The following is a 72,089-nucleotide window of genomic DNA, read 5'->3' as shown; positions in this document are numbered from 1 at the left end:
TCTCAGGAGTACCTCTACACGTGTTAAGCATACGTGGTTTCGGGAATATCCTCTGTCGCTAGAGTGCCCGATCGCTATTCGCGCTTACCGTCGTCGGTCGCCGTGAGATCAATTGTGCCGCAATTCTTTAAACGTGGAATTTTGCCTGCGCTAAAAAAGAAAAGAAATGTACGGAAGGGGCATCAAACTAACGCATGCAGCCTGGCGTAATAAATGTGTACTGCAGCAATGCGTTGGCGAGTTTGTTGTTTCTCTGTCCATTCCGAAGTGCGTCCGTGTAGGACCGCAGGCTCGACGAAAAAAAAAAATTCATTATTGACCCGTATAAATTAAAGCTGTCAAATGCACTGGAAAGTTCACAACGCCAAGTTTTGGCTGCAGTCCTCAATTTCAAGTTACACGCAGAGCCAGAGGAGAAGATTGGCTTTATCGCGGAATCCCTGGTCCTAATACTTTCGCTCACCGGTGTACGTGTACTAAAAGCATTCGCGCATTTGTTCCGTCGTTTCTCTCTGCTTCCACGCAAGGACTGACGCTGCCCGGATAGACCGCCCAGGTAGAACGTAGCGGACGTGAGCTCGTCGCGAAGTCATGGCTTGGAAATTCTTAGAACTGCGGTGAAGGTTAAACGACGGGGTTCGCCCGACGGACGAGCGAGAGCGCCCCTCAGTCGACACGAGGGGAAAAACAAACACACGTATGTTTCTTTTCAGGTCATTGCGTTTTCTGCTGTGCGCGCTAGGTCGCGCTTGTTTGCATCATTTCGTGGCGCGTGTCTGCACATCCACTGCGCATTGACGGTGATGATCGCGTTGACCTTGACCGAGGCGAATTAGCTTCAAGCAGTCGGCCGCCGCGCGGGAAGCTGGCGGACTTGGTGCCCTTGTCCGGTGGGCGTGATGACTGCTCGCGGACACCTCTCCTTCCCCTCACCCGCCCACACACAAAAAGTAATTTTGCGCAGTGGGGGGTTGTTGTAACCACTCTAAAGAGAAATGAACGCCGATCACCTTGCAAGTGTGTGGAGTAGGTGTTGGTATTGCATTAGTGCGCGCAATAACCCCCCCCCCCCCCCCCCCCCCCCCGCAAATAAAGAAAGCCAATGTGCGCAGCGTGGGGGCGTTGTAACCACTGTAAAGGGAAGTGAGAGCGAATCACCTTGCAAGTGTGGGGAGTGGGTGTTTGCATTGCATTAGTGCGCGCAATAGAAACCGAAGAGTGTGGTGGGGATGGTAATGCTGCTGGCCACAGAGCGAGCGTCCTACAGAAATCGCGTGGGAGAAATCTGGCGCTACTGGCAAGGGCAGCCAAGTAGATGGTAATTTGAAGGTGCAAATAGAGAAATAACCATGCATGGAGTCGTCAAAAAAGAAAGTGAGAGAAACGGAGACAGTCATTTGGGTGCGATGAATGGAAAGGAGAAGGACCATCATGGAGATTTACGAGAATGGGAAGAAAGAAAGTAGAAGGCAAAATCTACGATAACACCTTGCTATTTGAGGCTCGAGCGGGTTGCCTAGGCACAAAAACATACCGGAGCAACTACTCGCAACAACGTGAGGCATGTGTATGCCGCAGCTAAAATCTGGAGACCTCTCGGCACATCCTAATGGAATGCGAAGGGATTCACCCTGTGATACCAGTAGGTAACGTACACCTTCTGGAAGCTCTTGGATTTAAAGTGGACGGAAGCATCAACCGGTCAATGGTCGAGATAAGCAAGAGATAAACAAGCAGGGAAGGCATTGATCAGACCGCATCCGTCACAGGCATAGGTAGCGGTGCAAGGTAGACAAGTTTAGAGCAAGAGAAAAAAAAGATTAAAGAGATGTGTGCAAAAATGCTAAAATGAAAATCATGCAAAGCGTAGCTCATTAACTCAAACATGCTAGGTCACTGATTGTCACTGCCCCATTTAAAAGTTGATGCCAATAAATCATCATCATCATCAGCATCATCATCATCAATGTGAACAGCAAATATGGCATTTCAGACGACATGGACATGACGGGTACTAGATGGATTTGCCTAAACTTCGTCCTTCGGGCTTCAAACGACTTTGCGTCTTTGCGAATTGAATATTTTCAACAAAATATCCATGACAGTTGGCCACACACTTATCGTGAAAACGCCATGGGTGTACGGGCGACAATGCGCCCATACGCCTGTCGCCTTCGTGCGTTTAGAAACAAATCCGATTTCTTGGGCAGTGAAAAGTCTATGTAGACTGGGCGGAATCTTATAACGTGGTTTCATTCATTATAACCGTTCGGAAAACGAACAGTCCACTTCGCCGCTTACGTCACTAAATGTTCCACTCCCAAGCCGGTGGTGGAAGACGCGGAGGACGCGACCAATAAATGAGAGGGGGTGCCACCTCTGAAGTGTACGTCATTATATGACGAGCTAATCGAGGAGCTGCAGAATGTTTCTGCTTGCTAAATAAATATAAAATGTAAATGAAATATTATACGACAAGTTCTAAAAATAAACGTGTGGTGCCGGGCGTTTACGCAATGCAGAAGTAATTTATTAATGTAATTCTTTTTCATTCTCAAACGAAAGGTGGCATCGCAAGCGTAAATGAGTTGGCAGAGCGCAGCGCTATGTCGTTAGCTACCAGCAGCTAGCACGATGCACGCAAGAGGAACTCACTGCCAGCACTTCTTAAGTAGCGAGCGCGACAAAACCGTGAACTGGTTCTTAGGGTCACCTTTACTAGCCGACTATATCCATTTTTCCTACTTTTTTCGCCCTTCGTCATCGGCTCGGACATGACTGGCTCGCCGCCGCGCTGCCGCTATCCCCGCGATCTGCCCCACGGCGCTTCGCGTGACAGAAGCGATGGAACTTGAAATCGAACATTACGATAAACGGGCCCTGCATTGCCTGCGAGAAGTAATATCGAAGAGCGTGGTGCTGACGGTGCGCGCTGTGCCGTGAAATTGAGGAACGAAGTGCGGCACCTCCGAACTATAGAGAAAAAAGGGCCGACAGCAAATAAGAGACCTCCACAATACCTTCACGTCTTGACCGTATAGTTTTATCAGCCTAACGAAGGAAGCGCTGGACCAGCCTAGGTAGAACGCTTCTGATTGCTGAACGACGATTTGCGAGCCATTCACGCTGGCGATAGCAATGGGAATTCGATCTCACCATGCAAATATCTCCATGGCATTGTCTTTGAAGCGGAGGTGACGGGAAAGCTGACCGAGCCCTTCTACCGGCCAACACAGTAATTGCGAGAACAACTTCGTGGGCAGTGTCGGCAGCAGAGATCTAAGCCATTCCGATGAATGCTTCGCTTCCGACCGACCTCTGGGAGCTGCAGGCCGGTGGCGATTAACCGCAGCGCGCAATATTCCTTCCTCTGCGTGCAATGACCACTGGTACGCTTGCACCCGAGTCTCCTCCAATTGATAGCGTAGCCTGCAAAAGGTCTACTTACAAAGGCGGCAGGGGCGGTACAACTCATTATCCGTCATTTCTTCTAGCGCGTATCGCTCTTCCAGCCGTGGCCGACACCGAAACAGCAACGCCAAGCAGTCGGCGGAGGCGAGTAATAGCCTCCGAAGCAACCAACGCACGCGCGCGTGCGACGCCCGCATGTCTCCTGGGTCGCGCGGCCGGCGCGCGCGGCCAGGGTCGCAAGCCAAAGCCAAGCCACAGCAACGGAACCCAAAGCGGACTACCCCTTCGCCGGTTCCGCTCTTAGCCAAAGACGGGTTCGCTTTGGAAATGATTGACAGATGCGTGACGTGATCGTAATTTGCGGTGCCGCCCCGATGTCTTTGACGGCCTCTGACGCAAGCAAAATTTTGACCAATCAGATGAGGCCAAGTCAACCGGTTCCCTTCCGAACCGTTATAAGATTCGGCCCCTCTATCAGGGACACGGCGCAGTAGGCACCGGGAGGCCATCGTAAGCCGCCAGCAGCGCGTCGGTGACGTGCTGGCTAGAGTTACTGTATATGCTACCTGCGGTAGCATATACCTTTGGTAGCATATACAGTAACTCCAGTGCTGTCGAACAGCGCCGCGAAAGGCAGAAGACAGAGCACTGGCAAGTGGAGCAGACGACGAGATGAAGGCGCTCGAGGTGCTTCCAGCGATTTCGCACTGCAAGTTTTAAGGCCTGACATGCCAGAAAGCGCATGTTAGTGTGTCTGCTTTTGAGAAAGGTCGCCACTTGTACGAAGCAGGCCACGGTTGTGGCACCAGGTGCTATATAAGGCAGAAAACTAGTGCAAATTGCGATGCAAATGAACCCCGCCAACAGAGCCGGGGGCGGTAAGCTAAGACGTGGAGCTCCAGGATTTATATCCCAGATGTTATGTTGCTGCGCACATTAACAGTGCCGCGTACTTAAGAGGAAGCTTTAGCTCGGGTGCTCCTATCCAAATACATGTAAAAGGAGAATTCGTTTTTCTCGGCAACCACTTCACCAAATTTGACGAGGTTTGTTGCATTTAAAAGAGAAACTTAAAATCCAGTGACTGTTGGTTTCGAATTTTTGAGTTAGGTCGTCAATATTTTATTAAAAATTGGCAAAAATCGAATATATTCAAAAAAGCAAACTATCAAGTTTACAACTCTGTAACTGAACAACGAAAAATTATAATACAATTCTGTGAATTTCGTATAATAGTACATCTAAAGCGGACAGAATTGATATGTTACACATGAATATAAAAAAATTAGTAATATGGAAATACAGCTTTTGCAGCACCCTTGTAACCAACGTAACAAATTCACGTAAGATGTAAAATGACATATGGTATTTGTCCGCTTTGAATGATCTAGTGGATACCGTTTGCAGAACCGCGATATCTGTTCTTGATGCAGAGCTATGAATTTGTAAACTTCGTGCTTCTATATTTTTCAAACGGTCGAATATTTGAAAATCTTTTTAGCGAAATTCAAGTCCTAAATCGAAATTCGGCTTCCAACAGTCACTAGATTTTGTCTCACAAATGCAACAAATTTCGTTAAAATCGGTCTAGGGGTTATCTCAGAAAAACGATTTTGCGTTTTACATGTATTTGAATAGGCCGCGTCGGAGTTGGGCCCGAGGTAAAGCTTCCTCTTAACCGTGTATATAGGGGAAGAGCAAAAAAAAAATTGACTGACGATGTATTAACAATGTATAAAATACATACCATTGGGTATGTATCATGAGACCACTGGTTGTGTGCCACTGGGTAGGTTCCCCAGGAGCCAACGGGTATCTGCCGCTCTTCAAGGAACCTTTATTGACGTCAGCTTGGGATGGATGGAAACAACTTTATTCTGAATCCGGCAAATTTGACGACCCGGGCTGAGGTCCCCCATGAGGGGACTTCGAGGCCTTGCCTCGTCGCCGCCTCTCGGGCTTGCTGGACAGCCCACTCTTGTGTCTTGAGGTTGGAGCTGCGCAGAGCGGCGGCCCACTTCGACGCAAGAGCCTCCGGAGCTACTGCCATTGTAGCTGATGTAACCCGACACTCCCACAACATGTGTGACAGCGTCGCTCTAGTTTCCTGACATAATTTGCAAAGAGCAGTCGGGTATTGCGCGGGGAAAATGTGCTGCAATCGCACCGGACTGGGGAATGTTTGTGTTTGCAATTGTCGCCAGATGACTGCCTGGCGACGTTTCAGCATGGGGTGAGGTGGGGGCAGCAACCGCCTGCCTAGCTGGTAGTGCCTGGTGATATCATTGTACCTGACCAGGCGTTCTCGCGTGTTTTGAGCCAGCAGTTCCGAACTCGAAGAGGCGGTCTCCGATTCTGCGGGACAAATAGAAGCACTCGGCATGACACTTCTAACAGACCCTGCAATGCCAACAAGAACAGGGAATAGTATCTCCGCAGACACAAGTCCGGACCTAACAATAACCAAAAATTGTCCAAATGCGGAGTGGTGCAACACCCTCGAAAATCTAGGAAGTGACCATTGCATTATAAGCACCACAATCCGCACAGCTCAAATCCGCAAACAAATAGGTACAGCTAAAATAACAGACTGGCGGGCGTACAGAGAATCGCTTAAAGAACATACCACGGACATAAATGATTTAGATAATTGGTGCGAACGCATACGAAATATAAAGCAGAAACATACCAAAACCATCACCAGGACAGACAAAACACCTGAAGTGGACCCTCACCTATTGCATCTGTGGGATGCAAGACGAAGCCTGACCAAAAGATGGAAGCGACAGAAATGCAACCGCAAACTCAAAATGAAAATCAAAGAAATAACCCAGAAGGCCGAGGAATATGCTAATCAACTTACAACAGCCAACTGGGAACGCTTCTGCGGATCACTTAATGGAACCCTAGGGACGGCAAAAACGTGGAACATCCTCAGAGGAATGATTGACCCGCTCAAAACCAGACGCGAGGGACAAAAGAACTTGGAGAGATTGCTGCACTCTTACCCAGGCACAAAAGAAGAACTCCTACAGGCAGTCCATAGAAAATGCTTCGGTAACAAAGCCCCGATACCCCCATACCAAGCTGATTACATCGGACACCCAAACCCAGAAATGGATGAACTCTTCACGGTGGCAGAAGTTAAAGCAGCAATCGCCAGTACAAAACGGAACACAGCGGCAGGGGCGGACCAAATATCAAATGCCATGATTAGAAACATGAATGATGAAGCCATAACAGCCCTTACGAACTTTATAAATGACCATTGGGTCAAAGGAACGATACCACAGCAATGGAAGCACGCTGTGATAATCATGATTCCAAAACCAGGGAAGAAATTTACTCTAGACAACCTTAGACCCATCTCTCTTACATCATGTCTAGGAAAGGTGTTCGAAAGATTAGTAAACACTAGACTCCAACGTCATCTTGAAGAAAACAACCTAATGCCTGATACCATGTTTGGCTTCAGACCACATCTGTCAACACAGGACATACTCCTGCTTTTAAAGGAGGAAGTATTAACGAACGTCCCCAAGGCCGGAGAACACATTGTCATGGCTGTCGACATAAAAGGGGCCTTCGACAACGTAAGTCACAAAGGGATACTGGATGGACTTGCAGAGACCAGCTGCGGTCAAAGGACGTACCAGTACATCCGAAGCTTCCTCAACCAGAGAACAGCAGTTATAAAAGTAGGAAACGATGAATCTGAAGTCATCCATCCTCCCAACAAAGGAACGCCACAGGGTGCGGTGATTTCGCCTACACTCTTCAACATAGCCATGATTGGACTAGCTAAAAAACTCCAAGAAATCCCCGACGTCCACCATTCCCTATACGCGGATGATATAACGATATGGATAACCAAGGGCAACTTGGGAGAGAAGGAGGAAAAGCTCCAACGGGCAGCCAATATAATAGAAAACTATACGCAACAAAGAGGACTCCAGTGCTCTGCGGAGAAGTCAGAACTCATTCGCCTCACAAAAACCAAAAAACAAAGAACTGACCCGAGACTCAAACTCGAGATCAGGCTGGACGGGAAAATTATTCCTGAGAGGTCAACAGTAAGAGTGTTGGGGATGTGGCTGCAATCTAATGTCAGATGTTTACACACTTTAAACACGATCAGAAAAACAACGCAACAAATTAACCGGATGATAGCCCGTGTGGCTCATAATCGGACAGGAATGGGGGAACAAGACACCCTCAGACTGGTGAAAAGCCTGGTCATTAGCAGACTAATGTACTCCCTACCTTACCATACCATGAACAGGGAGGAAGAAGAAAAGGCTGATACAATAATAAGGATGGCATATAAGACAGCCCTGAGGTTGCCACGCAACACTTCAAATGAGAAGCTTCTAGCCCTCGGCCTCCACAATACATTTCATGAGCTGGCTGAGGCCCAACTCATAGTGCAGAGGAGTCGATTGGCGCAAACGACAGTCGGCAGAGCTCTTCTTCTAAGAGTCGGCCTTGGAGAATGCATACAAATATACCAAAACGCCAAAGGTCTACCCTGCCAGATTAGAGCTTTGTATGGGGTATCACCAATACCACAAAACATGGATCCGACACTACACGCAGGAAGGAGAAAAGCTAGAGCAGAATACATAGACAAAACAACAAAATACTTGGACACTGCACGATTCACGGATGCTTCACCATATCGGGCCAACGCAAAGAACATGGTGGCAGTTGTCGTAAACCGTAAAGGGAAAATCACGGCCTGTGCTTCGGTTTCCCGAGCAACCATTTTAGAAGCCGAAGAGATAGCCATCGCCTTAGCTATACGAGAAGGCATAGAGCGCAATGCTCCACTGACAATAGTCACAGATTCTCAGGCCGCATGTAGGAACTATCAGAGGGGACAGATCGGCGCGAGGGCACGCCGGATACTTACCGAAATCAACAGAGACCTTGACGTCAGGTATACCCAAACGATAACATGGGCCCCGGGACACGAGGGTGTTACTGGGAACCTCCATGCAGATGAGGCGGCTCGAGGTTTTACTAATTGCCGAGCTGCCCATGGCAACATGGTGGAGGACCCGACACCCATCGATCCAAGTTACAGAGCGATCTTGCAACACTACAGGCAAATCAGAAGGCTCTACCCAGCCCCGCATAGGAACCTTTCAGCCGTGGACTCAGCGACGTTACGCAGGCTCCAAACAGACACATACATAAACCTACATAAATTGCACATATACTACCCAACAGCATACAAGGACATATGCCCGTGGTGTGGGAGCACACCAACGCTCTACCACATCACATGGGAGTGCACAGCTCACACAGAAAAACAAGAAGATAATAACACGAGAGCGAGGTGGGAGGCATTGCTATCCAGCTCCGCCCTCGGGGATCAGCTCAGGCTCGTCCGCAGGGCAGAAAGGATGGCGAGGGCCAGCGGTGCCTTGGAATAGGGGCCCGACCACACGGCGTTACCCCATTTTAGGGGCAACGTAGTTCTTTCTACGAATAAAGTTTTGTTCTTCTTCTTTCTTGCAAATGAGGGTCGGCTTCGATGTTGTGGCTTTCTTTCTCGACACTCTAAAAGCGCATTCCCTTCAAATATGACCTTCAAAATCGCGTTTGGGCCCTCTGAGGGCTTTGCATGGTAGATATTCAGCTAAAGGGCTTTCGCTGCTACCGAAGCGGTGCACGAAGACTGCTATGATTTTCTCGTTAATAATGCAATCACCGTTTGTTTGTCAAAAGACTGCAAATATTGCGAGAGCTACTGTAGTGGTTATGAGTGAAAACTTGTAAGCTTGCGCGTGTATGCTTTCGCTCCGGTGGCAATTTAGCGTTAGGGCACGAAATTTCTTTCTCTATGATGAGTGTCTGTACGAAAACGAACTGCGGCTTCGACACACTGACGCTGTTCAAGCTGGACGCATGCTTCTCTCACGAACAAGCCAACTGCAGCCGAGCACCGCCTTATGGAGGGTATTCTGTAAGAGTCCGCTATGCGGACTGCCCATTTCGGCCGCTACTGATTGGACGCAGATGTACGATTGACGAGAAGGCGAGCGGCCGCAGCCAATCAGCAGCGGCCGAAATGGACAGTCCACCAGGTGGACTCCTACAGAATACCGCCCCTGTATAACGAATGATTTCGGACGCCCTAAGCACTTCCTCATAAAGGCGTTCGACTGTATTTCACTTTTACTCGACTGGCACGAATACGTCGCGTCCCACATAGCACGGGCTAAAGCACTTGTGTGCGCTCTAGCTTCCATCCAGCTGCTAGAATTAATTACTTTCTTCCTCGTGTCACGACCGGGAGCGTGTCAGTTCGTGCTATTCTCGTCTCGTGGCAGCTAACGCTTTGGAACACTGTGTTAATCTGCACCCCCGGCTTAACGGTCGGCTCTCATTCCCCAGTCCTTCGCTCGTAGCTGAACGCTGCGAAGATGCTGCGAGACATTGTACCGCCTTATGGTCTTCCCCAGGTTATATCGTTTTTCTCAGGAGTAGAAAATTCGCCGACGATTACAATACGCCCTAATGCGAAATCTGTGCGCGTTTTCATTTCGCGATGTATTGGACAATTTATCTCGTGTGGCCCATTGCAAGCGAAGCAAATTGTGGCGCGATTGCCGCGCTAATTGAGCGATCGCGAGCGGAAGCGTGTGGGTGAAGCGTGGGCGCGATTCACAGCAGCCGCTTCCGACAGACCACCGCTCATGCAGCGCTGTTTCCATATGTGAATATCGGGCGACGTGCTCTCTGCATGTCGTCGGTGAACAGACGACGACGCAGTACAATGGCGGCATCTCGTAGCGGTCTTCGCCGTAGAGCTCGTCTTGCGCGGCTTTACGCTTTTCTTCTCGCGCTTTGGCCATACCCTCCTCCTCCGCTTGCCTTCTCGTGCTCTCTTCGCTGTCGCCGTCTTTCATCAGCCGCTGCGCTCCGCGTTCGCTCTTTCATCCTCCGCTGTGCTCGTTCGCTCGGTTACGCTGACGCCGACGGTCAACGCAGGGACGCGCGCCTAAAGCTGGAACCGCATGGCGCGTTTTTCGCGAGCGAAAAACGCGACGCGCGGCAAGCGCCCGCGTTGCCGCCAACGCGCAAGCACCCGTACAAAAAAAAAAAAAAAAAAAAAAAAAAAAATAAAGGAGTGGCGCTTTCGCGCCGCGTTTTCCGGGTTGCCAGAGTACATAACTCTCAACGACATGCATTGTCTCTGTTACCGCATGTATAATATGCCCTTAAACTTACAGAACACTACAATAAAAATAATCTTAGTGTAATCAGACAGCGACATTTTTTCCCGAAGTGTATTTATCAAGCTTAATTCAAGCAGCAATATTGTGTGCGAAACTGCGACTATGTACCTTCCGCATGCTGAGAGCCCGCTGCTTGTTTACAACTTCACATATAAAAAGGAGTGTCGGCCGCTTACTACCGAGCAGAAGAGGCGATTGCTGCTATTAAGGGGGATGCTGATACTGAAGCAAGAAAAAATGCGGGTCAGGAGGTATATGTGGGTGCGGCCTGCATGGTTGAGAAGAGAGCGACTACCATGCACTGGTAATATTATTAGCAAATCGTTTTGCCAGCATTAGCGATGAGACGCGACGCTTCTCCATTTCATTTATTAGGGCCTCGTTGAAGGTTGCTTTGTCCATTTTAGGTGAAAACGACTCGCGAACCAACACGATGCGCGAACGAAATCACGGTAGCACGTATTTTCTCTGACGCGCGCGCCGGTTCTGCCGAGAAAAAAAAAAATTGCTCCAAGGAGGTTCCGTCGAGATGCGCAAAGAGCAGGGCCATCTGGTGACAAAAAAAAAAGTCACGTGACTTACCTGAACTCCGATTAGTGGACGCGCCGCGCGACGCTTTTTTTTTTTCTACTCCGAGCAGCAGCAGGCGGCGGCGCGATTTGGTGACGGATCATTCTGGGCACGAGCCAAAATGACGCGCGCGTCCCACCATCCGCGCGTCAATCGCGCCTGAAATCGCGCCATGCGGTTCCGCCTTAAGAGCTGCGCTCTAATGTTATGGGCAAAAAATGGAGACGTACGTAGGTCTCCCTTTCTTTGTTTCTTGAGCTCCTTCGCCCAATCCACATATGCCGGTATAGTTCCCGTTCTCTGTCAATTGCAATTATATTTGTCTTTGCAACGCTTCATCTTTCTTAATGTCTTAGAAGCTAGTCCAATCTTCTGTCATGATCCATTTCACACAGCTTAGCGCGACGAGAGCGGCCGATGGCGGCGTGTGTGAACACGCCGGTGCGTTTGCCTCCGCCGTCGATGCACAACAAACAGTCACGTACCGGGCGGAACTACAGTTTGGAAGCGCGAGGAACGAAAATATATCCTAAATTGAAGAGCGATGCGCAGATACGGCGGCAAAAAGGCGGCTATACAAATCTGAGTGTTCGCCTTCGTAGCCCTAGCTCCGGAGCTGTTAGAGCTGCGGAGGCGAAGACAAGCAATTTCCATTGCACGCGAAGCTCTTGCGTATGAACGGCTCCTTTATTAATGTTAGAACTACTAAACCAAGGCAAAGCAGCGTCAGAAATGTACAGCGCTCAGCATGGCATGGCGATTGAAACACAATATTAGGATCGCGCTGCTGCCTCCGTCTTTTTTTTTTTTTTTTTCTGCGCGACGGGTGAGCTCTAGGTGATAGCCGTGGGACCAAATACAGTCTCAATACGTCACAAAGGTTTTCGCTTTCACTGTATACCACGATGCATCAGCTCGGTGTCCCAAGTACATACAGTCGGTGAAAAAAGCGTCGACGACCATGATGTGTTTCGAGCAGCACGTCTGAGTTGCTGAGCACAGTTACATCCTGCTGCCGACAGACCGCGCGTATCCAGTCTCTCCGACGTTCCATGTGGTAAGGCCTCGGTGAAGAACGATTGAAGTGAATGACCTAACCAGCTTCAGTCATGTTTCAGTACCTGTTCGAGCACCCAAAAACGCGTTGATCGAATTTGATTTCATGTGGTATTGGGCAACGCAAAGCAGAAAAAAATGTTAACAACGACGAAACAAATTAAATCAACGTACTTGGCGGCAACGCTTGATGATTCCGGCCGTGCCGTCGCATGCCATTACATTCGGGGCGCCGCCGCAGGAAGGCGCCACCGGTACAAAGTCATCCCGCGCCGGTGCCTATGGGGGTACGACGGGAAACGTCTTGCGAACACTACAGTCTGGGCACTAAGCGTGTATTTATTCACGCATTGTAAAGCAGCTTAAATGCCTGACTTATGTTGCAACAGTAGTGGATGTCTTGCGGTCTAATTTTACGATCGTGCTCGCTCCTTATTCGCATGGGCGTGCTTGTTTTGCAGAGGGTGCTTTGGTACCACGGCAAAGAAATGACTCTCTACAGGCGACGCCCGAGAGTTTTGCGTTTTGCGTAGCTCGAGCCTGTCGCGCACCCGTTCATGGTTGATCTGGCGCTTGTCTAATCTCGCGCCCCCTATGGAGACGGACACGTTCCGTCTTGGTCAAAGGGGTTGGATATATACCTTCGCATCGCCTCCCGAGTCTCTTCGATCCATTCCTGGACCGCGCATGCGGAGCACAGAAGGGCCACAGCCGGGCAAACGTCAAATTTTTTGCAACGAATTGCTCATTTCAATGCCCTAGAACTCGCGATGAGCAGCAGTGTGAGTTTGATGAGTCGACAAGCATAGCGAGCTCTGCCAGACACGCCAGTACTGTTTGGACGGACAAACGTACTGCCGAGCTACGCTTCCCTGAAAGCGGCGCGCGGAGGAAAGTGTTGCTCCGACTGCATCATGCCTGGCGCGACTACGAAGCCATCTGTACGCGCGACACGTGCACGATGGAGTAATCTCACCCGTACAAAAAAAAAGTTATTGAGAAGGCATTGAAATATTGTTGGTGAATGTTGAGTTTTTTATTGAGGAATTATTGAGAGTTTGTTGGAGAATTGTTGCGTCGAGTGTTTAGCGCTCTTGAATATTGGCCACTGAAATTTAATTGAAACACCATTGGGTATCTTAATGTTGAATAATTGTTAAGTTACCATTGAAAGTCCATTGTTCTTAGACGGCCCGTTGTGTTCGTTTCGTTGAATGGTGGTTGGGTTACCATTGATTCTGCGTTGAACTGACGTTGTGGTAGTTCTGTTGACTTGTTGAGTTATTGCCACAGCAGTGAAAAGTACATTGTGACCCAGTCGAGATGGCATTGAGATTTCAGAAGTCGTCATTGAAATATGATTGACGTTTCGGTGGGCTAGTGGATTTTTATTCATATATTGAAATTGCTTTGCTGTTCACACTTGCATGCCCCGGTGCCTGCTCATAACTTTCCCAAACACAAAAAAAGCAAAGGAGACACTTTATTATAGTATATAAGGCACCACTACATCGAACGTAGAGACATAGACTAGTACCTACAGCACTCAAGCAGTGTAAATACATCAGAAACATACCTATACATATGAATTCAATCAAACAATCATTGTGATCTTCACTTTCGACTTAAGTTTATGACTAGAAGGCAAAGCGACTCAAAAGGCAGGGCTTAAGCATACCCTTGTAACAACCAACTTTGAACACAAGAAGTCTTGAAGCTGCTTGCGTGTGAATACACAAGACATCTGAATATGTTACATTAAAATGTTTCGCACACTAACACATCACAGGAAGAGCTACGGCGGACTGTGAGAAGGCAAAATAATACTTGAAACAAATGACTTCACGTAAATATCTACAAGCTTTAGCACACGTCTTTCGCCGCAATTAAAATTTAATGAAGTACCAAAGTAGATTTGCCTGAGCTTTTTGTCTTCGAGATGTATATATTTTCATGTTGCCCAATTATTTTATAAAATAACATCACTCAACTTAGCTGTTAATTGACAAGACATCATTTAGAAAGTTGTCCGGCATGGTGAACACCTGAATCACATGTTTCTGATGAGCCAGGTTTGCTTTCTTCAGAAATAAACTTGTAAAGCTTTTGTGTACTGAATGCAGCTTATCTCCCTGGCACAAGTGAAGAAAAACAGTACACCATTATGATAATTTGGGGTACAGAAGAATCAGTGAGCTCATTTTCAGTTAATTTTTCTGGATTTGCACAAAGCTAGTGAGAGCACTTTTGGGGGCCTTTTTCACGATACCCAGCAACTAAGTGATACCTCAGTCAGTAAAGAGACAAGGCAAGGCTAATACATTGAGCGATAAGAGGAAAAAATATGATTTAGCAAAGAAAATCGGTAGTAACACACGGCTAACACAATTCCAAACAGCCAAATAAATGGTCACCTGCACTTGCAGTATCAAGTACCCCAGAAATAGTCATAAAGGATTACAAGAGGTTCCAATGACTGGATAGCCAGATTGGTGAAACAGTGAAAAACGCAAATAATTCAATCCAAGCCCCGCGTGCTTGGATTGCGGCGAGGAGGAGACGCTTGAGCACCTTCTGCTCCGCTGCCCGGCCTTCGATGTTGAGCGCACTGCGCTATTTGCATCATACCGTCGTGTGGGACTGCCCTGTGACTCGGAGGGAGCACTTCTTTTTCCGGCAGCCCACCCTTCCATTGTCAAGAAAGTGCTTCCTGCCCTACTTGACTTTTGCTGTGACACGCAGCTGAGAGCGCGGCTGTAAGCCCCGCATTGCTTCTTCACCCTTCTCGTTATTTTTTTCCGCCTTCTTTTCCTTCTCTCCCTGATCTTTTTCTCCCCACCCCTTTCCCTGTGCAGTGCTGTTGAGGTGTCCTCCTCTGAGAGACAGTTACGGCACTGCACTTCTCTCTTCCTCTCCTTCAAAAGTCACCACACACACACACACACACACACACACACACACACACACACACACACACACACACACACACACACACACACACACACACACACACACACACACACACACACACACACACACACACACACACACACACACACACACACACACACACACACACACACACACACACACACACACACACACACACACACACACACACACACACACACACACACACACACACACACACACACACACACACACACACACACACACACACACACACACACACACACACACACACACACACACACACACACACACACACACACACACACACACACACACACACACACACACACACACACACACACACACACACACACACACACACACACACACACACACACACACACACACACACACACACACACACACACACACACACACACACACACACACACACACACACACACACACACACACACACACACACACACACACACACACACACACACACACACACACACACACACACACACACACACACACACACACACACACACACACACACACACACACACACACACACACACACACACACACACACACACACACACACACACACACACACACACACACACACACACACACACACACACACACACACACACACACACACACACACACACACACACACACACACACACACACACACACAATTGCACTTTAGTCCACCTTAATTCACTTTAATCAACCTTTATCTACTTTAATTCACCTTTGTTGACTTTAATTCACCTTCATTCACTTTACTTCACCCTAATTCACTTTAATCCACCTTAAGTCACCTTACTCTAACTTAAGTCATCCCCTCAGGGGCGTCTGCCTAAGCAGGCCTTTGGTGTGTTGCGACACTACGCACCCGAGCACACGAGAGTTGTACCCTCCCGCGCCTGACCGCGGGCGACTTAGCCGTGTGCGGGGAACAGGGGATCCTGGGGGTTGAGCCAATGCTGAGTGCTTCCGAATGCATTTTCTAATGGCCTTTCTAGAACTCCAGTTTTGCAATGACGCACCATTGCCCTATGCTGGCGTCTCTTTTGCAGCGGTTGGTCCATCATTTTCAGAGTCTGGTGTTTTGCACCCGGAAACAGGCATCTTTTCCGCTGGGCCATACGTAGTAATGTCGGCTGTTAAAATGTATCAGGAGAACCAATCTACCCAGCGTCGTCATACTCACTGTGTCCTTGAGTGTAGTAGGGCCCTTAATCTCATACCGCAAAAACAAAAGTGCTGTATTCGACGAGCTTTATTCACCTCTGTGTAGTTCGCATACCCGGCTACAAAAGTTTACGGACCACGAGATCTCAGAAAACGTTCAATTCCCGGGCAGCTTGTACTAGTAGGCAGTAAAACTGCATACAACAATGTTGTCAACGCATTTTAGTCGACGCCCGAAATGCAAATAGTAGGCTGCGTTGTGCGGTTGCGGAGATAATCAGCATTTTCTCAGATTTCATGGTCCTTAATATTTTGTGGCCGGGCGTACATGTCAAACCAGCTTGTTGTGACCTGCTGGGTGCCCGGCCACAGAGGCATCAGGTGGAACGTGCTGGCAGGCTAGATGGCTACATCTGTTACAACGAAAATGAGCAACACTTTCATACCGGTCCCTGTGACAGACTTGAAGCCTTTTCTCTAGAGAAAAATTAGGGCACACTGGCAGGGAATTCCCCGGGACACTGAAACGTCGAATAAAGTTCATTTAATTAAGCCTCAGTGTCGTGATTGACGACCAATAACGAAAATACGGCGAACTGAAGTAATTCTTTGTCGGCTTAGGGTAGGCCATAACTACGGGACCCACTCTTACTTGCTCTCGGGTGGTGAACTTCCAGTCTGCGCTAAATCTGGAGAGATGCTGACTGACCTACGTGCCCAGGTGAAGTACGGTGAATCAGAATCTACAAGAACTTTCCTCTTTCCTCTAGCTTCTTCATCATCATCATCATCATCAGCAGCAGCAGCAGCAGCAGCAGCCTATTTTATGTCCACTGCAGGATGAAGGCAGGACGAATTACCCCTGTCCGGCGTCAACCGATTGCAACTAGCACCCGCGAATTTCCCAACTTTATCGCCCCACCTAGTCCTCTGCCGTCCTCTACTGCGCTTCCCTTCTCTTGGTACCCATTCTGTAACCCTAATGGTACAACGGATATCTAACCTGCGCATTACATGACCTGCCCAGCGCCATTTCTTTTTCGTAATGTCAATTAGAATATCGCCTATACCGGTGTGCTCTCTGATCCAAACCTCTCTCTGTCTCTTAACGTTATGCCTAGCACTCTTCGTTCTATCGCTCTTTGCGCGGTCCTTAACTTGTTCTCGAGCTTCTTGGTCTGTCTCCAAGTCTCTGCCCCGTATGTCAGCACCGCTAAATGCACTGATTGTACACCTGCTTCTTCAATGATAATGGTAAGCTTCCAGTGAGGAGCTGACAATGTCTGCCGTATGCGATCCAACCATTTTTAATATTCTTTGAATTTTCTTCCCATGGTCAGGATTCCCTGTGATTAATTGACCTAGGTAAACGTACACAGACAGAACATTCTACTTCATCCAGCAATGTTCTTTCATGCGGACTCATTTTTCAGCAGCAAGTCACTATTAAAATATTTACACGATGCTCATTCATTACAAGTTCGGCGCTCGATGAATTCGTAGTACGACCTCTTAACAGAGGCTGCTGCTGCTATAGTAGCATATCTGTACAGCACATTTGCCTCCAAAGCCTTGCATCCAAGGTTTCTAATGAGGCAGCAGCGCCAGTGGCGCGTGGATATCTTAAAAGGCCTTTCTTTGAGAACATATCTTTTACGTTCACTGACCGCTTTAAAGCCGTTGTCATAATTTTAATACATTCATATTTTTACGCGCTGCACAGTGACACTATATTTAGGCCCATATACAGCCCTATATGGGCTGTACATGCATTGATGGAATCAACAATGCTTTCCGCTTCATTGTTTCCATTAAACATTCATAATCACTTGCATGGTGCTCTTTCGCCAGACCCGGCGCTTGTGCCATTAAACATCACATGTCATCGTCAACTTAAGTCACCTTACCCTAACGTCGCATCCAGATGTGACGTACGCAATGACTCACGCTAGGGGCAACTTTGGCCAGCCACAACCGTGGAGCCGTCGTGCCATTGGAGTCGGGGAAGACCTATCGTATTGCACTCCGGAGGCCCGGGTTCGATTCGCGCCCAGGTCCAGATGTACCAAATTTTCTTTTCAAAGACATTAATCTGCTTTGCTTACAGGAGCCTCCATGAGAAATATGACGTCGATACGGGCATTTTTTGACGCGTTTTTACTCTTTGCGCCGTTGGCTATATTTTTCCAACCATGGCTTGATCACGCCAGATTTTCCGCCTCATGGGACATGTACAACGCTTTCGCGTTAATAGAGCATTGCATGTGTCAGCCAACCATGCCGTGCTGTACGCCGATGCAGCCCTTGTCGTCGGTCACGTTTATCGTTGTTATCATTCATTGCGAACATGACGCAGTGTGTGGTATGTCTGCATGTCTATGTGAACGTCCGCGCTTAGCCTCTTTTTCCCGCCAACTTCGCTGATTGGGTAGTGCGTGTTCAAATGGGTGGAGCCTTGGTTTCAAAACCAACCGTCGAGCCAGCTTGGGTCACAGGGCATGCAACTTTAATGATCACCTGTGACTCCAACTGAGCTCAATGGGTACCTGTGACAATGTATGTGTCGTACGTCGTCGCTGGACGCAGTACGCGTCTTCGTGTATCAGAACGTTCTCGATTTTCGTAGCCGATTTTGTTGGTTGCCCATGCTGTGGGTGAACTTTTTATAGCAAACGGTAACAAAAGCACATGCATAAACAAACAGGCAGGAGGCAGCCTTGTACATCAGGTTAGCAGCATATCGGATTAGCGCACAAAATGCAAGAGTTTCAACAACTAATACAGTCGTTTCTGATAAGGTTTAAGCATCACAAGAAAAGCTTCATGTTGCTTTAGGTGAGACGGAAGACTGTTCCACAAAGAACAACCACCACTAGCAATCCGTATAAATATTGAATACATATAGCTGACGTGTTTGACGTTCCGGATCAGATTTCCACGATTGGCGCATGTGCTCATCGCTATCGTTATATCCGAGAGTAACTAGATTTTTAGAACGAGAATGTGTCATGGTTCTTTTATTCCTAAGACTAGAGCATACTGGAACGACCTTCCCCCCTCCATCGCTGCCATTTCTGACGTTGACAACTACAAGACTGCTGTATTTTCTGCCGTTTTGTAATACCTGTTATTGTACAATTATGTGCGGTTTGTTTTTCACTTATTACTCCTTTCTGTAATGCCTTCGGGCCTGGAAAGTATCCGAAATAAATAAATAAATAAATAAATAAATAAATAAATAAATAAATAAATAAATAAACAAATAAATAAATAAATAAATAAATAAATAAATAGTTTTTGTGGGCCCAACAAATAGTCAGTTTTGCGATTCGCCTTTGTGCCACACCCTGATTCCTCACCGTCACAACAATGTGACAGTGTGATAAAAAAAAGGAAGCTTAAAACTGACTACTTTTGGTTAGATAAACTATTCTTCACGGTCTGTAGCAAGCCTTGCAGAGGTACAGATGTACCCCTATATATACATATGCGCTCCGTGCCAGTAGAGGTACTTGTGAGTTTCTTCAGGGCTACTGGCCTGGGTGAACGCCTTTTGACTGCGTGGCGCCGCCTGCGAACCCGCGAAAATTCACCGTGCCTTTCCTTTCTCCTTCCCCTTCCCCCTCCCTCCACTTCTCATTTTTGTATTTTCCTGTTTCATTCGTGGGGCTTATAGCGCGTTAAAAAGGCAAGGACGAAAGTGAGACGTGACACACACAGGCGTGACACACACCAGTGTGTGTCAACGTCTCACTTTCGTCCTTGTCTTTTTAACGCGCTATAAGCCTCACGACGTCTTACCAACAAGCCCAAATCACTGCTTTACAGTGTTCCATTCCAACAGCGTATGTATGGCGGCCAACAAGACGCTTTTCTGGTATCCGCGCCCGCATTTTTACCTTGATTTTCTCCTCATCCAAGGTCTATACTCACCGTTCTTTAACGTGATTCGCGAGCCTATGTGGAGAGTTTAGCTCATTGCACGTACATCATTAGTAAGATGAAAAAACAAATGGACATTGAGAAATGTGCTGTCTGTGCAATGAACTGGCGATTTTCAACCCCTTCTATAAGCCATCCATTGCCATATGGATCATTGGCCTAGGTTTGGTCCCGAGGATTCCCAGAAGAATCGTAATGCATTGAAGAAAATATCCGACGTCATGAAGCGCAAACAACGAGACATCTCTCACAAATTTCAGTGTCAGTGATGTTAATTACCTAATTTGTCAACTTTGTTCCGCGCACCAAAATGCTTCCCCGTGATGTTTCACGAATGTCCGTGCGTTTAATCGCGCTCAGGGTGGGTTCCTCCTTGCTGTATCTTCGGAGCTCACTGCCTTACGCATACACTCTAAAAAAAGTTTGCACCCTGTGTATATCTGCCACACAACAATAATTCTCATCTGCCTGGACGCGTTTCCTTTCTTTAACGCTGCGAGCCCGGTACTTTCCAATGACGAATGGCGTGCGCGTTATCAGCATCGCATAGCATTCCAAACAGGAAAGTAGCGGGCGCGGCGTTTTCAAGAAAGGAAATGCATCAAGGCTGATTACGATTATTCTTGCGTGGCAGAGATACACTCCAAAGGGTGCAAACTTTGCTTAGAGTGTATCAGCTGCCCCGATGGTTGGTCTTCGAATAATCTGTGCCCGCATATATTTCGCACCGTTATGATTGCGAATTGAGGAGTTTGAAGAACCACGCCCCGCTTAAAACCTCTCGAGTTGCTGGCGGCTCGTGATAAAAGAACGTTCCATTCATTGAGAAAAACTCCAGTGGGAATCTTCGGGCGAAGCATTCTCTTGTCCCAGGATCATCCCATTTTTTTTTTGTAGTGTATCCTGCATCTGGCCTCTTTCGCCGATACAGGCATTATGCAAAACAGGAAGTGTATACATGTGCTCATCTTCAGCTAGTTTCTTTTTCATCTACTTTCATTTCCATATATCACTTTTCTCAATCAATTAAGGACTACAGATGATCTCTCTCGCGTTGCCCTTGGCTTCATTGTTGTTGGTTACTTATGATGTGACTAATCAAAATAGGGCACCCCCGCTTCCTTTCTGCTCGTTCATCATATAGCGAAGGTCCCGAATCAAACAGCTTTCATGCCGTCGTGTAGCATATGGGGGTTTATTGGCCAGCGGCCTTCACCCAAAAAAGTTCACCTGGTCGTGACGCTTGTGGCAGAACGGATGTTCCACATCCGCCGCCGAGGCCACGAGTTGTGGCGCAACACGACACTCCCAGGGTTAGTTATAGCAGATACACTTAAAACCCCCAAAAAGCGGACGGGAACACGGCGCCGCTGTAGCTCAGTTGGTAAAAGGTAAAAACATCTGGCAAGATTGGTTAAAAAAAAACTGGCCGCAGGTGAAACGCGATCCCACGTCGTCGCGTTACGCGTGCGATGTTGCCAATTGGATCACTGCGGCGCCATTTTCCTATCCACTTTCTGGGGTTGCTGTGTCGGTCTACAATGTATGTATGTATGTATGTATGTATGTATGTATGTATGTATGTATGTATGTATGTATGTATGTATGTATGTATGTATGTATGTATGTATGTATGTATGTATGTATGTATGTATGTATGTAAAAAATGAAATTATGGGGTTTTACGTGCCAAAACCACTTTCTGATTATGAGGCACGCCGTAGTGGAGGACTCCGGAAATTTCGACCACCTGGGGATCTTTAACGTGCACCTAAATCTAAGTACACGGGTGTTTTCGCAGTTCGCTATGTATGTATGTATGTATGTATGTATGTATGTATGTATGTATGTATGTATGTATGTATGTATGTATGTATGTATGTATGCATGCATGCATGCATGCATGCATGTATGTATGTATGCATGTATGTATGTATGTATGCATGTATGTATGTGTGTATGTATGCATGTATGTATGTGTGTATGTATGCATGTATGTATGTATGTATGTATGCATGTATGTATGTATGCATGTATGTATGTATGCATGCATGTATGTATGCATGTATGTATGTATGTATGCATGTATGTATGCATGCATGCATGCATGTATGTATGTATGTATGTATGTATGTATGTATGCATGCATGCATGCATGCATGTATGCATGCAAGCATGTATGTATGTATGTATGTATGTATGTATGTATGTATGTATGTATGTATGTATGTATGTATGTATGCATGTATGCATGCAAGCATGTATGTGTGTATGTATGTATGTATGTATTAAAATTAAAATTATGAGGTTTTACGTGCCAAAACCACTTTCTGATTATGAGGCACGCCGTAGTGGGGGACTCCGGAAATTTCGACCACCTGGGGATCTTTAACGTGCACCTAAATCTAAGTACACGGGTGTTTTCGCATTTTGCCCCCATCGAAATGCGGCCGCCGTGGCCAGGATTCGATCCCGCGATCTCGTGCTCAGCAGCCCAACACCATAGCCACTGAACAACCACGGCGGGTTGTATGTATGCATGTATGTATGTATGTATGTATGTATGTATGTATGTATGTATGTATGTATGTATGTATGTATGTATGTATGTATGTATGTATGTATGTATGTATGTATGTATGTATGTAGATGTCAATGCCAGAGAATGAAATAATGCGACGAGTTGAGTTACGGTTGACAATCCTTCCCGAAATCCACGCTGATATTTGGTCAATATGCAGCGTTCCTCGAGGAAGTTTGTTATACTGGCAGCTATGATATGTTCAATAATTTTGCATCATTGCGAAGTTAGGACGGTAATTTCCTAGTGTCACGCGCTCTCCCTTTTTAAATATGGCTACAATGAGGGCTGTCCTGCAATCACTGGTTAGTTGTGAAGTCAGCAAAGAAGTGCAATAACAGTAAATAATATATATATAATCATATCATAAGAAGCCAAGAGACAAAGGCACCAAAAACAACACAGGTGAACTTGTTTGTACTTATTAATTGAAATAAAGAAATGATAAAAATAATGGAAATGAAAGTGGATGAAACAACAACTTGCCGCAGGTGGGGAACGATCCCACGTCTTCGCATTTGAGCTACCGCGGCGATTGAGCTACCAACTGAGCTACCGCGGCGCCTTTTTCCCATCCACTTTCATTTCCACGAATTTATCATTTATTTAATTCAATTAGAAAGTTCAAGCAATTTCCCCTGTGTTGTCTTTGTTTGTTGGCTTCTTACGATATAATAAAGATCGGGCCCCTCGGCTAACCCCCTTTCTTCTCGTTCATATATCACAATCAGAACCAGTTTTTATTTTTCTCAAGGAAAAATGGACCCCAGACAAAAAGCTGCTCACTGAGCAGCTTGACGAGGCCTGGGACCCTACAGGCAGCGGCAACAGCGGCAAAACATCAGTGTATGTCGTACACCCGTACGAGAAAAAGATCAACACGAGAAACAAAAACAAAAAAATAAAAGAAAGAAACCGCTCGCACCAAGCTGTGAAGAACGAGAAAAAAAAATTACATATCCGTACACCAATACAAAACTGTATTGTACACTGACATGTTACATTCACACGCACACGCGCAAACACCCGTACAAGTGGCGCGCATACGCCCATATATACGCACATATACATATACGTATACATATACATATACATATACATATATATATATACACATACATACACACATATACATTCACATATACACACGCACATGGTATATGTACCCACCGCTCAAGTGCACACATGTTTAGCTTCAATTTCAATATTTTATGAAGAATGAACTGCTACAAAAACGGAGAGCGAGAGAGAGATAAAAATGTGAAATTAGACAATGCCTGCAAAATCATTCCAAACTAATCCACACGAAACAACGCACAACGCCGAATGTAAACTGCATGATATAAATCTGCTTCCGATTAAGCAATTCTGTTTAAAACGTGTTCCATTAAAGTACGTTTATTTCCTGCGGGGCCATCAATTAAGGTTGTATTAGCGTTCAGGGTGTAAGGTATTGCATACTTTAACATTTGTTGACCGTAATTCGTTCGAGTTTTGGGAAGACACCGCTTTTTTAATTGTCGAGTGTTGGCTGCCGGTTTGCGTTCTTTGAGCGCTGATATTGTGATAAGGAAGTTAGTGCGAAGCGTGGCTTTAGTGGTGAATAAAGAAACAATAATGTGCGGTAGCATCACATTGACGGGCACAGTTTTTAACCGAATAAAAAAGCGGTTTGGAGTGTGCGCAGTACACTTCGTCTGCAACGATACGAGTCGCTTTCTTTTGCAGGGTCACAATTCTATTCATGTTAGTCAGTGATGCCGTGTCCCAAACAAGAGGACAATATGCCATGTCTGATTGAAACAATGAAACGTATTTCTTTTTTATAGTGTACTGGAAGAATGCCACGATACCGGGAAAATGCTCCAACAGCTGTTGATAAACATAGGGATACGTAATTAGTGTGCTCAGTCCATCGAAGGTGCTCATCAAGTATAACACCCAGTGTTTTATGGTGGCTGATGACCTGAATAATAATATTGCCTAGGTTAATGGTTAAGTCAATGCTTATGCGATTTATAGAGCGGAAAATAACAGCTTTTGACTTAGTGGTATTTATATTGAGATTGTTTAGTTTAGACAAATTTAAAAGGCTGTTTAAGCTATTCTTTGCTTTTGAAATGATTTCTGTAGCCGAAAAACCAGAGAAATAATGAAGCATCGTCGGCATAAATTACAAAATAATCAGGATTGTTACCACATGGTTTTTGTAAACATTGAAAAGAAAACGTCCTAATATGCTGCCCTGAGGGACGCCGCATTTCAGATAACGTTTGGATGAACAAAAACTGTCTATGCTCACTAATTGTTCACAGTCTTTAAGATATGAACTAAAAATTTGAAGTGTCCTTCCCCTGACTCCGTACTTATTTAACTTATCTAAGGGAATAGTATGATCTAGACAATCGAAAGTCTTGCTTAAATCCACAAAGATTCCTAGTGGTAAGAGTTTGTTTTCAATATTCTGTAAAATAACTTCTTTTTGGACTAATGAAGCTGATTCTGTAGAAAAGCCTTTACGGAAGCTGAATTGAGATTGTGATATTAACTGATTAGCATCGAAGAAGTTCTGCAAACGTTTGAGCAGAATTTTTTCTAGCACTTTTGAAAAAAGGGGTAGAATAGAGATGGGCGATAATTACTCATGACGTTTTTCGAGCCTGACTTGAAAATGACTAACCTTGGCCAGTTTCATTCTTGCAGGGAAAACACACGATTCTAGTGAAAGGTTAATGATATGACACAGAGGTAGTGCAAAAAAGTCACCAACAAACTTTACTGGTTTAATTGTGAGGCCATCTACATGAGAGCTGGAAATATTTCTTGAGGACATGAGAACGGCAAAAACTTCTGATGGATGTGTTGGGCTAAAAAACGCTGAGCTGGCTGTTCTACTTGAAGTAACAGAACACGCATCTTCGTTATATTTTGCTGTTGCTGGCTCGGTGAAGAAGTTGTTAAAGCAATCGGCTAATAGTACGCCTGATTTTGGTGACCCGTCAATAATCAATTCGCCAATGTCATTCGATACATTTCTATTGCTAATTACCTCATTTATTGCATGTAAAATTAGCTTTGGATTATGCTTGCTTCCAGCGAAAGTTTCCGGGTAATAGTCACTCTTTGCTTTGTGCAAGCCATTATTTAATTTATTCATAAGCTGCTTAAACACACCGTACTCATTAGGATTTCTGGTTACCAGAAAACTGGAACAGGCGGTGTCTTCTTCTTTAATCATTCTTAAAAGGCTAGGTGAAACACGTGGTTTCTTATCTTTTGGATGACTGTCTCGTTTTTAATGGAAAACTTAAGTCATAAAGCACTTTACATTTATCAATGAACGCATTATAAGCCTCATCCACTGAACGATAGTTGAGACATTGTGTTTACGGTGTCTCACTAATCAGTCGCCTCAATGATAGTTGTTTGGTATCACTAATTGCCCGAAACGTTACCGGTCTGCTTCGAACTGGTGCAGGTTGATGCTTCTCTATTGTAATAAAAATAGGACAACGATCGCTTAGATCACAAGACTGTACCCGAAGATTTTACCATGATATCTATGTTAACGATAAACAAGTCAATAATGCTTGACGAAGAGACCGTGATTCTCGTTGGAGATGTGATGGTATTGGTGAGCCCACTGGATTCCATGGCCGAAAGAAATTCTCTCTTTCTCTCTCTCTCTCTCTCTCTCTCTATATATATATATATATATATATATATATATATATATATATATATATATATATATATATATATATATGGTGCAACTCATGGTGGTCTGCTGCGGACCAGCGTTGCACACTCCACTTCTCGAAGGAGCAGGACGTTGGTCCAGCAAGTTCCTGAACAACACTTTGCAACGTGGCGAACGCAGTTCAGATCATTGATGCGGGAGTTCGAAGTGGTGCGACGTTATGCCTAACGCATTTATCTCGCATTTACTTCTAAATGGCCACTTAACGTTTCTTTCTTCTTGTTTTTTTATCGTTCAGATGCTCGTTATGTACGAGTCTTACTTCGTAGAAGATGTGCCGACGAGAAAAGGTTGATCTGAACGCAGTTTAACGTCAGCCAAGATGGCCGGCATGCGGCGATGGCTCGGCGCTAGGTGCGACTCCACCGAAGACGAACGTAGTGCGATGACCTTTGCACTATCGCAAACGCTTCCGTTAGTGAAACTCGATCCTCCGCGACTCTTACGTACGGCCGTATCTTTACGGGACCAGCGACGGCACAGTTGCGAAGTCAACCAAATGGGGCAGATCTGTGAGAGAAAAAAGAAAGACACTCCTGGTATCGACTGCAACGAAGCAAGGCGCCCACTGCACCGTGCTTCGTGTAGGAAGGTAAGTTTAAGCTTTTTTTCCCGTTTCACTCATTTGTCAGTGGCTGCAATACATTTCTTTTGGCCAAAATATTAAACCTGCAATGCCTATACGAAGATTTCCACATGTTTTAATGAAAGTTCTTAAGTTTTTCGGCATTGCTCTCTAACCTACATGTGTGTGCTTGTCTTCTTTTCTTTTTTTCTGTGCTTCGGCAGATGACGTGTAAAAGTATTTTCTCAATTAAGCCCTATCCATGTAGGCTATCGATACTAAGCTGTGTCCTTGATGGCGTCCAAACTGGCCTATTGTTTGAACACAGTGGTTTGAACAGCGCTAAAGGGCCGTGTAAATGAACTTGCATGTGTCGTTCTGCTGTCAAGCACGGGGCAAAGGGCTCGGTATTTGTAGTATTTTGGTATTTGCAATATCGGTTTATTGCGTTAGCAACTGCAAGTGACTCGTCGGTGCAAGTTGGTCGCAGGTGTTCTTTGGCGTGGCCCCTTCTGAGCGGCAGCTGCTTGCCTTACCGGCGCCGCGATATGGCGTCAGTGCGTCGGCCTGACGTTGCAGGGGCATACCTAGCGCTAGCACGCATGAGTGTGGCCAAGGGGTGGGCTACATTGGCCTGGGGGTTGCAGCGAGGATGCCGACAATGCAAACAGTTGCCGCCCGTTTCTTTTCTGTGTGCATTCATTCGAAGCACGATGGGTGCCGCTCAAGTAAACTTCGCGTTGCCGGCATAGCCGGTATTCTATAGCGATAGCGTTATCGAAAATGAGCTATCGGGAAGGAGCCGAGGCGCTTTGATGAAAATTGGCAATGACGCTCTTCTCAACAACGTGCAATTCACGATGAAATTGCGCCGATGCAGGGAAATCTTTGTATACGTATCGAATACAGCGTTAATTGGTGAGAATGCTTGTGTCTGTGTGTGGAGGGGGGGGGGGGGGGAGGTTCGGATGCCGTGCCTCGAGGGCAGCCTAGTTAGATAAATTTTCTCTTACTTCGAGTAATTATTACTCGAGCGGCGACGAGCGAAGTGTGGCAAAGTGCGGATTCACATTGTATTACATAGATTACCGCTCGAAATAAACGTTCTGTAGTAAAGAGAGAAAACAGCAAGTGACACATCGCTCAGATTTCCGCCATTCTAAAAAAATAAATACAAATAAAAGCACGTGAGGACATTAATGCGTCTGAAAAATGAACAAGGGCAGTTTTTGCTTAATATCACGACGATATTTCTTACCCAACTGCACGCGGTGCACAGTATTGGACTGATCACTACGCGCAGATAAGAAAGCCCAAAGCACGCATATTGTGCCCCGAGAATGATTTGCAGAATTCGAAGAGCGTTGCGTGTACTCTACTTGGAGGCGCTAAACGTGAGTAGAACCGTGGCGCACAAAAAAAAAAAAAAAAAGAAAAGGAAGCACATAATTTATTTTGTTTATTTATTTCGAAATACCGGTGGCCAGGAATTGGCCCAAGCAGGAGGGCTTGCATCACAGAATATCACGAGTCACCCAAAAATAGTAACCAGCAGTAGCACACGTGTCCGATCAGCAACATATGTAAACACACTCCGGCTGCCGCTGCGTGTGGTGCGGTCGCGCGCGACTGCGCTGACCCAATCTCGAAAGCGATCTGCGATGAGTACAAAGTCTACGTGCGCCGAGGGCTGATAGCTTCGTGTGCGCTGTGTTCTCGTCGCTTAGTTCGCGTTGAAGCGAGAGGCTGAACGAAGGTGAATTTGCTCGCTGCGTTGCCGCTCTTCCTCACGCCAGCGCTTTGACAGCCAGTGTCCGCGCTCATCGAGTGAGATGCGTTTTCGTTTACCTGTGCGCGCGTCACGCCATGCTTGTTAATTTAGTTAGGTAAGCGAATGCTTACGAGCTTATCCGACCGATAAAGCTACTGTCCTTGCTTCGTATAGCTGTCGCTTCGCCTTTCACGGGAAACTGCGACTTTTTTTCTTTTTCTTTTTTTACCGTTGAGGTTCGGTATGGGTTCAGGCACGTCCTGAGAATATCCGTTCGGGTTCGCGTTGAGTTCTGGCTAGAATTCCGGTTCGGGTACGGTTTTCGGTTCGGGCTCGGTTCGACACCCTGACTGAAGGTTCCGTTGCTGCTTCTCAATCTAAAGCGCCCGCGCCCATACATAATCCTCCCGTGACATCTATCTCTTTCGTTCTTTGGGAATCAGCTAGCGCTGAAGTGACATACGAGGTACCATAGCCTTGATTAGGTGTCGCCACTTTGACTTCTTTTGTTTTCTTTACTTTCTCGCTCGCAAAAGTTTTGTTCATTCTTGATTACAGAAGGCTGATCGTTCAATCTAGCTCCATTTATAATTTTCCTCCAATGTCCCTTTAAACTAGAGTCAGTCAATTCAGTTCAATCGTTCGGTTGGTTGCTTGCAGTCATAATGACGGACAATGCTGTATTCACGGCCTTTTTATTCGTTGCTCCTTTCGGAGCTTGGTCCAGTCGAAAGTGCATTGCATTTGGTTGATCGTAAAAAAAAAAACGGTGCCGAAATGACTTCATTCAAACACACGTTGCTTACTTTGATGCTGAAACTGTATTTATGATATTGTCTCCGCCTTGAACTTGCCACATGTGAACCCTACATTGAGAATATCTCATGAAATCAGAAGAAAAAAAAGAAATACTTCACCTGTATTTACGCATTGAACACCGCACCTGTTGCAGAGACACGTTTCGACCACAGCAATGATCGCCGAGGCGCTCCTCGCCGTCCTGGCTCTGTCAGCGTTGACCACGGCTTCCGACCCGAGTCAGTGGGAAGTGACCTCCGTGCCGGGACTGGACCAACCGCTAAACTTCAAGCATTACTCGGGATTCGTCGACGCTAGCGAGGGGCGACGGCTTCACTACTGGTACACGCCAGTCTGATTTGCTGGTTTACGGCTGTGAATTTAGTAATGTAATTGAGTTTAATTAAAACGAGCCCTGTGAATTGAGTTCGTGGCAAAACGTGTTTCGCGTCTCATAAGAGTTATTTACCATGTACGTGTGTCAAGTAGCAGGCGTCGGCGTTATCTCACTCCCATATATGATGCTTAGCACTCACTGACGAAGTTCTTTGTGAATTCAGCCTCACGAGAATACGATAGAGCGGATGCAGGGTGATCTCAACTGGTGCGCGGGAGAAAAATGCCTGACGTGATTGATCAGAGGAAACGGGAAGCATGAAATTCGAAAAAGAAAAAAAAAAGGCAAGGCTGCATGTTTCTCTTAAGTATCTCGCCACTATTCCTCGCGCCAAATTTCTTCCCCATTATTGCGCTGAACACAAAGCGTTCGATACGGCCTCATGATAGTACTACGCGGTGTTGTCGCTATAGGAGGATATGCGATACTTGCATATGTCGTTGTTTTTAGCTTTTGCCGGTGTTTTTCATCGGATTATCGTGGTTATAAAGTGTTCGATCGTGGCGAGATGCACCTATTATGTTCGAACGTACTTGAATGTTGTCGCCGATTCTTCAGCGATATAGCCTTGTCTAATCAGGTTGCGCGCGTGAGGCGAATAGTTTTGTATACACTATCGAATAATTAAGAGCGAGCACCATCGATTACCATGGAATGTTTACGGTGAGTCATCTACAAATAGCGGGCGCTGTTGTCGTTAAAAATGAAATTCCGGGGTTTTTACGCGCCCCAAACGCCATCGACCTGATTATGAGGCGTGCCGTAGTGGGGGACTCCGGTTCTATTTGGACTACCTGGGATTCTTTAACGTGCACCCAACGCATGGTCCATGGGCATTTTCGCATTTTGCCACCATCGAAGTGCCGCGGCCGGTATTTGATCCCGTGCCTCTAGGCTTAGCAGCGCCAACGCCATGGCCGCTAAGTCGCCACGGGGCGCTTACCCTTGACGTGTGTGTTGTGGCGTCTTTGGATGGCCGTTATCGAGTGCTCTGTAAGGCGCTCTCAAAGGGCTCATCTTGCTTCTTACGGTCGGAAAGAGGCGCTCCGTCTAAATTCGGTTGGTCCTCTCCCATCGCTCCACTCCAGAACAGAGCGCTGAAAGGCGCTCGCACTATCGCCGTATAAGCAGCCGAGAAATCGTGTCAGTTTCCGGTCACGTGACCCCGCCCGCTGCCGTGGTTGCGTCCGCTCTGTTAACGGCGATGACGATTACCGTCACGAGGAAAGAAATGCCGTCGAACACTTTCATAACCAAGTGCTTGGGGCCTCAGATATCATTCGTTATACAGGTTCCCATCGTTGTAAAGGTCGCGCAGCTCACGATAGAACCAGGACAGAATTATTCCTCCGTTATACAGGCCATTTCATTGTATATAGGCGTTCGTTGCAGAGGCACTTGACTGTAAATAAAAGGGATCAGTGTGAGGCACGATGGAAGCCAAATGGATTGGCCAAACACGTGATCGTCACGTCGGAGCTCGCGACACGTTCCAGTGCTCCCACTCTGCAGGCACAGCTATGGCTATGCAGCTCAACAAGTGCCTCATCGAAAAAAAAATAATTGCGGCAACCAAACATTCTCGGCCCATATACACCAAGGCCCAACGGTCACGTGTTGCGAAGGCGAAAACGAACTAGTATTCGCTTGCCAAGGGCCGATGTAATATCCACTCCTAGTTCATTTCCTTCTCCCATGATTGTCACGCACGTACGCCGCCACCGATCGCCTCCATGTTTCGACGCAGCCGATGGTGGAAAGTGAGCTCCAGGCTTCTTAAGCTCGGTTGGCGGAGTAGCCGGATGGCGCAAAAAGCACTTCTTACTAGTTGTGAATGCAGAAGCATTAATGTCCAATTGAGCGCCGCTGAGCGCTTCTCCGAGTTGCGACCTTCTCGCGGCCAAGCGAGCGCATTGAGACGTGTGGCGCGTTTTGATTTGGCCTTGCCAAGGCGCAGTTAGAACGCAGGCGAGAGCTTTGCTCGTACAGGGAATGTGCGGATAACACAGGCTTCCCAGGACGATAGTGACGTGGCGTCGCGGCCGTGCCCTCGCGCAACCCGTGGCGCCCTACTGCGGCAGCAGGCGTACCCCTTCGCCCGCGGTGCCGTGGCGTGGCGTCGCAGCCAATGGGAATGTAGGGGCCGTTTCGCCGCTGCAGGCGCCGGATTCTTTTTTTTTTCTCAACGAGCCATTTGACGCTTTCGCATCCATATATCTCCTGCTTAGATCCAGAGAGCCTACGGGATCGGTCCGCTCGGGTTTGGAGGATCGTAGCGACCATCCAAAATATGCCATGCCGTGTTCTCGCCGCTGTCGTTGTGATGTGAGCGTTGCTGATCGTGCTGGAAACGAGGTCGCCAATAAAGAGTTGTATCCTTTGGTGACACTCCAGGAAGTATTTGATTCTTCACCGTCACCGCAACGCGATACCTGGAGCAGGTGCTCCAGGTATTGTCACTACAACGTCACTACAACTTCAACGCCACTACACTTCAACGTCACTACAACGCCACAACATCCAATTTCGCTACTGTGCTTGATATGTGATGTTTGTGTTTGACCAATAAAAATATTTGTATTCGGGGTTTACATCAATGAAAAATGAATACTGATGTCTTTATTTTGTGTACTGACGAGTAATGTAATTTGTTTAGACTGGAATATATTTAAATACTCACAAGTTTACAAGGTTATCCACGTGATCGACATAATTTTTCCGTAACCAATTAGTCTGTCGAACCTTTTGTTGCAGCGCTTGCTTTACTCCCACGTTGTGCTTTAGTGATCCTGGCATGGGTATGATTGGTCGTCTATATATGAGCGAACGCTATATCACTTTGGAAGGCTGCCAACCGCTCATTGAAGGCCGAAGCTTGTTGTCTAAAGTGGTCGCTTACGAAGAGAAGACTCAATGTTCTCTTCTCAATTGCCTACAGGTTCATGGAGAGCCAACGCTCACCATCTGAGGACCCCGTTCTTCTTTGGCTAAACGGCGGACCGTGCTGCAGCTCCCTCATTGGAGCCATCGCTGAGCTGGGCCCATTCCGGGTCGGCTACCAGGGCATCAACATGACCACGAACCCTTTCAGCTGGAACAAGGTAACGAAACTTTGGGAAGTACACTCCTCCGTAATATAATATTCGCTTGTTTTACCCGCCTGCCTTGAGTCTCAGGTCCTGTTCTCTTTTTAGCAAAGGCAGGCTTTAACGGTTGAGAAAGCGAAGGGCAGACAGGGTGGTTAATCAGGAAATATCTCCAGTTGGCTGCTTCGTATGTGGCAGACTAGACGGTTGATAAAGGGTAACATAAATAAATAAATAAATAAATAAATAAATAAATAAATAAATAAATAAATAAATAAATAAATAAGACGAACACGGAACTGTTTGAAGCAAGTGTAAGAGCTGTCGCACAGTTTAAAGGCGTCACGCAGTCTATAACACAGTTTCCTACAGTGTTACTAGAAAGAACTCTGGCGCTGCGGTCGTTGAGCCACCGTAGGAATGACTGGTGGTACATGGATTTGTCAGATCTTCGTGCTTGTGGCTTCAGACGTTCTTGTGGCTTCGTTTATTGCGCTTTATCTGCTTTCATTGGCCTAATTTTCAGATCAGTTTACAATGTTTTTTGCTTTTAAATGCGGAAGCCAATAAGACTATGCAAGCACGCATAATCGCTGCTAATTGCAGTGTTTCCGCTTATCAATACGTTCGTGGTGTAGTGGTTTCAGTATCGAGCGTCTGGTGCTGAAGGTCCTGTATTCGAATTCCGCTGTTGGACAATTTTAGTAATGTTTATTTAATTACTTGTAACTCAGTACCTTCTTAAGAGGAAGCTTTAGCTCGGGCCCAACTCCGACGCGGCCTATTCAAATACATGTAAAACGCAAAAACGTTCTTATGAGATAACCCCTGGACCGATTTTGATGAAATTTGTTGCATTTGAAAGAGAAAGTTAAATTCTAGTGACAGTTCGAATCGGAATTTTGATTTAGGGCTTGAATTTTCTTAAAACGATTTTCAAATATTTGACCGTTTGAAAAAATAGAAGCATGGAGTTCACAAATTCATAGCTCTGCATCAAGAACTGATATCGCGGTTCTGTAAACGGCATCCATTAGATCATTCAAAGCGGACAAATGCAATATGTCATTTTACATCTTACGTGAATTTGTTACGTTGGTTACAACGGTTTCTCAAAAGTTGTATTTTCCTACGATTAATTTTTTTTTATATTCATGTGTAACATATCAATTTTGTCCGCTTTAGATGTACTATTAGATGCAATTCACAGAATTGTATTATAATTTTCAGTGGTTGAGTAACAGAGTTGTAAACTTGATAGTTTCGTTTTCTGAAAATTTTCGATTTTCGCCAATTTTTAATAAAAGATTGACGACCTAACTCAAAAATTCGAAACCAACAGTCACTAGATCTTAAGTTTGTCTTTTAAATGCAACAAACCTCGTCAAATTTGGTGCAGTGGTTGCCGAGAAAAACGAATTCTCCTGTTACATGTATTTAGATGGGAGCACTCGAGCTAAAGCTTCCTCTCAAATATGATCAGTTTACAAAGTCACGAAGCCGTTTGAAGCCACAAGGACGAACTTTAGGTCAAGTCATGTGATAAATGATCATCGTTCCCATAGTTGAACCGCCTTGCTCGCCGCTCCCGCCGACACTAGCGCCGCAGTTCCCTCTTGCAATTATGTGCCAAACCCTATGGTCTGCAGAACAGAGTCACATGCAGTGTCACGTGACAAAGTCGCAGGATGTCGCACAATTCAGTTTCGTCAAATAACACAGCAGCCTTGTCAAGGGTCACCACGTTCTGAACACGGTAGGAAAGCGTTCGCCATCTGAAAACAATGCTTCCGTGAAAATGCGAGCGAAACGTTATTCGGATTCCAAAAAGCGATCGAAGTCCGTCGCTGCAATCACGGTTTTGAGCGCGCTCGTTGTAATGGCGCTACTGATCGCCTCTGGTCTCCGGTATTTCATTAACAGTGGCACGTATGCGGGCCAGTTAGACAGAGCGAGAGAGAAAATAAATGAAAGGCGGGGAGGTTAACCAGCACTGAGCCAGGTTGGCTACCCTACACAGTGGGCTGGGAAAAGGGGAGGGAAAGATTAAAAGAAGAGAAAGTACACTGTGGATATCGCCGACGTAGCAGCAGTTTTCTGCTCTATATCACAGACGGTCGCTCAATCCGGTGAGTTAAAATGTTCATGTTGTTAAACAAGTGGCTGCGCGCCCTGAATCACAGAAAACGGAAGCGACCGGTGCGTTGGAAGTTACTGGTGAATGTAGGCGGAGGAGGAGCGTGCGGAGAGAAGAAAACAAAAACACAAAGCTTAGCACTGATATCGCTGCACTCTCGACCGCGTGACCAGGCCCGATTTCGTGCTACTGCTTGCGCGCTTGGAATGTTCGGCAGCCCGCACCATATGAATACCCGAGTCACGTGCGCGGCGGGCGCGCACGTGACTGCTCAATTGACGAACGAACGCGTTATACTATTCACTCCCGGGTTCACTATGACTGAGGCATTGAGCTTGACAGCCACGCCTGGGCTCAAGAACCTACCGCTAGATCATCCGCGAGCCTCATCTCAGGAGCGTTATACGAGACGCGCTTTGACGCGTAGGCCTAATCCGCCTGTCCAACGTAGTCGGTGTGCACTGCGGTGCGCTGTTAAAGGAAACACCCGAGTGCAGGGCGCCGGCCAGATTTCTCCCCGTGGCGAGTGTACACAATCGCCCGGGTGAGCAGGAGGAGTGGCATTCTCGGGCCGATCACTATCGGCGATAGATTCGCTTTCGCGAGATTTCGCGAGAATCGGACCTCCGGACGCGGGCAGGGCAAACGCGAGGAACGAGCTCTCGCTGGTTCTCCTGGGCCGATCGAGTCCCGCGAAATCTCGCGAAAGTGACACTGCCATCGCCGAAGGTGATCGATCCGGGAAATACCGCCCTAAAATGACTTGCAGTTGTGGGTACGCTCACATCTTTAGTAAGCGCTTTCGCGTCGCGTTAGCGCAGGCCGGCAAAAGACGCAGACTCACTAGTGCGTCGACTCATTCGTGCGTCGACTCCCAACACCCTCTAGAGAACTTGTCTAGGGGGTGTTGCTCACTCTCACTCACACTTTTCCCCTTAGTTTGAGTCCGAGTGAGCCCGACCAAGTATGGCTGTGGTTAGTCCGTGCCTGAGCTATCTTGGCTGAGCAGAATTCTGGTGAATCTGGGTGCGAGCGAGCCCTAATAAAGAACAAAGCAAAAAAAGAAACTTAGTGAGTGAGTCTGATTGACTGCTATTTATTTTGCTCAGCTACGGTGCATTGACGTAACTTCAGCTGACGTTTCAAGGCATAGAGCGGCAAAGAGAAAAAAAAGTCGAGAGTCGTACATTATGGATTGCCCTTCTAGCTAGCACTGGACTCGACTGCACTTTTTGTCTCGTTCTTGACTTTTGTCACAGGTGGCGAACATTATCTTCCTGGAATCACCGGCGGGCGTCGGGTTCTCCTACGATCCCACCGGAAACTACGCCAGCGACGACACCAAAACGACCCGCGACAACTACCTCGCTGTGCTGGACTTCTTCGACAAGTATCCCCAGTTCAAGCAGAATGACTTCTACATCGCGGGTGAAAGTTATGCCGGTGTCTATGTGCCCCTCCTTGCGCAGCTGTTTCTTCAAAACCCACGCGGAATTAATCTTAAGGTAAGCAATTACGAACCGCTCAAAGCTACCCGACATAACAATTTGCCAAAACATGTCGCGAACGGATATATATACCGCATATTGCTTGAGGGGGCATTAATAGCAAAATTTATTTAGTTCGAGTTGACTTTTTCTTTCCAAGACACGATTAGCGTTAATTTTTCGAAAAAAAAAAAAGAAAGGCTAGCGATGAAAGGGAAGGGCATTTCAAGCTTTAGATTTCCCGCCCGAATAGCAGCGATGGTATGTTAGAATGACGTCACGGATTTCGAAGTATTTTCGAGTGTTTTGGTTTGGGAAGCGTGAAAACTCACTAGGTTTAGTCTATTATTGATCTTAGAATGCAGTGCGCTCCTGCTTTGCACAAATAAAGTATTAAGTAGCTCCGAGCAAGCCCCGTCCGAACTTCATGACCCCACGAAGAATTAGAGCGCGGATTTCTTGCCCATCTTTGAATTTTCCATCTGTTCTAGCCTCACTAACACTTTCGTAATGGTAATACAGTCACCTTCTTGTATTATGGATGTTTGCCAATTCGTTTTCGCTTTGAACGCTCTTTATTTAAGTGGCAAGAAATACTTCAAGCTCGGAAATGCCTACAGTTTTACTAGCCGCTTGGGTTCAGGAAGCTTTCAAGTAGGCTTTTACCAATATTCCATATTTCGGAATATTCCATCGAGTAATATGCTATCCTATATTCACTTCGACTGTAATTTCAGTATTTGATGTGTTCGAAGTATACGTGCTATTGAAATCGCACCTCCAGCGACCGCGTTCACTCGAAATAATAAATACGAGTCTCTAAGGCCACGCTTTCGTACGCTGCAAGCGACGGAAACTATTGCCGGAGCCGGAAACGGGTCATGAGTGCCATATTTTGAACAAAACCTGGTTGGAACGAAGGGACATAAATTTAAGAAAAAAAAAAAAACTTGGTTGTTGTTGTCGGCGAGCAAGTTTGATAGCACACATGGCTCGTATTCGAGACAAGCCAAAGACGGAAGAATTCGCTTACAATAACCCGCTAAGTTTTGCAGCTATAGTCGATTATTAAAACGTTCGATTTCGCGGCACCGCCATCTTCTCTACTGAAACTCGTGATCGATGTTTCGGACGCCGAAATGTGCCTGGCTCAGTTGCTTTTTTCGGACACAATTACCGCGCACGATGTCGTAAGACATTGCATCCGTGAAGACAGCACCGTGCAAGTTTCTGTCCCCTCCGCTCTTGCTATCGCTGGCGGGATAGTTTGTGTGCTTCCCGATAGCCGTGCGCCCGTAACGAATAAATATATTTGCATTGATTCGGCACCAAAGTGTAACTTTGGTCGCCCACCAGCGGCGAAGGAGCACTGGTTAGGCCTAAGAACCAAGGCAGGCGTGGCGGTGGACGGCAGGCGATCGCGGGAAGTTTTCCCATCGGTGATCGGGCCTGAGATCGTGCGTACACTGTAAAATAATTTACACCCTTAAAAGTGAAACAGGGTGTAAATGTGTCTATAACTCACACCCTTAGGTTTTGATTGATATAACTGACACCCGAAGGGTGTGATTTGTAGACACATTTACACCCTTTTTCACTTTTTAGGGTGTAAATTATTTTACAGTGAACAGGATAGGCTTAAGCGGCGGGCGTGCATACCAAGTTCGTCTGTTTCCCGGCCGTGTACACACTCAAGGAAAGAAACCGAAGCAGAAGGGGATCTATGCGCCTGAAAAAGACTTCTCTTTGTCGAGCACAATGACCTCCTTGCTGGTCCGATAAGCTACAATTCCGGCGTTGAAAAGGAACCACTGCTGCGCGTAGACAATCACGGTTTGCCATAACGGCTCTACAAAGACGCCAAGCGTATTTTCTCAGAGCCATCTCGTCAACAGTAAATCAAAAGGCAAGCCTCAGCTCAGAGCAAACGTTTGAACAACGGGGTAATCTGTTGCGATATCGCTGAAGTTGTTGGGAGAGTTGACACGTAGTTATAATGAATGAAACGGCGTGAAAAAAAAAAAAGAAAAAGGCACTGAGACAGGTATTTGTGACGTACGTTCTATATGTGTTAATGCCCCCGTTTATTTTTCAGTTCCTTTTTTTTGCGCACCTTTGAATCTTTTACGACATGGCGGCATTTGTTCCTCGTCTTAAGTTTAGGCTTTATTTGTTCCCTCTCCGTTCGTGAATTGAAACGTCGGTCTTCCTGTCATTCGCTTGTTCTCTTTTGGTTTCTTTACCGAAGGGATACGCAGTCGGAAACGGAGCACTGGATATGGAGCTTCTCGGCAACTCTATTATGTTCTTCGGCTACTACCATGGCCTTTTTGGTCATAGGTAAGCAACGTTTTGTTAAATAAAGTACGCTGATCCCACGCACTATGGGAATCGGTCCACTGGTAGCTGCGGGGAACGCTGTTCTTGTTTAGAGACCATTTGCAAGCATACGTGTTTACTTTTTCTTGGCCCACACATCTAATTTAAGAAAAAATCGCCTGTGGCACATCGCACAATTATTTAATCATTACACTTGGGCATTCGGAAAGGGGCACATTACTTCCACCATAAATCAAGGTGCGCAATCTGATAATTAATGGAATTATACTGATGAAGTTTCTAACTAATTTTCTTACGGTGCATATCGCAATTTACGAATTGTATCTGGTGAGTTCTGAAAGTGTACCCACTTAGAAGGAATTCTCAGGATGACACCAGTTTCGATATATTCATTCCCAAAGTATGTGATGAAATACACAGGCGCCCCAGCTACTTTTGTTCTTCAGTGCATAAAACGGCGTTCCCTTAAAAAAGCAAGCCTAAGAACTGCACTTTTACCGCAAGTTTGACGGCGCATATCTCGAAACGGAGCTCAAGAGAGAGAAAGAGAGAGAGAGAAGGGAAGAAGGAAAGGCAGGGAGGGTAACCAGACTGAGTCCAGTTTGCTACCCTACACGTGGAAAGCGGAATGAGGAGTGAAAAAAAGAGAGAGAGAAAATATGAGTCTATAGCGCACTTTCACATGCAGTAAGAACGGGGCTCAAAATTTGTTGCAAGTCAATATGCCTTACAAACTCACAGGCTACAATGCGCAGCGCACAGCACATACATTTTATCGAAGACCAAATTATGTGTGGAAGATTCAAATGAGACTCGAGGCATTTATTGACTGCTTTGCTGCGATTCCTGAATATTTCAGGCATGTTCAGTGACCTACATGATCGTGTAAAAAAAGTGAGATTATCACTTTCTTTGCGATCGCGTTTCGAACAGGACGTTTTACTTCTTGGCGACAGTTCCTTAAAGAAATTAGAACGCTGTAATAGCTAGTGTCCCTAATCATGTGTTACCTCCCGAAAACTTCAGGAATCGGTCTCGCTCACCTCATGCCGGTGCTATAGTGACGTGAAAATGATTAAACAACTTAAACTTGCTTTACGATGAGTTTGTTCAGTTGAAGTAATCGTTGAAATGAAGTTCAGTGAAGTGACGTTTTCATCATCATCATCATAATCATAATCACCAGCCTGGTTACGGGCACTGCAGGGCAAAGGCCTCTCCCATACTTCTCCAACTACCCCGGTCAGGTACTAATTATGGCCATGTTGTTCCTGCAAACTTCTTAATCTCATCCGCCCACCTAACTTCCTGCCGCCCCGTGCTACGCTTCCCTTCCCTTAGAATCCAGTCCGTAACCCTTAATGACCATTGGTGATGTTCCCCATTCATGACATATCCTGCCCATGCCCATTTCTTTTTCTTGATTTCGGCTAAGATGTCATTAGCTCGCGTTTGTTCCCTCACCCAATCTGCTTTTTTTCTTATCCCTCAACGTTACACCCATCATTCTTCCTTCCATAGCTCGTTGCGTCGTCCTCAATTTAAGATAACCCTTTTCTGCCCCGTACGTGAGTACTGGGCAGAAACCTGGAGGCTTACGAAAAGGCTTACGAAAAGTGACGTTTTACTCTTTACTTACGCTGCTGATTGAAACACGAACACTGGATTGCTAGTCGTTTCGGCACGTGCACAGGGTTAGCCGCACAGATTTCTGATGTGCCTCGCACATCGTTTTCTGCATCAGCGCCTTCATTTTGATTCAAATGGCGCAATAGGACTCCCCAAACAACACACACTTTGTGTGTCCTGTTTGTGCTTGAAGTGACTCCGGTAGCGCTTTGCGAAGGGAAGAGTATTGAGAACAAGAAAACCAAGCATGTTTATCCTAAGTTACAAAGTGCAGCATAACGTATACTCTTTTACACATTTCCTTGCACACATTTAACTCATGTTTCAAAGATGAGTGCAGGAATCGTATGAACTTGTTCTTCAAGACAATGTTTCTTTGTGTTCCACTGGTCCGATGTTTGTTCGACACCAGTATTACTTTTAATTATCTTGCGTTTGTCCAGGCATTGGGCTTCTGTGCGTCTTTTTAATCCTTCTGTTCCTTGTAGGTGGTAATCCTAAGTGGGTCGAAATGAGATGGCGATAACAGAAATAGAATCATAAATTCTGAACAGCGCTCCTGTCGTCTCTGATTTGGCCGCATCAAGATTACTTGACAAAAGTGTGTCGGTGCATTTTTGTAAATATCCAGAAACCCTGAAATAATTTTAAAGCTATAGGCTCACAGTTTCAGGCGTACGTGCGTTTAAAGCCGCATGGCTTTGTGGCCACTGTAACGAGTATGATGAACATCATACTCCTTGTCATCATTTGCTACCCATGAATTCTTCCTGTGACCAAGTCGATTACCGTTAACCGTTTGACAACTCAGCTGCTGTAAAACGTTCAACATTGCTTATTTGCAGGCTCTGGAAGGAGCTGACCGCTAACTGCTGCAATGGTAGCATTTCTCAGGAGACGTGCGATTTTGGATGGTCCACCAAGGATCCCGCCTGCGTTCAACCGGTATCGTTTCGTATTACAGGGTTTGCTTTATAGACCAAGAAATAAAAATAAACAGTGGTAAAGGTCAGCGAGCTACGCGCCTATAGAATCGGCAATACTGAATGTATGATCCCGGCGAGGGTTACGTTATGGAGTTCCATTATTACAGTTATTGGCGGAAAGTCTGGAGCTATCGTTTGCGTTGGCGTCATTACGGTGGTCGAATCAGCATAATAATAGTAGGCAGTGCGCGAATTTGCTTAAACACACTTTTCCTCGCTGAAACAAGATCATTGAGGCGCTTTATGTTAGCCTTACAAAAGCAATATTGTTGTCAGAAAATGTTTCTGTGGCAAAAATTAGAGTCAAGCATCCACAAACTTCCGCCGTACGCTCGAGCACTCCAGGAGCAATACCAAGAAAAATAATTGTTTGGATATACATACATACATATATATATATATATATATATATATATATATATATATATATATATATATATACACCGAGAGTTGGTGCAGAAGGGTTGAAATCCGGGCCAGCTGGTACATACTTGATGGACAAAACCATTAAAAAAAGAACACAAAGGACAAGAGGAGAAGTTCACACCACAACGACTGGTGTGAGCTAGTCGTTGTGGTGTGTGAACTTCTCCTCTTGTCCTTTGTGTTTTTTTACTGGTTTTTTTTCCTTCGAGAGTTGGTGTGCAAATGTCATGTACAGATTTGGTGACACTTATATGCTAAAGCAGCAGATTGGCCTTATTCAGTAAAATGTGCGAGACAACATCAATTCACGAAATACCTGGTTACTGCTTGAGTGGCGCTAGCAAATCTGGTAGCATCATCTCGCGCTGCTTTGTTCAGCAACAACACGTCAGAAACCTTTTCTTGCGTAATGGGCGTGGGTGTGAGTAGCGTAACAAATATAAAAAGAAAGACTGTGTGGTAAATATTACGTCGCTACAGAAGGTTTAAACCAGCAGCTAACTACACTTTGTTTTATCACCACTGAAAAAGCTGTATGTCCTACGAGTTCAGGTATTTGCTAGAAGATGGCACCACCAAGGAGACTACTACTCGCCTCTATGTCTCCCCTGGTATTACATGAATGGTAAAGCGTGTACGTACCGAATAAAACTCTAAAAACTTTCATATATATTCAGCCTGAGAAGGTGTTAGTTTTTGATCTTTTAAACGCGTTAGTTGGTTTGTGATATTGGTCGGCGAGAATTCTAACTTGTCCGTAAACGCAGTATCTGTTACGGAATATCGGGCCACCGGAGCAGAGCATGACAGTAGCAACGCTGGTAGTGACATCTGCTGATGGTTTGTCCCGCTACTGCGTGGTTGAAATGTTTTGCGTTATCTGGGTGTTCTCATCCAGCAGAATTAACAAATCACCGGATGTTAATGACTATATCACTTTACCAACAGAAGTCAAGTACGATGTGATGGGTCACTGCAAGTATATTTACTGTGTATACCTCTGTACCCTCTCCACCACAAGATGGCACCACCAACGTGGCCGCTCACGTCCCTGATATTCCGTGAAAACTAATGTGTTTACGGACAAAGTGAACCTCCGTAGTCATATGTTTACGGAAAGACTAAAATTTTGCGTCCGTTTGCTCTCCTTTTAAGCAAAGCACCTACGGGTCAGCGTTGCTGTTAGTTGATTAGTGAAAGCTGTCTGCTCCGTCGACACTCTCTGACCATGGACTGTCCGCTCCTGCCGCAGGTGAGGAGAGCCAACTACATCGTCCTGAACAGCGGCCTGAACGTGTACAACCTGTACGACCCTTGCAGCTACAACCAGAGCAGCTGGTCGCTAGCGTTGCGCTATCCAGAGACCACAATGCACTACGCCACCAGGTGGCTCATGAGCAGATTCTTCAAGCGGCCTACCACGGTGAGAGCGACGCGAATTTCCCCGGGCGCTCGGCCGAACGCATGCAATCTTCGTTCTTGGCTCCGTTTGTACCCGACAGGATCGACCGGGTCAAGTCAGACCCGCTCAATCGTTGTCGAGTTCGACTCGACAACGTTTACATGAACTCTTGCTTGACCGGGTCGAAATCGTCGCGACAGCCTGTGTGGAGGTTCAGACATAAGACAACGTGTCCGGTCGATCGCCGCTGGCGGGGAACCACCGACCTGACCTGTCTGTCCGCGTTTGCCTGTGCACTTCAATATGGGTCCGGGCTTGGTCAATCTACGCCGTGTCGTCGGGGTGGAGTTCGAAGGCCACGAAAGTTGTTATGTACCCAGAGCACCTTTTTGAAAATTTATAACGTTCGAGTGAGACGCGTGCTGTTTTGACTCCCAACCGTGCGCAGAGCTTCAACATGGTCAGCCCCAAGTGTATCGACCAGGATCGCCTGCAGCTGTACTTCAACCGCCGTGACGTCATCAAAGCTCTGCACGTCGAGGAATCTCCGCTGCAGTGGTACCCTTGCAAGTAAGTGGCATCAATGCCGTGGTTTGCTTTGTAGGCGTTTACTAAATTTAATCAGCACATAGCTTGAAAGACCGGCGAAAGGGCTTATAACGATATCAATAATATTTGTCTCTGTCGCTCTTTTTCTGTAAGGAAGTGATCTGAGAGGAGAGATTGACGCGCCTTTAGCGGGCGCCGGCTATGCTTCTCGTCAAAGGGAGCACAAAAAAAAAAAAAAAAAATAATAAAGCACTGAAACGACTATCAGCATTGGGGTTGGCTTCTTGTTTCACGTTACCTAAGGCGGTACGTAAAATTTATTTGGTGCGTGTTATCGTTGTTTATGGGCGGTTACCTGTAAAAAAGTCGAAGATGAGTAACTTTAATAAATATTACCGTGTTTCGAGCGTGTCCGTGCACATTCCCGCAAACTTGAAAGGAAGTTTATTTTATTCACACATAGGTACTGGTTGGCAAAATAAACGTAACACACACACACACACACACACACACACACACACACACACATTGCTGAGGGCTCACTGACTCACGGGTCGGTCTGAGTGAGTCGACTCATGAATGAGTGAGCAATGCGCGTACGCAACCTCACTAATGCAATATAGATGTGCACAATGATATTTTTTTTTACTTTTCAGCATTCCCTGTTGTAGTGTGGTCAACTGGGCAATTTACTTCTCTGCCTTTTATCTTTAATATTTATCTCTCCCTAACGTATCGCTCATACTATGCAACACGTTCGACTGGCACAAACGGAACAATCAACGAATGACAAAAAAAAAAAAAAGAGCTGTCTGAAGTCACCTTCAGAGTGCGAAAAATGTAGAGCGCCTTGCTCTTTTCTTCCCGGACTGTCTGGTGAAACGTACTCGATACACGCGCCTTCGACATCGCGCTCAGCTCTGCCGTCATTAACGGAAAAGAAATTAGGGAGACATCAGAGGACAGGCACCGTATCAATGCTGGCGCTAGGCCATTGCTGCTGATGCGCATTTGCGTCGCAGAAACGCGTCTAGGAAATGTAGCGATTACAGAACGTGATTCTGCTGCCTTTTTTCTATCTAGTTAGTTTTTCATCAGCCCCACGTTTCAATTCTACTCTACCCTTTTCAGGGGCGAATTAAGTGTGTACATTCAACATTCACTTTCAGCGCTAGTCTTGTATTTTCAGAATGATGAAATCTGTGCAGCTGGCGAACAAATTTTGAATTAATAAGCGACTTTTTCTTCATTTTATATAATGCGAACTCCATGCAACACCCCAAGAGGAACGCCTGACACGACAGCGTCAAGCATTTCATGTATAGCATATTCGAACAGCATCTATCCAGCCACTTGGACGCCTAATCTAAATCTAGAGTGTACTAGACTAGTACACAATATGTAAAACATTGTTAAAATTAAGAAATTTAAAAAATTAAGAAAATTAAGAAATAAATGAAGCCGCCGCATGACCACACAAACACTGGCGAATGCTTCGAACGCGTTTTTACTAAGGCACTCTACCCTTATACATACTTGTAGCCCAGACATGTGCGACACCTCTTAAAGCTCACACACTTATAAAGCAGCGCTGCAAAGTTGAAACACAGGAACGCAAACATCACAGACGAAGCGATTGTCTCTGACGATCGTTAAAGATCGCCGTTTCCTTCTTTTTTTCGCGCTTTCGCTTTTCACGCGTTGCCTCGACGTGTACAATTATGCGCACAGCGTCTGAAGGGGCTACGCGTAGCGATGCACCGTACCCACTGCTCGTTCGCGTTCTTCCTGCTGGCGTGTGACGATTGCGGCGACGCGGGAACAATTCAGGTCCTTTGCCAGTGCCCGCGGTATACAGTGCGCAAAGACAATCCTTTTCCGTCGTACTGAAACAGTTGGACGACGAGCCTCTGTCGGAAGAAAAAATATTTCGACACATCGACGCGTCTTAACATCGCGTCAGAAGGGCGTGCAAGCTCTGCTGCGCTTCTTGAGATCCACCGGCCTTTGTGAGCGCCTGTCATTGGAACGCCTTTTCTGTTGCCCGTTTTCTTTTTCGTTCCTGCTTTTTTTTTCTTGTTCCTTTTTTTTCTCCTCTCGCTCTTTGTCGTCTTTCTAACCCCTGTATCCCCCACCACGGTGCAGGGTAGCAAACCGGAAACTCGCCTCTGTTGGTTAACCTCCGTGCCGTTCCTCTCTCTCTCTCTCTCTCTTTCTGCCGGGGTTCCGCGCACTGCGTTGCAGCCTGGCCATCAACTACACCGAGCAGTACACGACGATGCGCGAGGTCGTCCGAGATCTGGCTGAGTCGGGCCAGCTGAAGGCTCTCGTCTACAACGGCGACGTCGACATGGCCTGCAACTTCCTCGGCGGCGACTGGTTCGTCAACAGCTTGGGATACGAGGTAATCGGAAGACGAGACAGAGCAGCCATTTTCTCGTGTGCTCCTTATCATTGTCGAACGTTACGATTTATCGCGGTAATAATACGAACGAGACATGCTAGTGACTGTGCAAAGAACGTTAAGTGTACGCAGGCGATTGATTGATTGATTGATTTCGGCATGCTGAGGCTACGCCTGCGGGACGCCTTAGCGCACGCCCCTTATTTATGTTGACTGACTAAAAAATTCATTATGGATTGGAAATGTTCGCAGGAAATGCACTCTGTCGCTATCTTTTTCACAGTTTTTACATCACTGAGTGTATGATCACGATTGGTGAAGTGTAACAACTCGGCTGATTAGCAGGTCGATACCGAACGCAAGGCTGTCGCGTGTAACTGAAAGAAATAGGCGCACGGCAAATAAATATTTCGCACAGTTTGGATATCAACTGTAGAAAACAGTCATCTACCGTTCACGGGCGTTTTCGTGAAACACCTACTTTAAAGACACTCACGTTAAACAACAAACAGGCAGAAGGCATCCAGAATAAATTAGATGGCCTCCAGTTATTTAGCTTGCAGAAGATTCTAAGTTTAAGGGTGCTTTAGCATCCCTCTACTATCACAACGTGGCTGTGATTCGAACTCAGGACCGGGGGACCTCTTCTCAGCAACATAGCGCATCAGCCACCCTCAGCGTTTGGGATAAAGTCACTGAGCATGTGCTGGTGGGCTAGTTGGTTAAGCATGATTACAAAGATGGCGCCGAATAAAACAACACACGAAGAAGGGAGACACGAGACAAGCACGAAGGCGCACTAACAACAGTTGTTAGTGTGCAACAGTTGTTAGTGTTAGTTGTTTGTGCGCCTTCGTGCTTGTCTCATGTCTCCCTTCTTCGTGTGTTGTTTTATTCGGCGCCGTCTTTGTAATCAAGTAGTTTGGGATAAGACACGTGAGTTCGGAGATTATGCAAGAAAATAGGTAAAATTCGTTATTTTACATCATCGCACGGCGTGAATATTGGTGTAATGTGAGAACAATAGTGTATTCGTTCAGATGAATAGGGTTAGAAAATTCAGCTTGTAAGCTTTCCTTACGGTGCCATGTAGATGTACGTGTTATCAGAGCTCTCTCGCATGAGAGACGTAAAAGCGTTTGTGGATATTAACATTGGCGTTTGCAACGCTATCGTTTTTTCCAAAAAGCCGACTTCGGAGTACAGAATGTGGCACGTGGGACAAGTGATCGCTGGGTTCGTCCAGAACTTCGAACACGACGTCACTTTCGTCACTGTCAAGGTGAGTCCACGGATGGACGAACGGATGACATGAGCGTTTCCTTGGAAACTGGGCGGTGGGTGGCGCCACCGAGCTCTGTTTCTTGTTTTGCCCAGTGTCTTAACCTACCTTCGTCTTAAGAAAAAAAAAAAGAAATTCCCAGCATCAAACTTTCTGCAGCATTATTGAAAGCTTTGTTTCTGTGCGCTTCCGTTGTTTGTAGTCTTCCTACTTTTCTGCCGCCAAACCTCCAGTCGCAGCAGCAGCAGCAGCAGCAAACGACTTTATTGGGGTCCTGAGGAGCTAAGCGGGGGCCTGTAGGTCCCTACCCAGCCGTTGGCTAGCCCCATGTCAGAACAGAGAGGCCATGCCTCTCCGCTCGTTCACGGGCCCTCTGGACAGCCAGGAGCTGGACGTCCTGCCTCGGGTCTGTAATTTGCCTTCGTCCAGTCTTCTGTATTAAAATCCTGTAACACAGGGCACTGCCAGAGCATGTGATTTAATGAGCTAAATTCAGTGCCACAATCTGGGCAGAGTGGATCGATGTCCGGGTGGAGGATGTTCAAAAAGCCCCTAGAGGGGTAGGACCCTGTCTGGAGCATGCCAAGCGTGCTAGCTTGTGGCCTGTTGAGTTTATGATGGGGGAAAGGAAAACTCTGCCTATTCCCTCTGTAATGAGAGGTGATTTCATGAAAAGTAACCAGTGGATCACTGTGGACGAGCTCTCCCGAACTCTCCCGAGACACCATCCCGTCGCGGCATACAAAACCTCGCGCACGGTCGTGGGCTATCTCACTGGGGTTCAGGTGACCCGGTAATACATCTGGTCCCATGTGAGCTGGGAACCAGACTATGTGGTGAACAGTGTCAGACGGGTGTTTGCCGTTTAGAATCCTGGCTGCTGCTTTGGCTATCAATCCGGATGCGAACGCTCTAACAGCTGCTCGGGAGTCCGTGTACACCGTAGTGCGTTTTGAGTCCAGTAATCCGAGAGCTATAGCAGCCTGTTCTGCAACATCGACCGAGGAGGTTTTCAGCGAGGCTGCCGAGAGGAGTTCTCCCCTGTCATCGACTACGGCTACGGAGAACCTGTTGGCACTGGCGTGTCGCGCCGCGTCAACAAAGGTCTCCGTTCCGGATATGTTCTTTAGGAAAGCTCTAGCCCTCGCTAACCTTCGACCTTTATTGTGTTGGGGGAGGACATTTCTTGGAAAAGGGTCTACAATAAAGGAGTTCCTTGTCTGAATATCAAGTTGCGTGATATTTCCCTGATTGAAGCTAGGACAGAGGCCTGCCGCATCCAGTCGCCTTTTTTTTTTTAACTGATGCCTGCTGCGGACATGTATACATTACCCCTGCTATCCCTTAGCCCAAGGAGGCCAGCGGAACCTAAACCGACAGCCGGCTAGCTAGCTTCGCATTGTAACGAAACACGTTGCAAGCATGTTGTCAAAATCGTTCCCGCGGTGTTTGCATTTTCAAAGCGAATAGCCTTCTTTGGATCTTTCGCCCGCTGTCGCGGTCGACCTTTTCACCGCCGATACAAAGACACAGCCTGCACTTGCGCAACCTAGGTTTCTACTCATCACGGCACCGAGACGTGCCGACTACATCTACTGCCGGTAACGGCGCTGCTGGTTAATGGCTCTGTTGCCTACGGAATTACGCGATGAAACATCAAACCGAACCTATAGATTCGGACGGCAACGCGTAGAGGTCAAGGTCTTTTTTTTTTCCATGTCAGCGCCCCGACTACGCAAACTTTGACTGAGCGTTTTCGTTCTTTTGCGTTCGCGTTGTCGGCACATACAGCGTACAGAAGCACAGCCAGCGTCTTAGAGGGGTGCAGCTTCGCGACGAAAACGAAACTATACATTGCATGCAATGCCACGAACGCTATACGCAAATAGCGCTGTCACAGCGGAAGTCTCATTCCACGCTCGAGGAGATGCCGTTGCAATTTTAGATGCCCGACGCTTTCTAGAGGATAATCTACATGTTGAAACTACAACTTGTGGACTCAAGGTTGTGTCGTGTTGCGTATTATTTGTGCGCATCTGTGCCTCCAGTAGGCGACATACTAGCTATGTTTTAGTCGTGATCGCAAGTAGTGCGCCAGGGCCGCTGGTCGCAGAAGTGTGGCACTCCGCTCGTTTGGTAGCAAATAAGTTTTAATCTGTGACGCTTTCCCCGTCGTGAATACGTCATACTTGACGACGGGTAAGTATGAAACAGCGTTACATGGAATAATTACATGTTGCATGTCTGTTTTTTTTTTTTTGGTCACGAAGGCGAGCAGTCGCTGCAGACTTCATAGGCTTGCCTGCTATGAAACGAAGAATAGTCATCTGTGTAACTGTGCTGTTGCTCGCCGTAATTCAACGTTGTGGAAAGCCGCTGGCATTTCAGGCTTGCCCGCGACATTCGCATTTTCGGTGGTCATGGTGCGGGCGTTGGCGCAGCTCCACATAACAGCGCCGACGAAATGCAAATCTTAGAACGCACATTTAGGCAGACGGAGAGCAACAATGTGGAACACTAAAAGAAACCGGTTTATTTGCTTCAAAACAGAACACAAGGACGTAATTCTTAAGGCTAATAGTATACATCGCGGTCACCTTCAGAGCTATCTTCCGAATCGTCCAGACCACCATAATCTGCATCGATGGTGTGTCGATGAGGTGACGTTATGATTTCGGAGCTCGATGGTTCGCCATCATAGAGTAATTCGAGGTTAATGGGTTCCTGAGGAAGACAAAAACATAGCATGCCTGTTAGCACATCAGAAAACAGGTTATGGCCTGGAAGTGCTTACTGTAAATAAAATACTTAAAAAGAAAATGAAGAGAAAGCGTACATTGCAAGTGAACATGTACGTATTGTTTATTAACCTCACCAGGAACGCTTCCGCGTGTAAGAAAGTCGAGGGTTTCCTCCAACCAGAAGACTTCTAAAAAATTATTCTAATCGAAAGACGGTACTGCAGATCCCTCGTTTTTTCCATTCATGCTCTAGTGATGAGGCTCACAACCTTACGTTTTAACCAGATAGTGATCTTTCCTGGTGTAACGACAACCGAGCACTAGCCCTTCGCGAATCGGTACCAGTTCAGGATTCACTTTTCATCAGTGCTCAGGTTAAGGCTATGGCTTCCCAACTGTGCGATGCTGAGACGGCAAAAGCTTTTGTTTAGCTGCATGCAGGGCAAATCCCAAAATGCGGCTGATTCCATCAACAGCAAGATTGGGTTGTGTCCCAAAACGAGATTTGCTTCATACACTCTTGGAGATATGACCACTACTATAGCTATACATTGGTTTAATAACGGCCGTAAAGGCTGTCACTATAGTAGTTGGGCGTCCTTCGACATGGGTAGTTTAACACTGCGAGTATCAAACGGGTATCTGAATCACGGACAGCTGAGGGTAACACCTAGGCAGTTGAATATTTAACCCTCGCACTTCTAGGAGGACTGATCTACATTCTGGCAATATTGGATGCAAATTTGTCATTTGCGATAGCAATGAACTTATTTGGGAACGTTCGGCTTCGTTTCCCTTAGATTTCAATCTGACATAGTTTTAACTATTTGTGTACAAATACTCTTGTAGGTATACGTGTCAATAAGTACAAGAGTATTTGTACAAGAGTATTTTCTCGGGGATTGCATTTCACCCCCTAACAACTTGGAGTTATTGCTCAGCGCAAGACTCGCCTGCATGATTTAGAACTTATGCAAATGCTATCGTTCATTCTATCTTATCTGCATGTCCTCGCCTGACTTTGCATCATCACATTGCATACGCAACACGAATCGTGTAGGTGTTTCTGGGAACCACGGAGGAACGAGCGATTGCTTTGGAAACTTCGACAAGTGATGTATAAAAGCCGACGGCGCTTGACCCGCTGATCAGATTTCGACGATCGCCGAATATCATCGCCGCTATCGTTGGGGCGGGCACATATTCGCCCAATGAAAGTTAGGTCCGTGATAGTGTTGCTATACTGTATTCGTCAATGCCACTAGGTGGTGACAATGCAAGCGCGTGGAACGGTTAAAAACAGAGCAGTGATATTTGTGCGTAAACCCGACTGATAAAATGTTAACGAAGCTTTAAAATAAAGTTCGCTGCTACATGTGAAATATATTCACTGGGCTTCTAAAAACCGATATATATGGGCAGTTTAGAGTACTGTAATTTAACGAATTATAGGGAGGGCTTGTAGCCTTGCGGTTGCTGAAAGCAGATTGCTACAATGTCGTGCCTAATGCTTTGGCTCTCTTTGCAAATGCCACAAATGCAAGACCGCAGGTTTATTGGCAGCTCCTTTGAAACGGGGTGGGTAGAAATCGTCACCTAGCTTGCTTTACTTATTCAGGTATGTTTTCAACGCTTTACTCCCTTCTTGCACTCATTGTCCTATCCCTTTGTACCGCTGCCTATGCCTGAAACGGATCCGGTCGTATCAGTCTCTTTCCTGCCCGATTTTTTTCCCAGCAATACTCTAAACGTCTCTTGGTTATATCTCGACTGATGACCGGATGATACTTCCGCCTACTTTAAATCCAAGTGTTTCCTGAAGTTGTTCGTTACGTACGGGTCTCGCCGGGTGAATCCGTTCGCATTGCATTAGGATGTGCTAAGTGGGCTCCGGATTTTGAAGCGAAGCTTTCTTTGCTTCTACCGACCTTCCGAACGCTGCTGCCGTAGCCTTTCTCGCGCGCGCAGTTTGGTTTCTTGCAACACCACCAGATGTCGCTCGCCTTCGCGAATCCCTACGAATCCCGGCTGGCATGCGGCATAGTTTGTGCGTATGGCACGGGCTGTGCTTGCTGTTCTACGCTCTTAGAGCTGGCGTCTCAACAACAGTGCTTTCGCTGCGCAGCGAAACGTGGTGCAGGACTTCTGCTACAACGCGTTGTGTCATGTGAGGCAATGATAATGCTCAATTCAGAGATTACGAACAATGGCACACAACAATGCCTCAGGCAAACACGTCTCCCTGTGTGTTCTGTGGGCTCGCAGGCCACAAAACTGGCCCCCAGGACACGGACTCATTACTGAAACAACAAGGAATACCCTGGACATGGCAACCGCCACGATGACGGACGCGGCAACCCCTGCAACCATCATACTGAAGCAGCCCAGGGAGCCGCCTACCTTCCGTGGAGCTTCGTCGGACGACCCGGAAACCTGTCCCGAAACATTCGAAAGGATCTCAGCCTTCAAAAACTGGAACTCTGAGGACAAGTTGCGCCATGTGTACTTTGCCTTGGAAGATGGCTCGAAGGCTTGGTTCGGCAACCAGAAGTCCACCCTTACAATGTGGGACTTGCTCCGTAGTAATTTCCTTAGGACTGCCACGAGCGTGATCCGAAAGGAAAGGGCCGAAGTTATCCTGCAGCACGAACGCGGAAGTTCAACCACTTGGCACCGAAGACCTGCGCGAGACTGTCAGAGCGGTTGTGCACGAGAAACTTCAGAGAATGTACTCAAGATGGCAGCCTCAGGTGGCCTCTATCGCCGACGTCGTTCGAGTAGAAATCCGGCGGTCAGTTAGAGTTGCCGAAGTGCTGCCGGAATCGCTACAGCCCCGGCCTGAAGCGATGACCTACGCCGCCGTCGCCCGCCGTCGAAGTATCACTCCGCGCCTGCGCCAGGGTGCCAGTTCGGTCGTCCAACCCTGCGCAACTATCCAAGGAAGACAAACGTCTGGAGCGCTACTGACCGCCGCGTACTCTGCTACTACTGCGGAGAAGTAGGCCACGTTTACTGCCGGTGCCCATATCGCGAAATGGGACTGAGGATTCGCCCTTAATGCGCCGCGACATCGCCGACTACCTCGTCGCCGCAAAGGGGAGCCCTCGACGACCGCCCCGTCCCCAGCCACACCAGGCCGCTGCCTGTCGCCGACCATACACCGAGTCCGTGGTCGGTCCGCAAGCCCTTATGCGGACAACTAGAAGCAACTGATGGAGATGCGGTTTCTGTACGTGGAAGTACCAAATATCTTCAGTCGACGACGTAGCAACGATACGCCACCATCCCGACGAAGACAGTAGAATACGCCGACGAAAGAAGACCTGACGGCGCGACCTACTAGCCACAGGTCAACGCGACGCAGCCGTGATTCGATGCGAAGATCTAAGTGCAACGCCAGACAAGGAACTACCGACCTCCACGCGTTTCTCGATGGCCACGCAGTCGCCGCTTTAGTGGACACAGGAGCCGACTACTCCGATATGAGGAGACCCTTCGCCTCCCAGTTGAAGAAAGTCTTCGGTTCATAGATTATTATTGCTCCAGATTCCCGAGCTTGTAGATTTCGGGTCCGTGTAAGTAGAATTTCAATATGAGAGCGAGAAGACTCCAACTTTGCGTAGAATAAATGTGCCGCAATAACTGTGCATTAATCTCATTTTCTGTACAAAACGCTTCCATTTTTCTTGTTATACATGTGCGTATGGGCTATTTAAAGTGCTCTTCATAGTAGTTACCATTATTTGCGAACTCTTTGCACTTTTCCTTTTGTCCCTTTGTACCTAACCTTTCTCAGCCAGTGACACAAGTTGTCTACTATCTTCCTCCACCTTGTATGTTGGTGGCTGCTGTGTTTGCCAAGCAGACAACCTGGTCCACTGGGTATGTTGCTGCGTAGAAAACACGCTGCTGTCTCGCCTAGCTGATAACTTGTGTCACTGGAAGGTGTGACTGGTTATGTGCCCGAACAGACATCGCCACAGCGTATGCGATATTGGTATCTGCCCATCCTTTATCAATGCCCCAGTATCGATGTGCCAAGGTGACACAAGGGGGCATGGAACTCTAAACATCAAAATCGATAGTGCCCCGTCAGCAACAGATAAGTCCGCTTCAAGCTCGGTGGCTTGGAGAGCTATTGCATTGCGGGATGTACTAGGGATGGGGGGAAGCAACTGGGGTGCAGTGATTACCGTGTCGTAGTATCATTTGGCATTGTGGTTGGCAGTGAAATTGTCACCTCATGGGTCCGCTGATGCGCCCGTAACATCTCGAGATTCATGGATGGCTTGGGGATGCAGTAATCGTCATACCAACCGTAACACAGAACGTCATCACCAATTACACGCCCATCATAAGAAAGACTGTTTGTCGCGTAATTGTTGCAAGTAACCTACAAAGGATGGATGAGCCGCTATATTTTTTTCCGTTTCATGCTTCTGCTGAAGCTCTAAGGGTGGCTCTGTAGAAATTTCTACAATAATTATCAGAGAACTGTGGCACGTCTTGCCTGCGGGAACTGCCAACGTGACGGTTCAGCCGGCACGAGATTGACGGACAGTACGCGGATGTGCATCAATGTCGTCCTTCGGGGGAATAACTTGTGTTGAATAACTCCCAATTATAACCCCATGAGGCGAGATTCCCATTGCTTTCTGCCTTTCGAAAAAAAAGAAGGAAGGTTTAATTCGACGTTGAGGCCAATAAGGGTTCATGAAGGAAAAAAAACAAAGCCACAAGGGCGTCTGAATGCACAAGCACAGAGATCAGAGAAATACGTGTGCTGACCATCATTGCCGTAAGAGGTGAAGAATCGCACCGCCACAGTCCCTGATCGTAATTTTAGTAGAAGCTGTGGGTAGTTCGGTGTAGCCGAGTGCCCCTAAGGCAAATATTTTTGTACGGTTTCCTCGAATAAATGAATGGACGAAGAAAGGGTCCCGTTTTCAGCATGAATACTTTGGGAACCCTCGTCTGTATATTACATTTATGTACAGCCGTGAGCAAAATTATAGGGGCCACAAGGTCTCCGAAAAAACTAAATTTCTTTGTAATTAACATGCATAAACTGAAATGCAAGAGTACACTAGAAAGTTCGCAACGCCAAGTCCGGACTACAGTCCTCATTTTCAAGTTGCATTCACAGGCAGAGGAAAAAAAAAAAGGCTTTATCGCGTAATCCCTGGTTCGTATACTTTTGCTCACGGGTGTACCTATGTTTTGCATATGAATAAACTTCAACTTCAACGCTGCAATTAGTGCAAAGCGCCGCAGAACGTACCGTGCGGGAGAACGGTGCGGAGAGCCAGGACCATGCCGTACGGTAGAGTAGCACGAAGGCGTCGACGTACGCCCGCCGTAGCTCGCCGCAGAGCTTGATCACGTGATGGAACACTGTGCCGGCATGCTCGTTCGCAGTCTGCAATGTTGCGCGGTAGATATCGTTACACAGAAGACGCTGCCGTACGCGGTGAATTTTTTTATATCTTAAAACTTTTGCAGCGCTAAGCAGCTCGGTGTGCGGGTATCCCTGTAATAATCACGGCTCCTTGCGACCTGGCGCTCGAAAAAACAAAAGCTCGCGCGCGTGCGCACATAAAAACACAAAAGGTTGGTGAAGTTACGTGGATGTGAATCCAGGAAGCGACAGCTCTGAAGCGGGAGCGGTATATCATCACTTCGCAAGCACTTTTTTTTTGTTACGTGAGAGTAGAACATTCTAGAAAAAAAAACGGTTGCAAGAACGAACGGTATCTCAAAACACAGACTTTAAAGCGTACGGCGCAGTAGAATGTGTGGCAGACATGCTGAAACACCTCTAAACACTCGGTCGTTCTTTTGGCAGCTTGCTGCTTACGTTCGCAGTGCGTGTGCAGCTCGAGCAGCACGGTAGGGCTGGTGGCCATTATTGGACGCTTGCATTAACCAGTCTCTGGACTGGTTAACATCCTTGCCTTCCTTATATCTATCTCTCTCTCTCTTTTGTATTTACAACACAACCACGTTACATTTGGCTGAAAAATGATTGTATGTGTATAAAAAAAAGACGAACCAGGTACGGGCACATAAAGGCAGCATAATATATATGTGTGCGTTTGATATTAAGCCTTATAGGTATACACCATAGCCGAGGGTGAATGCTCGAAGTTCCCAATGCCAATTCTAATACGGCGCGCTAACTAGTCGTACCTGAACAAGGGAACTATTCCGAATTTTCAAACATTCACAACCAAGTATGTTGCAACGACCCTGTTCTGCGTGCACAAAACGTAAGTGTCGCAAATGAGGACGAGCGACACACTGACGAACATCTTAAATAATGCCCAAACGAAATGGGCAACGCAAAGGTTGCGATTTCGTTCTCGCGGCAGAAGCGTATACGTTAGCACCTGCGATTTTCGCTCGTGGTCTCATTTCTGTGGTTTTCCGAGTGTGGTCACGCAGTAGTTTTATGTTTAGCGCTGCAAGCCGTGCCGTTTCCCGTGCAACGGGCCCTTTTACATGTGCCCACGTTGCACAAGTCCTTCAGTAGCATCTTTTTTTTAAGTTTTATTTCGGCCCCACAATTTATTATAAATGTTTTTTCTCTGGGCAGCAATTTTATTTAACTGGAAACGAGCGAAAAGCATACCGTGGGCTCGTGAAGTGGCTCGGCGGGCCCTTCGAGAATGCGCGTGGCTGCCGCGAAGGTCTCTTCGATGAGCTTCCTGCACCGTTGGCGCTCGGCGTTGACGTAGTGGGAGAGGCAGACGGAGGCCTTCCAGCTTACGGCGAGGAGGCGGGGCAGGGTGGAGTTGCGGGGATCGTCCTCCGGGGCCGCGTCTGGTTCTATGCTTTTGATGACCTGCAGTGAAGACGGCAGAAACCACAGACATCGTTTAGCTTTCAAGGGCACTCGAAAGCGAATCGTAAACTTTGAGACCGAATCGAATGCGTGTCGAATTGTACGAGAAGCGAATATAACCAAATACTTTTTTTTCGAACAATGAACAGCCGTTTGCGCGGTCAGAAACAATGTTGACATCATAGTATTGATAACGTTAGCAAGTTTCTATCATTACATTTCACCTTGTGAAGCGTGGTTTACTAAAAGCGCTAATGGAGCATTGGGAACAAACACAGAGCCTGTTTGCATACTCAGTACTCGTCCGAAAATGCGTATGGACGGCAAATTCTGGCTCCTTCAGCTACGTTAATTTGTCTACCGTGGCTACGGGGATGAAAGCTACCGTACATTTACTGCAATTTTATGTTTAACCGCGCAAACTTTACGTTCTGAAAAAAATTCATCTTCATGAATAGTTACTATTTCATTCGAAATCATAACTGATACGACGCTGTTAGATTCGTTATTCGAAAATTTAAAATATTCGTGTACTCCTAGCATTGAGTATCCAGAATAAAAAAAAAACATGTGGAGCTGCCTAGCTTCACAAATTAACGCAAATGCATGCAAGCTACTAGAAGCCGCGTGGTAAGGGCCTGAGGTGTGCAATAAAAATATGAGCTCGTACATTGCTGGTCATGGGAGACCTACTGAAACACTTTCTAGAGGGCGGGGATTTTCCACTCGGAACTGCTCGTTAAACGAACTGACGAACCCTTGCGCACGCATGGGCAGTGTAACCGCGAGCAGTTCCGAGCCATTCTAGTGCAGTGTGCCACTCTGCGCCCTGTAGATGGCACCGTTTGAAACCCGAGCCTGAATTGAAAAACAAGCGCCACACTGGTCACGCATCATACTCGTACCATCACGTCAGGGCCAACTGATTTGTTGCGTATTTAAGTTACTGCAACGAATAAAGGCGATGAATCATGTAACAAAGTGCAGAGGGTGAGATAAAGAAGGCATGGATGTTAATCAGTCAAGAGTCTGGTTGGCTGCCATACGCTGGGTGAAGGAAAAAAGGGGAATAGAAAGAAGGGAGAGACGTGCACGGATAGCACTACAGAATCAAAGGCACCCGCGCAAGCGAGAAGTTCTCCGAAAGAAGTGCAGAATGGCGAATTTCGAGCACTGGACTACATCTATCAAGGTTTATTTCCGAGAATAATTATGTACCGGCAGTGTGCAGAATGTCGGCCTGCCTAATGGCAGTATAGCAGAAGGCCTACGGCAGGGCTAGCCACTATTCAACCGATGAAGCACTAAATGTCCAGGTGGGACAATTCACAGTTGCAGACGGTGCGCTTTTAAAACAGAACAAATACAGCGTCACCAAGGCGTGTCTAAACGAGAATGGCGCTCAAACAGGGCACGATCATGCATCAACAACGCGCCAAGCCATCCACTTAGCAAGCAATTTGGGCAAAAATTGTGTCCGCGGGTTTAGTCAGAGTTCGCACGTGACCTGCTTGCCTCGTTCAGAGATGCCGCAGATAACGGAACACATGCTAGCCCGTACACCCCGAACAGGCATCTCGATAGTGCATGTTGGGACGATCCCGTGGTAACGGGAAGCACCAGATCGACAAGTAGAACCAACGGAACGCGTATTTTTCTGTTTGATTCTGCTTCCTCGTGAATTTCGCGCAGCCTTTACCATGGATTCTTAAAGCTCCCCCGAGTTTCCGTATTCCCTAGGTAACACCTTGTGATGGAGGACGTACCTCATCGCAGCCCGATTGAGCAGCGGCCAGTTGGTGCCATACAATGGCGTGGGCGCAGCGCGCGATGGAGATGGCGGTGTCCACGGGGTGGCAGGCAGCATTGAAGGCACGCTCCGATAGGTCGCGGCAGACTTCGATCTGCGATAAGGTGGGGCGGCGGTAGTCGTAGGGAAAGGTACTACATTCGACTGTATACTGTACGAGGACGTAGAAAGAAACAGATACACAGACACAGCGCTTCACACAGCAGGAAGCGCTGTGTCTGTTTCTACGTCCTCGTACAGTTGCGCTTATACACTCTACCATGGACTCTAACCAACTAGCCCGCCAACGTGTTTTAACTACATTCGGATGGGTTTCTGAACAGTGCTTGGTTCAGGCGTTTAGGCATATTCGGACTGGTCATTTGTCGAAAAAATTTTTTTTTTCGTCATGAAGTTTTACTTCCGAAAACCACGGTATGATCACAACGTAGATGCGCTAAGTTGCGCGACGGCACATGCGCTAAGATAAGCGGTGAGTTTATTTGTCAAGACAATCTCGAATAGAAGTGACGTAGGCTTTGTTTTTAAGGAAGATGTCGCTCGCGGTAAGCACCTGGTTAGGGAAGGCACATTTCGCCGCACAGTGCTGAACGAATGAGAAAAAATTGCTAATAATACCCGATAAAAATTAATTCATTCGAAGAGACGCCACAGTGGACGGATTTTGTACGGAACACCGTTCAGGGTGGCCAAAACGAGAAAAATAAAAACACCGCGTCGTATGCGACTGAGATGTAATTCCGTAAAGAAGGAATGGCTTACAGGTACTAGGGACGTGCTGTGCAATCCACTGAGTTCCATGTTTCCAAGTGCTAAACCACCCAGTACTGAGCCGCCTATCACTAAGTTACACAGAAAGTGCTCTATGCTGTCACAGTTGAACACCTGAACCAATCACATCACTGTTGAGAACACGCTAGTTGCTGTGCAAAAGGAAATGGGCCTTCGAGATAGTTTCTGAGTGCTCTTTCCATTCCTTTTGGACGACCCCTTCACTGCCAGCCGTGTGTACTTAGAAGGACGAGGTTTGTTACCAAAGAAGACTGCTAACCTTTTCCTGCACGTACGCCTGTCCGTCGCTGTACTTGCGATTTCCAAGGTCGCGGGCATCGGCGACGATCTCGCGTGGCGTTTTGCTCATCACCGGATAGCTGTTCCCGAGCTTGTTCAGGACCTTGCAGGCGAGGTGGTCGGCGGCCTGAAGTGGCCCGGAGAGCTGTTCCACGGCGGGCTTCCCGAGACGGGCGTAGGCGTGCGAGGCACACTTCTCGACGGTGTCCAGGGTGGTTGCAGCCAGGGCGGAACGCTTCTTCAGCGCGCTGTAGCACTCCGCGGTCGCGAAGCACAAGAAGTTCACGCTGTTCATCGACGCGACGTGGTTCACGAAATGGTACTGAGAGCTGGTTCCTTCACGGCCATCTTCGCTCGAGCTGGCAAAACCCATAGCCAAAAAAGGACTGGTACGGTTCACGCAGTGACCGGAGAGAACTGGAAGACTGAAATACGCACTCAATGTGTTCCCGGAAAGCGATGCTGTGATTAATGAAAGCGGGCGGTTCCGAAATGCTCTCTTCTTAAAGGATTTGACGCCAGCGACACGTATGACGTCATGTGAGGCGCACGTCTGTTGCGATGAATTGTAAATTCACATCGGTATCGCCCAAAGGTAGTGGTCGAGTTGTCGCCCTGATATGTTTGATATCATATGTGTCGCCCTGATGAGTTGACGCCCTGTTCGAACCGTAGAAATCGCTTCCTCTAGATTGTTGCAGCGCATATCATCGCGTTCCAAGAAAACAAAAAAACGAAGCCGTGTGTGTCCTTCTGCGCAAGCAGAAGTAAAGCAAATACACTTACTCGTTTTATGGCAAACAAAGTTTGCCTCATGTTTATTTTTCATCGTTTCTTTTTGTGCGATTAGTACTGTTGGGCTACTTCAGGAGGTTCTTGATCTGTGATCATCTGGGCATCCCCGACCTTTACAATAAAACGGAGAGACCTTTCAAGTTTCTACCATGCAAGTCGGAAACGAACCAACGTCACACGGGCTCCTCAAGCAAAGCAGCCCGACACTTTAGCGAGCTGCGCCGCGAATTTACTGCGTATGTGCCCCCTATTCAATGAACTTTTTTTTCACGCCCAATTGGGTCACTGGGTAAGTGCCAGTGAGTATGCGGCCAGTGAAGAAACAATCCTCAGCGGTCGCGCGCACCGGCGCGCCACGCATCTCGGAGACCATGCCGTCGTGCCGTCGCATACCTCGCGGTGACGCCGCCAGGTTCCGCAGCGTGTCCAGATAGAAGCGCGAGAGAGGAGTCCCGCTGGAGTGCACAGACAACGGGGAGTACGGAGCCGCGGCGCGCTAGCTGCTCGCTGCTGGGTGACGTAAGCAGGACGTCACCTTGGTGGGCGTGGCTTCGCGCTCGCTGCAGCCTCCCAATTTCGGTTTCGCTTGCTCTGATAGCGGAAGTTCGTCGCATCCACAGTTCCGCGTGTAATCCCATTTTTTTTTTCAGATCGCAAGGTTGCTCGACTTCAATTGTTCAATTACGATGAGCCCGCTGAAACTAAAACGTCAAAAGCTAACTAATGAAATTTTTTTTTCGTCCTTAGCCACCTATTACCACGTGTCACCCACGGTCGCCACCACTGGCGGCATGTTTTCGAAAGAACCCTCCGTTTATATTAAAATGGCTATTTTTAAATATTATTCAAAGTCTTCGTAGGCACACCCTGTTTATGCGCAGCAGAATCACTCGAGGGAGCCAAACGCCGATTGTCCACTATTAAACTTGAATGGAATAAATGTCGCATTTAATTTCGCATTCTTTCCATTATTTAAGTCGTAAAACTCGGGAATGTCGTGTCAATAATCTCTGGATTACAGTATTTACCCCGAATCCCTATATCCCTGTGTGCGCGCACGCGTGTGCGTGTTCTGACGTCACCAAGATGACGTGCACGTATCAGGGCTGCTCCACTAACTCGTACCTCAATATTGCCTCTCGGTTTGCAGGGCTCCGGCCACATGGTTCCCTTGGACAAGGCACAGGAATCTCTTCACATGATCTCCAATTTCCTGTCTGGCGCCCCGTTTTCATGAGCCTGCTGAAACCTGCGTTGAACTAACAAACGCAGCAACCTAAAATAAACTGTAACGAGGTGTTGCGGACCGACTCTATCTAACGTCTAAGAAGTTGCGTGAGTGTTCTATTAAGCGCGTGACCACGCGAAAATTCAAGAACCGTCGCATGGCATGCTTTCGGAGGCGCGTTAAAATACCAGGTGGTCCACTTTATTTCGCAGTCCTTCACTACGGCATTTTTCATAACCCTCTTTGTAGCTTCTGGATGCTAAACCCCACCATTTATTTTGTTTTCTATTAAAATTAACCGTAGGAGTGTTCTTACGACGCGTATGTAAGGACTGCTGCTGCCAAATTATGTCAGCTGAAAGAGCTGAAATAAACTGCTTTTCACTGAGTTAAATAGGTCTTAGGCTCATATCACTGTGGCTAGGGAGTTCGGGGTTTAAGAAAGCAGCAGTAAAGAAACAGACCACAGGAAACCTGGTGAATTCAAGATGCCTCCTAATTTATTCACGTGGCAGGAAGAGCCTCTTTTCTAACGATATTTCACGGAGTCAGCGTACGCTGGCGTCCTACCTTCCGCGCTGACGTAAATGGAAAACGTGTGCCCCAGCCCTATCCGCTGTCAAATATACTGGAATGCCCAGTACGATGAAAAAGCAGGCGCGCGCAGACGGAGAACTCCAGATAAGCGGTCAGCTCCAGGTGGCTTACGTACTTTCACGTGGGTCGTTTGCAAAGCATCGTGTCGAAAGCGCTTAAAACAACCTGCGCTATCAAAATATGATACCGTTCCTGTTTTTTGCTAAATATAGTATGAAACTCATTGGTATTCACGCACTTAAACGTTCAAGCATGAAAGAAAGAAAAGAAAAAAAAGATCACCGCCCAAGCACTCCGTACAGATGGTTAACCAGCGAAGCTGAAATGTGCGGCCCCGGGTTTATCACTGGTTTGATCCCGACAGTTCATTAAACGACGCCTTGGTAGACTGCCGGATCCTCGGTACGCAGTTGCTGCTTGCACTCGGCTGCACGTGCCTGTCCTTGTGCCCGGCTGCAGCGTCGGCGCGGCGTAGACGAGCTCGTTCCCGGTTCTGCTCGCGGCGTTGCTGATCGAAAGCTGCCTGCCCCTCAGGAGTACGTATGACTTGTTGCCTACCCATTTCGGAGCCTGAGAGAAACTGACTGCGGAGCGCGCGTGCTAGGCCGCGACGGAGAGCAACGATGTCACTTCCGGCACAGCCAATTGCGCTCCTCTCTTTCTCTTTTTTTTTCGCGCATGAGCATGCGGTTGTGCTGGAGAAGTTTTCGGCTTACAGGCGACAGACGGACGGACGAATTGGATATCCATATACAGCTTCGCTGTAAAAGAACAAAAAAAAAAAAAAACGAATAGGAGGGAGCGCGCTTAACGTTCACAAGCCAACTTCCTTTGAAGCCGCTACCTGCTCCTTTCCCGCTGGCTGTTGAGCGCATTGCGCGCTAGGAATTTTTGCCTAATCGGAGAATGAAACAACTACGACAACAACAGAAATGTAGAACCCGCCCGAGCGCAGGCGACAAGCGTGGCCGTGCGCGCTGCTTGGTTTTTATGCACGTTACACGATCACGTGCTTATGGTAGACTTTTCGGCAACCCCTTGGATTTTTCTCCTCTTTCTTTTTGCAGCGGAACTGTATATCGCTAGGGTTCCATGTATTTTCCGTGTCCATGCGTCAACAATAATAAAAAGGTGAGAGCGGGGCGATGCCGAAGATAGTGAAATACCGGTCCGACCTTCAGTGGTTAAGCAGGCTTCGAGCACTCCGCCGATAATAATAATAATAATAATAATAATAATAATATTAGGAGAAGGAAGAGAGAAGTACACAGTTTGCATTGTTCCGCCTACAAGCGTTCAACGCTGAGTCAATCAGAGGTGGTCATACACGCTCGCACTTCGAGCCTTCCACTACGACATGTAATCGTGAGCAAAAGTAAGAGACCCTTGCGACTGCGTGCTGGATGGATGTAAAGAATGGATGTATGATATGAGAGTCCCCTTTGAAATGGGGTGGTGTGTTGCGCCACCAAGGTATTGTTGCTGAATGGCGTGCCAGCGCCACCCTGCTCGACCTTGTGCGACGTTAATTCCGTAGCTGTGCGCATGCGCGTGCCTATATGATTAGTCGAAGTGGCATTCGCACAAGCCTACTGCGTCCTAATGGACGTCGCACGAGCTTGAGTGGCGTGACGCCAGGTGGCGCTGACACGCTTTTCGGCACGCGCTCGCAGGCAGGAGTCCTTACGTTTGCCTCACGATTGCACGTCGTAACCCAGTTTTCAGTTTCGTGAAGTTAAACCTCGCAGTTTAATTCAGCTGGAATTTAGCAAGACGTTCATGCATCGGCTGGTAGAAAGTGGGTGCCACAGAGAGTGTCACGTTAGCATCTCGCAAGCGCATTAAACGCTTTATGTCTGTGCCAAACAATAATTGCACTCTTTTCACCATGGGCGCGCTCGAATTACCTTCGGTAGTCTCTCAAAGCCCGTTAGCCACCAGCTTTCCGAGTTGAAGTACCGTTCTTCAGGAATGCGATTGCTTTTCCGATTCTTCAAGCGAATTGGGTGGCACGGAGTGGTCAAATTTTTTTCTCTGGAAGTGCATTACAGATTCCTTGTTTTCGAAGTTCAACTGCGTTGCAGGCTCGTTGCGCATTACCCTTTAAGCCTCGACCTGTTTAATGGTTCTTGCAGTTTAATCTCGTTTCGTGTCATTTTCAGCGTATAAATAAATCTCGACGATTTTGCGTATGCACACCCGCCAACACTCCCGAATTTTTGAGAACGATTGCGAGCTGGAGATTTTTTCTGGAGTTTACAGAATGCAGCATCAAGCTTTAGGAAAAATAAATTATGTTCCCGAAAATGTTCTACAGCCGCTGAAAGGTTGGTCAGCGCAAGATTGTCAAAATGCATGCCAGGAATAAAATTGTGATCGTACTTGCGCCGCTTGCACTTTTGCTAAGCCGTCATAGATTAGTTTTGGCTACCTGGGGCTTTTCAACATGTAGTAGCCATTGCACGGTACACGACCATTAGGCAACCAAGAAAGCGAAATTCCGTCGCGATTAACTAAGGCGTTCGCCCTTGAATTGAAAAATCTGCATTGGATGCTTGCTGCTATGCGAGTTCCGAGTTGGGTCTGTGTGTCTACGTTCAACATGGCGAACAATTACGCATATGGCAGGACAAGTGAATAGCGACTTTGTCCTGTTCCTTTCACGTGACCCGTCGTCCGCGCTGTTGTGCGTTTACTTCCCCGTATGACAGCAGCAATTCTCAGCTGAATTCCAGGATGGATTACCGAGCCGGTGGAAAATTATATATATATTATATATATATATATATCTGTTCTTTCGTGTTTTCCGGAAATACCGTGCTGCTGTGCTTTTCGACATGTTTTGTCGTATTCTATTATCCGATGCCAGGTTCAGCACGTTAAGGTCTTTTATAGTTGCTTGAGTTGATCACGTTATCCTTAAGCAGCTCAGCCCCCGCAGGGGCGTCTGCCTCCGCAGGCGTTTGGTGCGTTGCGACACCACGTACCCGAGCACACGAGGGTTGGACCCTCCCGCGCCTAGCCGTGCGCGGCTTGGCTGTGTCTGGGGGAAAAGAGGATCCTGGGGGTTGAGCCGATGCCGGGTGTTCGGACCTTTAAGGTTCCCTGGCTGAGGCAACACACCTCTTTTACCATGCCTTCGCACAGTCGGCACTACCGCACTGACCCACCCGGGGGAAATTGGTAGTTGCGTTTTCTTCTCTCGATCTGCCTTCAACCTTCGTATTTCTCTCACTTTCAGTCTTTCGTGTCCTCTTTTAAATTTCTTTTTACTTCCGACTTCACGCGCAGCAAAGGTTCACCTTGTGGGGAGCAGCCAACCTTGGTCGCACATACTTCGTTATAGCAGTAACGTGCAGTTGACGTCCGCAGGAAATGTTTTTTAGAGCTCCTGCGGCGTCCCCTTGTTGGGCTCCATGCTTGGCGGCTGTCGTTGCTGCCGAAATCTCCACATATACTTATGGCTAGTTCCTTCTCACCACTCACTCCCTGACCGCCCTCAAAAAAAGAAGGGGGGGTGCACCGAAGATGTGTTCCAGGTCTTTGGACGTCGAAGACAAAATTTCCCACGCTTCCACCGTCATTCACTCGGAAAAACCGGAAAAACAAGTATGAAGAATCTCCCCCTTTCTAGTTTCCAACCCTCTAACCGAGGCTCTTGGAACAGGATAAAAGGCATCAAGGATGGCAAGTCATGACCTCCTTTGGGAACCCCATGATCAGAAACAGTATGAAAAATTGCGCAGTCTAACTTGGAGACGTTCGAGTGACAGTAATCCCGCATCGTACGATGAACACCACCAGCGGCGTTATATCAGATGATTTGTGGGAACTGAGCCAGGCTGAACTCTTGGAGGGCTGATTAAGTGAGCAAAATGTTATCAATGTTAAAAGAATTAAGGCGTGATGAGAAGCAAATCCATACTGAGCACTTCGTGCTTGCTTTCGGCTCAATCGAATATGAAACCGTGAATATGGTATAACGAATGTAAAAGAAAATTTGAAGGAGATCGGACCTATAGTTGGTAATGACAGATGTACCCGCACGAACGGGCCACATTCTTAGGCTTCACTGCCGTCGGGATCGACCCACCAAAGGAGGAGGAAAGAGAAAAGTAGAAGGCAGGGAGGTTAACCAGAATAACGTCCGGTTGGCTACCCTACACCGGGGGAATGGGAAAGGGGAAAACAAAGATCACAGGGAGAGAGAGGAGGGAAGGAAAGAAGGAAATTGCGGCGAGTTCGCTGACGCGAGTGGTCTTACAGAAATCGCGTTAATAGTCACAGATGGTCGCACAAACCCGTCGTCCTTAAGAAACACAAAAGCGCCTTCACCGCTTTATGGGCCGACGGGCGATGGGGGCGGTGTTCTAGCAGCACCTGCACAGAAAGCGGCCGATTGTCCAGTTTTTGGAAAGCTTTGGCAAGTTCTTGTCTCTCTGAGGCATATCTTGGACAGTGGCACAGCAGGTGGTCGATGTTTTCTTCGGTGCCACAGACCTCGCAAGCTGCACTGTCAGCCATTCCAATTAATGTAGAGTATGCCTTCGTGAAGGCCACTCCTAACCAAAGGCGACAGAGAAGCGTAGCTTCACGTCGAGGAAGTCCGAGTGGAGGTCGGAGTTGCAGGGAGGGGTTTAGTCGATGCAGTCGCGTGAGTCGTAAGTTTGGTGAGTTCCACTCGGTCACTGTGAGACTGCGTGCCAGGTGTCGAAGCTGCTTTGCAGCATCAGTCCTCGAAAGCGGAATTGAAACGCTGTGCTCTCCTTGATGTGCTGTGCGAGCAGCGTTATCGGCGGAATCATTGCCACTGATTCCACAGTGACCAGGTATCCATTGAAAAACGACCTCGTGACCTTTTTGTTGGACATCATGGTAAAGTTTCACAACTTCGTATGTCAATTGGTCATGACATCCGTGTCGGAGAACTGACTGCGTGCCCTGTAGTGCTGGTTTTGAATCGCAGAACACAGCCCATTTTCTAGGTCTTTCAGAATCAATGAACTCCAGTGCTCGACGCAGGGCCGTTAGTTCTGCCGCCGTTGAGGTCGTGATATGCGATGTCTTGAACCGCAGTGTCATTCCTCGCGTTGGTATAACCACGGCACCAGAAGAACTGCACGACGTAGTCGATCCATCGGTATAGATGTGCACGTGGTTGCTGTACTTTTCGTGCAGAAGAAGTAAGCTCAGCTGTTTTAGAGCAGGGGCCGGTATATCTGTCTTCTTCTGTAGTCCCGGAATCATTAGATGTACTTGTGGACGGCTCAAACACCACGGAGGAAACGCTGGCTTGGCCGCAGGTGCGTACCCTGAAGTAAACGACGCACGATGTGCACTGACAATACTGCTAAATGTCGAGCAGGGCCTTGCAGCAGTGAGGCTCGCCAAGTGGTGGGAAGGGGTCCTAGCATAATGCCTGAGATGCATACGCATTGTCTCAACGGTAATGTGCGTCGTGATTGGGTTATCCTGCGCAAGGGCAATGGTTTCAGCCGTTGATGCACTGCGTGGTAAGCCAAGACATATCTTAAGTGCTTGGGCTTGAATACTCTGAATCGTAGGCAGGTTAGTCTTGCAGGTGTTGGATAATGCAGGCAGGCTGTATCGCAGGAATCCAACGAACAACGCCATGTAAAGCTGTAACATAGCCTGTATAGATACTCCCCAACTTTTTCCTGCAAGGAACCTGAACAGGTGACAGATAGCAGTCAGCCGCTTTTTCACGTAATTGACGTGCGGAGTCCAAGACAGGTCTCTGTCAATTATGACTCCCAAGAATCTGTGACTTCTGCTGTATGGTATAAGTTGTCCGTTAATAGATATGCCGTAACCAGACATTGGCTTCCTCGTGAATGCCACCATTGCGCACTTTCCGCACGAAATTTCAAGTCCTTGTTCACGAAGGTAGCAAGATGTCATTGTGGCTGCCTTCTGAAGCCGAGCGCGAAGCTGAAGTCGTGTCACACCTGATGCCCAAATGCAGATGTCGTCCGCATAGATGGAAAGTCCTACCGTGCTTGGCAGGTTGTAAACTAATCCACTGAGGGTGAGATTGAAAAGAGTCGGGCTAAGCACTCCTCCTTGAGGGACTCCTCGGCTACCGTAATGCTCGGATGTCGGGCCATTTTCTGTGTGCACGTAGAATGGTCTCCTCTGTAAGTAGTTGCACACCCACATATACATCTTACCACCAAGTCCGACGGCTTCTAACGTGCTAAGGATGGCTTCATGGGTGACAGTATCATAAGCTCCTTTAACATCTAGAAACAGAGCAGCAGATAGTCGCTTACAGGCCTTTTGGTGTTGCACATAGGTTACCAAGTCAACAACACTGTCTGTTGACGAATGGCCCCGTCTGAATCCGGCCATAGCATCTGGATAAATTTCATAGTATTCTAAATACCATTCCAGACGTGTTAAAATCATTCTTTCCATTGTTTTTCCGACACAGCTGGCTAGTGCGACCGGACGGTATGAGGAAATGTCCAAAGGCGACTTGCCAGCTTTGAGAAGTGGAATGAGGCGAGTTGACTTCCACTCTTGCGGAACTGTACCCGTCTGCCAGGAGTCGTTGTACAGGAGCAAGAGTGCCTGCCGAGCTTGGTCTCCTAGGTTACACAGGGCACGGTATGTAATGCCGTCAGGTCCTGGCGCTGAAGAACGCCTGCACAAAGCCAGCGCAGCTTCTAGTTCTTCCATAGAAAAAGGGCATTCCATGCGGGGATCGCGTGAAAACAGTGGGTGGTCGAGCGTTCCCGTACCCGTTCCATCGGAATTTGCCTCGCCAGCAATCTTTCTGCAGAAAGATTCAGCGACGTCAATATCACTACATTGTAGATAAAGTGCCAGAGATTTAAACGGGTGGTGCTGACCAGAGGTTGTGCGAAGTCCACGAACAGTCCTCCATATAAGCGACAATGGCTTTCGCGGATCCAGGGACTCGCAAAAGGATACCCATTGTCGCGAAGCCAGCTTGTTCATTTGACGCTGTATTTTCTTCTGTGTTCGTCTAGCCAATCTCAAGTCATGATTGGACCTCGTGCGTCTGTATCTTCGCTCCGCACGACGGCGAATTGCTCGAAGTTTTGCTAGTTCGATGTCGAAATCGGTGCGGGAAGAACTCCTCGAAAGCAAATGCGTGGTCGTTTGTATGGCATCCTTTATCGCGCCCTGTAGGTTACACGAGGTGCCGTCACGACAACAGTCTTCCATTATTATTTTGTATTTAGGCCAATCGGTGCACTGGATGGTTCTGGAGGACTTGGAGCTAGTCAAACCTTCGATCATTAAATAGGTTGGGATGTGGTCGCTGCCCCGTGTTTCTAAATCCGAAAACCAGTGCACTCTTCTCGAAAGCGAACGTGAAACGAAGGTTAAGTCCAAGCAGCTGCTATACGCTGATCCACGCAGATAAGTAGGGCTTCCATCATTTGACAAGCAAAATTCGTTTTCAGAGGCAAAGGACACCAACGCTCTGCCTCTAGAATTAACTTTGGAGCTTCCCCATAGGTAATGGTGGGCGTTAAAGTCACCAGTGAGCACCCACGGCTGTGGAGTCGATGTTAAAATTCCCCGTAGGCGCTCACAATCTAGACGGCTTGCTGGAGATAAATAGGCTCCAAGTATTGTGAACGTGAGCTTTTTCTTTTTCACTGTTAAGCAAACGTATTGATTTGCTTCGTCAGGAGGCACTGGGTGATGTACATAAGTCAAGTCACGGCGTATAAACACAACAACCTTGCTGCACTCTCCGTGGGTAGAGGACATAAAGCACTCATACCCGGACAGTCTGATAGGAGCTGACAGGTTGGGCTCGCAAATAACGATAATGGGGAACTGGTGCGTAAAGACAAACTGTCTAAAGTCGGGCATGCGTGACTTAAGCCCTCTGGCGTTCCACTGAAGGACAGATGCATTCTTGACTTCCTCTTGAAACGACGGCATCTCTCGGGCCGTGGTTTTACCCTAGAGCCGCAAGCACCGGACTCAAGGTGTCCAGCACCTGCAGTGCGCTCTGTGCCGACGGGGTTTTCATGCTGCTCAGTAGAATGCGCATGGCGTCCATAAGTGACTTCAGCATCACTATGACTTGGCGATCCTCAGTCGTCGGCCCATCCGCGCTTCGTGGGGATATTGAGGGCGGCGCATTTTGATGTGACTCCGAGGCAGGTTGTGTTCGTGGAAGTGTAGACCACTCTTCAGGGGGCGAGAGTGTTGCCCCAGTCTTCGTTTTCGCGCTGTCGCTCTTTGTGGAAGTTGGCGTTGATACGGTAGCCGCTTTGCCGGAAGATGGTGTATATCTTTCAGTAGACGTGACTCTTCGTGCTGCTCTTCGGTGCCGATGTCGTCGTCGCCTGAGAGAAGCGGCAGCCTCTCTGTGTGTTGAATGGTCCCGTACCATACGTTTAAGTATTGCTCGCTTGTTCCTCACCCGCGGGCAATCATTCGATGAGGCCTCATGAGTACCATGGCAGTTAGGGCACTTTAACACAGTTGCGCGACAGGCATCTGCTGAATGAGATTCGGCGCAACGTGGGCACACGAGGTTATTCCTACAGACACCTTTTACGTGCCCCATCTTGCAGCATTTGTAGCATTGCAGGGGCTTCGGTACGTATGGGCGGACTGCATGGCGGACGTGGCCAACTTTGACGTGTGAGGGAAGGCTGTCTCCATCAAACCACAGCTTCAGGCAACGGGTGCTGCCAAGTCTTGCGATGTGCGTGATAAGAGTGCCTTCTGTAGTTGGCTTTATTAATATCGGTAAGTCGTCGGTTGGTATAGAAATATCGACATCATAAATGACGCCGATAGTGCCACTGCAGCCAGTAGGAATCATGGATCGCACTTGCACTTTGTCGATCTTCGTTACGTGCCGCAGGTTTTGCAGTGCACTACGGTGTAGAACATCTACTGCAAGGACATTCTTCCGTGCGTTTATTCTCACGTCCTTTATCTCGTTTGGCGCGATTCCCTCAAGAAACGCAGAAAGGACTTGCCTGTTTAGGAGTCGCAGATTTGACACTGGGTCCACAGGCATGAAGAGCATAGT

At 47.3% G+C, this 72,089-nt stretch overlaps 2 protein-coding genes across 2 annotated transcripts; one reads left to right on the top strand and one right to left on the bottom strand.

Annotated features, from left to right (window-relative positions):
- The first annotated feature begins 26,806 nt into the window (after positions 1-26,806).
- Positions 26,807-62,747, top strand: LOC126518340 (lysosomal protective protein-like). Its single transcript, XM_050168189.3, has 11 exons — positions 26,807-27,281; positions 29,978-30,165; positions 33,159-33,321; positions 36,703-36,948; positions 39,179-39,270; positions 41,745-41,844; positions 43,564-43,734; positions 44,162-44,283; positions 46,507-46,666; positions 47,856-47,948; positions 62,360-62,747. Exons 1-11 carry the CDS (start codon positions 27,012-27,014, stop codon positions 62,444-62,446), a joined length of 1,692 nt encoding a protein of 563 aa, XP_050024146.3. The 5' UTR covers positions 26,807-27,011; the 3' UTR covers positions 62,447-62,747.
- LOC129381359 (uncharacterized) lies at positions 50,459-61,023 on the bottom strand. Its single transcript, XM_055064142.2, has 5 exons — positions 60,395-61,023; positions 59,300-59,437; positions 57,321-57,533; positions 55,971-56,108; positions 50,459-50,672 (listed from the first exon to the last, which is right to left on the bottom strand). The coding sequence occupies exons 1-5, from the start codon at positions 60,785-60,787 to the stop codon at positions 50,523-50,525; spliced, it is 1,032 nt and encodes a 343-aa protein (XP_054920117.2). The 5' UTR covers positions 60,788-61,023; the 3' UTR covers positions 50,459-50,522.
- Positions 62,748-72,089: the final 9,342 nt, after the last annotated feature.

Source organism: Dermacentor andersoni, chromosome 11 (assembly GCF_023375885.2).
Source record: "Dermacentor andersoni chromosome 11, qqDerAnde1_hic_scaffold, whole genome shotgun sequence".
In the NCBI taxonomy this organism is placed as follows: domain Eukaryota; kingdom Metazoa; phylum Arthropoda; class Arachnida; order Ixodida; family Ixodidae; genus Dermacentor; species Dermacentor andersoni.
The sequence above is the reverse complement of the archived record's forward strand: the minus strand, read 5'-3'. Positions and strand labels throughout refer to the sequence as shown.

What these genes read in the sequence shown, in the direction of transcription:
- LOC126518340 (XM_050168189.3), top strand. Translation starts at nt 27,012, where the DNA reads ATGGCCGGCATGCGGCGATGGCTCGGCGCTAGGTGCGACTCCACCGAA. An exon ending in GGGCGACGGCTTCACTACTG is followed by an intron (nt 30,166 to 33,158) that starts GTACACGCCAGT and finishes AATTGCCTACAG; the next exon opens with GTTCATGGAGAGCCAACGCT. An exon ending in TCAACAGCTTGGGATACGAG is followed by an intron (nt 46,667 to 47,855) that starts GTAATCGGAAGA and finishes TTTTCCAAAAAG; the next exon opens with CCGACTTCGGAGTACAGAAT.
- LOC129381359 (XM_055064142.2), bottom strand. Translation starts at nt 60,787, where the DNA reads ATGGGTTTTGCCAGCTCGAGCGAAGATGGCCGTGAAGGAACCAGCTCT. An exon ending in AGGCGTACGTGCAGGAAAAG is followed by an intron (nt 59,438 to 60,394) that starts GTTAGCAGTCTT and finishes ACCTTATCGCAG; the next exon opens with ATCGAAGTCTGCCGCGACCT. An exon ending in CTCAATCGGGCTGCGATGAG is followed by an intron (nt 57,534 to 59,299) that starts GTACGTCCTCCA and finishes TCTTCACTGCAG; the next exon opens with GTCATCAAAAGCATAGAACC.